General features: G+C 37.1%; 2 protein-coding genes across 6 annotated transcripts; both read left to right on the top strand.

Annotated features, from left to right (window-relative positions):
- The first annotated feature begins 11,748 nt into the window (after window positions 1–11,748).
- LOC104115676 (protein-tyrosine-phosphatase PTP1) lies at window positions 11,749–35,294 on the top strand. 5 transcript variants are annotated; one of them, XM_009626353.4, is made up of 9 exons: window positions 11,749–12,206; window positions 27,801–27,897; window positions 27,986–28,068; window positions 28,193–28,327; window positions 29,598–29,732; window positions 31,225–31,373; window positions 31,462–31,603; window positions 34,633–34,718; window positions 34,891–35,294. In XM_009626353.4, exons 1-8 carry the CDS (start codon window positions 11,979–11,981, stop codon window positions 34,714–34,716), a joined length of 1,053 nt encoding a protein of 350 aa, XP_009624648.1. In that variant the 5' UTR covers window positions 11,749–11,978; the 3' UTR covers window positions 34,717–34,718; window positions 34,891–35,294. The 5 variants fall into 5 exon arrangements, with proteins under 5 accessions (XP_009624648.1, XP_009624647.1, XP_009624646.1 ...); XM_009626352.4 differs by having other exon boundaries at window positions 11,791–12,206; window positions 28,193–28,351; window positions 34,942–35,294; XM_009626351.4 differs by having other exon boundaries at window positions 11,792–12,206; window positions 28,193–28,351.
- Window positions 35,295–48,951: 13,657 nt separating this feature from the next.
- LOC138910003 (uncharacterized) lies at window positions 48,952–51,730 on the top strand. The gene is made up of 4 exons (XM_070201220.1): window positions 48,952–49,465; window positions 49,865–49,980; window positions 50,125–50,556; window positions 51,152–51,730. Exons 1-4 carry the CDS (start codon window positions 48,952–48,954, stop codon window positions 51,728–51,730), a joined length of 1,641 nt encoding a protein of 546 aa, XP_070057321.1.
- The last annotated feature ends 20,359 nt before the right edge of the window (window positions 51,731–72,089 follow it).

Below are 72,089 nucleotides of genomic sequence, written 5' to 3' on the forward strand. Positions count from 1 at the left end.
AGGTAACTGTTATGACACCCGTAGACCTTGACTCTCCTTCCTTTTATTTTCTTCAATATTGTTCTATTACTTAGACAGTTGTACTAGAGTTTTGGTTACGTTGATACTTAGTAGTGCTCATATACTCGTTGACACTAGATTTTGGGGTGGTTGTAGTAGCATTTCAATTATTTGTATCAGATATTTATGAGATTTTTGTTGTTGAGTTTATTAACATATGTTTTATTCAAATGTTTAGTTGTTATTCGATTATTGGCTTGCCTAGCAAGTGTGCTAGGTACAATCCCGACAGGTCGGGTTTTGGGTCGTGACAGCTAGCATGTGTGTCACCCCAAACCCATCTCAAATATCATAGTTCTCAGGGATAATTACCCTCAAATCCAAGTTTAGATATGCTACTTACCTCGAACAAGCCAAATCAAATACCGAGCAAGCAAAACAATACTTTAGAAATGCCAGCCCGCGCGAATCGACCTTTGAAAGGCTCGAAACTAGCCAAAAACAACTCAAAAATATCAAATAATGCCAAAGGGAACCAACCCAAACGATAAAGATTGAATCTTTAATCAAATACTCAAAGTCAACCAAAAAGTCAACCCCCTGTCACGCACATCGAAACCTGACAAAACTTATAAATTCTGACAACCCATTCGAACACAAGTCCAAACATACTAATTTCACTCATATTCGACTCGAAATCGATGTTCAAAACTTAATTAATCACTTTAGGAAAGTTTACCCCCCCCCCCCCCCGCAAATTTCTCTTTTAAATTCATCAATCGAATGCCAAGTTCGAAGATAGAATCACGTAATATAATTAAAAAGAAAATACTTACCCCAATCCAAGTGGTAAAAATCCTCTCCAAAATTGCCCAAAATCGAGTTCCAAATCTCGATTTATAAACTTCTACCCAGCTCTTTCGCATTTGCGAACAATAGGCCGCTTCTGCAGCGTCGCTTCTGTGACAATTATCCCGCTTCTACAGAGACCACTGAAAGCATGTCCTCTCGCACTTGCGGATAAACTCCCGCTTCTACGACAGCGCAAGTGCGATCATATTCCGCTTATGCGAAACTCCTACCCAATCAGCCTTTCTGCTTCTGCACCTCGTCTTCCGCTTCTGCGATTCCGCATGTGCGCCCCTTTCCCCGCATTTGCGGACATACTTGGTCTTCCCAAAATGCGCTTCTGCGCCACCAGTGTTGCTTCTATGGCTCCGCAACTGCGCCCATAGCTCCGCAGGTGCAATCACACCACAACTCAAAATCTCAACAATACCAACGTGATCCAAAATAGTTTGAAACCCGTCCGAGAATCACCCGATCCACTCGAACCCATCCGAACATAACAACAAGTCCCAAAATATAACACGGACCTACTCGAGGCCTCAAATCACACATAATAACATCAAAACCATGAATCATACCTTAAATTAACTTAATGAACTTTTAAACCTTCAACTTTCAAAACTTGTACTGAACCACATCAAATCAACTTGAAATGACTTTAAATTTTGCACACAAGTTTCAAATGACATAACGAACCTATTCCAACTCCCGGAATCACAATTTGAACGTGATATCATCAAAGTCAGCTCATGGTCAAACTTATGAACATTCCAAACCTTTAAATTGCCAATTTTTGCCAATTCGTGCCAAAACCTTCTAGAGATATCCAAATGCAAAATCGGGCATACACCCAAGTCCAAAATTACCATCCAGACCTAATGGAACTAACAAAATTCCGGCGCGAGGTCAAATACACAAAAGTCAAATTTGGTCAACTCTTCCAACTTAATGCTTTTTAGTTGAGAATCATTCTCCCAAATCAATCCCGAATCACCCGAAAACCAAAACTGACGATACACACAAGTCATAATACATCATACGTAGCTACTCATACCCTCGAACCACTGAATGGAATGCTAATGCTTAAAACGATCGATCGGGTCGTTACACTGCATATACAAGTAAAACGGAGCTAATAAGTATTGTGCTCATGATATATATATATATATATATATATATATATATATATATATATATATATATATATATATATATATATATATATATATATATATATATGCCACATTTCTATTTTGGAAATGACACAAATTATAAATATTTCTTGCAAAAGTATCCTGTAAGAGGGATTGAAGCCTGGAACCATAAAAATAAATAAAGCACCTTTTGGGAATTAGACAACTAGTTAAATATTGTGTTGTTCACAGCACCCAAGCCACAAATTGAAATTTATTGCAATTATATGTTGTATTATAGTAGCAACAAAGGTTAAGAAATGAAGGAAAATAGAAACTTGGCTAAAAACAAAAAAAAAAAAAAAAAACTGATTTCTTGAATTCATAAGTGTATCCATACAGTCAACAGTAGTAAAATGTAGGAATGAAGATTAGGATGGCCACCTGGCACAGGGGGAATTGACAATAGGGTTGCTAGTCATTTGCATAAATTAAAGGGCCAAATGAAAATGATTTTGTTCATAAATCTAAAGTTCAACATTTGGCAGCCAAGTGAGCAAAATGTAGTGGTTGGTTTATTTGTGCTTTTTTTTCTCTCTGTATAAATATATTCATTGATTTATTTAGTTCAATGATCAGATAGAAGAAAAAAAGGAAGTAGTTCAAATAATTGAGAAAGAAGAAGAGGAGGATTGGCGTGCAAGAGGTATTGGAAGCAGAAGTGGTGTAAATAGGCATACTCAGACTATGTTGTTTGTTATATGTTTCTGCATTATTCAAGGTATGTGAATAATTTTATGTATAATTATTGGACTTGCATCATTTTTCGAGTTACCTTGTTTGCTAATAACAAAGTGGTTGGATCTCTTTGGGTCTCTTTCGATGTCTATTAGCTACTTATACTTGATTTGAATGGTTTTGAGTATTTAAACTTTGATTAATGCTTTAGTTTGACATTATTTAATTGGGATTGAATGTTTGTTTGTTGAATGCTTTAGTAATTTGAATTTTAGTTGGAGTTGATTGGTTGGAATTGATTGGATTATTAGGTTTTTATTGTATTGGTAATTTGGCATGTGGTGTAGCAAATAAAATGGCAGAATTCTGCCAAAAAAATATCCAGTATTTTCCGACTACTATAGTCGAAACGTTTACCTATAAAGATGATTTTTTCGATTACCGTAGCTGGAAAAAAATAAAAAATTATTTTCACACCTCTATGTTCCGACTACAACAGTCAAAATATTTAATAAATGATTATTTTTTATAAAGAATTCCCACTACAGTGGTCGAAAATAATTTTTAAAATAAATAATTATTTAATTAATGTTCCGACTACTTCAGTCGGAGAATACCTTTGGCACAATAAATTTTCTGACTATTATAGTCGGAAATATTCGACTATAGTAGTCGAAAATATTTTTCGGACCTACCATTTTTGACTACTTAAAAATAATTGAAAAGTAGTCGGAATAGATATTGTCACGATCCAAAATCCCCTATAGATCGTGATGGCGCCTAACGTCGCCGTCAGGTAAGCCAACGATAAATTTTCATCTTAATTACTCATTTTAATATTTTTGAAATCATAAATTCCATTAAATAAATAAAGTAAAAATCTCGTACTCGGTCAAACTCGTGATCCTCCTTACCAATTTTCATATAAAGTATAACTACAAGATAAAATGATAATAATTATGTGACTACAGCAGTGAACATCCACTAGGAACCCCAAAATCCGGTGTCACAAGTCCATGAGCATCTACTAAGAAATATAATAAAATATAACATATGTCTGGAATACAAGTTAGGCAGGAGAATGTAAGTAACTCTGATGGAGACTCTGTATGTTAAGATCATAACATGGGATGCAGCTCACCATAAAGTCCCCGCAATAGCCGCGCCTCTGCGCCCAAAAGACATATATATATATATATATATATATATAAGTGTAGCATGAGTACGTAAGTATCTAGCCTAACCTCGGAGAAGTAGTGACGAGGGGTCGACATCGACACTTACTAGTGGTCCAATATATCAAGTGCAATATAAAGTAAACAAGTATGAGGCATGGTAAAAGTAAATAAACAGTGTAAACAGATATAGGTACGTGGTACGATCCTCCTCTGAACAGTAAATACAAGCTCTCAGTTATCGGTCACCTCCTCAACCGGAGTATATATGTAAAATGGTCCCCACCAGATAGATCATCACAGCTCAAATCAGGAAAAGCTCACGGATACGATGGCTTCTTATCAACTATTACGCATGACGCTGCCGAGGTGAACGCCCCGATCCCATAAGAGTGTTTCATAAAGTTGTCGAGGCGAACGGCCCGATCCCATAATAATGTGTACACTGACAAGGGTCGAACGACACGAACCATAGATACATCTATTATATTGCCGAGGCAAACGACTCTCTCCCATAAGAGTAGTGTTGTCATACTGCCGAGGCGAACTCCCCGATCCAAAGAATTTGATACTGCCGAGGCAAACTCCCCGATCCAAAGAATTTGATACTGCCGAGGCGAACGGCCCGATCCCAAAAGAATATGATACTTTTTTGGTCCTTGACCCCACTCACAAATATACGTGTGAGTTATGAAATTTAAAGAAGCTTTTCGGAAAAACACACAAGGCGAGAGAAATTCGTAAAGGAAGCACAACTATTCCGCAACTAATCAAGTAACTCGTCAAATCTCTACAATAGCGAGTTTATCACCTACGCAACCCTAGTCTTAAGTCGTAACGCATAATGAAGGGATTCAAAAGGCAAAGATAATTCAAATAGTACAATTAAAGTATGGCATGAACCTAAGTTTACCCGAACAAAATAGGAAATCCATACGCACGGACACTCGTCACCTTATACGTGCGTATCTCCCACAACATGTAGCACATAAGAATATAACACCTAGGGGTAAATTTTTCCTCACAAGGTTAGACATGAGACTTACCTCGCTCCGAATTTCCATAACCGGCTCCAACGCCTCTCTAGCTCCTCAAACCAATGCCCATTGGTCCGAAACTAGTCAAATAAAACTAGTCAAACCAATAAAAATATACTCTAATATTCATAATTAATCAATTTATGGCAATCCATAACTCCGCTCGAAAAGTTAATAAAGTCAACTTTCGGGCCCACGTGCCTATATTTCGAATATTTTCGAAGATAAAACTTTACTCATAATATTACGAACTCAAATATATGATTTATTCTTAATTCCATGTCCAAATTTGAGGTAAAAATCCAAAAATACTAATTTCTAGGTTTCTTTCAAAATCTCATAATTTCTACTAATTTTCATGTTTAAATCTTTGCAGAATCCATATAATTAACTAACAATATACAGGAATTACTTACCTTCCAATAGATGATGAAAATCTCCCCTTGAAGCTCTCCAAAAATCGCCCAAACCAAGAGAGAAATGAGTGAAACGAGCAAAATCACGACTTAAAACAATCTGCCCAGCCCCGTCCTCTTCGCGATCGCAGAAATAACTTCGCGATCGCGAAAGCCAAAATTCAATGCCCTAAAAAATGGCCTACGCGAACACAGACAACCAGTCGCGAACGCGGTGTTCTGCAACCCAATTCTATGCAATCGTGGACAGCCTCACGCGATCGCAAAGAACAACGCATGAAAATTCTCAGGCCTTCCCTTCCTTCTTCACGAACGCGTCTCCTCTCACGTGTTCGCGTAGCACAACCCTTCCAAGCTTTGCAATCACAGCCTTAATTACGCGAACGCGTAGAGTAAATGCTCACCCTCCAAATTTGACCTTTCGCGATTGCGGCTCTCTTATCGTGATCGCGGAAAAGGAAACCAAATACCAAGAAAACCAGCAATAGCAATCATCCAAACTTGGTTCGAAATACACCCGAGGCCCCCGAGAGCCCGTCCAATCACCCCAACCAGTCCCAAAATATAATACAAACCCGCTCGAGGAATCAAATCACACCAAACAATATCAAAACTATGAATCAACAATCGAAACCTTCTTTCAACTTTCAAACATTCAAACTTCGACAAAACGCGTCCTAATTATACTTAAATATCCCAGAATAATGCCAAACTTTACGCACAAGTAACAAATCATGATGCGAACCTATTCCAAGGCTCGGAACTCCAAACGGGCATCGATAACATTAAAATTCACTTCAAATCAAACTTAAGAAATCCTTAAACTTTCAAAATGCCAACCTTTCATAATTAGCGTCGAAATACTCTTGGGTGACCCGATACCCAACCTGAACATACGTCCAAGTGCGAAATCATCATATAAACCTATTGGAACTTTCAAATCCCTATTTTGAGGTCGTTTACTCAAAAGTCAAATACTTGGTCAACTCTCCCAACTTAAAGCTTCCGAATTGAGAACTTTCCTTCCGCAACAACTCCGTTCTTCTGAAATTTAATTCCGACCACACGTAAAAGTCCTAAAACATGAAGTGAATTTACTCAAGGCCTCAAACCGCCGAACGATGTACTAGAGTTCAAAACGATCGGTCAAGTCGTTACACATATTTTTTCGACTACTTTTCAACTATTTTGGTAGTCGGAATAAAGCTATTTTCTAGTAGTGGACGTTCGCAGTCCATGAAGTCTCCTTCTATCATGTCTTGTTGTTATTTTAGTTACAGACAGTATTATGCTTTAGATCAGACCATGTTTGTAGTATTTAGACGCTCGTGTACTTGTGACTTCGGATTTCTGAGAGTAGTTTTAGTACCGCGTTATTTATAAAAATATTTCGTTCATTTATGAGTTTATCAGTTGTTAATTATCATCACTTTGTCATAAATTATTAAAACATGTTAAATATATATCTAACGTTGGCTTGCCTGACAAGTGGATATTAGGAGCAATCACGACTCCACAATTGGAATTTCGGATCGTGACAACTAGTGAGACTCATAAAGTATAAGCCTGATTATAAATGGTTAAATAATTCCTTCTCCACTAGAAAAGAGAATAAAAGTTACATACTTACAAAGGAGTATAGATTAGAGGGATGACTATTATTTCACAATTTTTTCATGACAATAAAGGTACTAACTATACTTCTTCTGATCATATTTTTTATTTTGTCCCTTCAATTTTTAGTATTGTTCGATTTCAAATTCTGGGGAAAAACTTTTCAAAATTGGATCTTTGTATTTTTATTTGGTGAAATTTCATTATTGGAGCATATGTCTCTGGTTCTAATTTTTACTCGGTAACTGATTATCAAAGATAAAGATGGAGATGAGTTTTACCTGAAAACCTTATGTAGATCATATCATGTATTGTGTTATCAATTTTGACTCTAGAATATTTTTTGCATTTTTAATTTTAACTCTCGAATCATTCATGCATAGCAGTGGCGGTAAAGCGATCGACTGTAAGGTGGAAATGGGTTAAGTGATGGAGAAGTAATGAAGGAAAGGAGAGTCAAGTGTAGTGGTGGCTATGGTGGAGTTATGACCATGGAAGAAGAGAGAAGAAAGAGGTGAATTTTTTCTTTCTGATATGTATTCTCAAATCAGCCAATATATATATATATATATATATAAATTTGGGAATAGTAGAGCTGATATGGCATCCTCTATAGTTGAGGATTGCTATTTATCTTTTTCTGGTTTTTTTGCTTTTTTGCCAATTTATTTTCGTTTATGTTTTCCATTATAATTTAAAAAATGGTTTGTTCTCTTAATCCAACAGTTGCAATAATTAATGAAGAAATGGTGGCAAATTGAAAAGACGCCTTAGTAATGAAGTGTTACGTTAGTATCTATAACTGATTGACTATTAATCATTGTATTAAAATTTCTCAATTAGCTTTCTAAACCACTACAGTTGCATTGCAAATGACAATGTGTGTTTTAAAACATTTTTCGATTAGTAGGCAATATCTAGCTAATTAAAGAGTATACCACTCTTCCAGAAAAGAGATGTTTGGAAAGAGGAGAAATCACAACGTTCAACATTACGAGAAAGGCAGTTTCTTTTACTTCAAATCCTTGGAGATTAAATTAGAGTAGGGTTTGGAAAATTTGAATTTGAAGTTTTATTCATCCACTACAGGTGCTTATTTTTTTTCCTTTAAACTTTCTTATTGAATTATTGTTAGATTCTTGATCTTTTTGATGGCACATGCATGTTCTTAGTGTTGTGAGAAATTTAAACAAAAAAAACGGTTCATTGAATTTATAGAAAAAGGGTGTAGGACATTTTGAAATGGTTAGAAGATTTATATAATAAGAAAAAGAAGATGATTTTGAAATTTTACAGAAAAAATAGGAAGAAGAGAATATAAGAAATTATCTGGTTGATTAAATGGTATTGATGGAAACGAAGAGAAGAAAAAATTTAAAAAAATGGTAAGAAGATTTATATAATAAGAGAAAGAAGATGATTTCAGAATTTTACAGAATATCTCTCTCTCTCTCTCTCTCTCTCTTATATATATATATATATATATATATATATATATATATATATATATATAAAATTAATTCCCTTAGCTGATGTGGCATCGTCTATAGTTAAGGATTGCTATTTATCTTCTTTTTTTTTCTGTTTTTTTTTTGTTGCTTTTTTGCCAATTTATGTAACGATCCGGCCGGTCGTTTTTGAGAGTTGTAGGCTCGTTCCCCCATTTACTACTCATTTTATGCATTATAGCTGCTATGTGACTTTCCGGGGTAGTTGATTCGGGTCCGGAAAGGTTTCAGAATGAGTTGAGACACTTAGTCTCAAGGTTGGAAGTTTAAGTTGAAAAGGTTGACCGGATGTTGACTTGTGTGTAAATAGCTCCGGAACGGAGTTTTGATGGTTCTGTTAGCTCCGTTGGGTGATTTTGGACTTAGAAGCATGTCAGGATAGTGATTTGGAGGTCCGTAGTTGCATTAGGCATGAAATGGCAAAAGTTGAAAATTTAGAAGTTTGACCGAGAGTGGACTTTGTAGTTACCGGGCTCGGATTGGGGTTTCAATAGTTGGAGTACGTCCGTGGTATCATTTGTGACTTGTGTGCAAAATTTGAGGTCAATCGGACGTGATTTGATAGATTTGGGCATCAAATGTAGAAATTAGAAGTTTAAAAGTTCATCAGGCTTGAATCGATGCGCGATTCATGGTTTTAGCGTTGTTTGATGTGATTTGAAGGCTCAACTAAGTTCGTATAATATTTTGGGACTTGTTGGTATGTTTGGTTGAGATTCCGGGGGCCTCGGGTGAGTTTCAGATGGTTAAGGGATCAATTTTGGACTTAGAGGTCAGCGCAAGTTTTCTCGTGTTTGTGTATATGGTTTCCTTGCGATCGCAAAGAAAGGGACGTGATCGCGAAGAGTTGTTGCTAGCATGTGGTGATTTATTCTTCGCACTCGCGATATTAGGCTCGCGTTCGCGAAGCTTTGAGAGTCTCAGGTCATCGCGAACGTGAGATGGTTCATGTGTTCGCGTAAAGGAGTGGTCAGTTGGGGCATCAGGCTTTAAGCCTACGCGATCGCGTAGTTGTGCATGCGTTCACGAAGAGTCAGGTCGGGTAAGCATCGCGTTCGCAGTACTGTCTTCGCGTACGTGTAGACTATTTTGGAAGCTGAGATTATTTGTTCTTCGCGATCACGACGTAGGTTCCACGATCGCAATGCATAGCGCCTGGGCAGAAACTTAAATATTTTAAAACGAGGGTTTGAGTTTATTTTTACAATTTGATTTTAGGAGCTCAGTGGGAGGAGATTCTTTGAGAGATTTTCAAGAGAGTGATTGGGGTAAGTGATTCTTACTTAATTTTGGTTAAATTCCATGTTTATATCTTTGATTTCATCATTTAATTAGTGATTTGGGTTGAAAATTGGGGGAAAATGGAGGAAAGTCTTTAGGCTGAATTTTGGAGATTTGATCCATATTTTAGTATCGGATTTGAGTAATTTTGGTATGGTTGGACTCGTGGTTGAATGGGTGTTCATATTTTGTGACTTTTACCGAATTTTGAGATGTGGGCCGGGGTTGACTTTTGAGTTGACTTTTTGACTTTTGATTAAGGATTAAGTATTTTCTTATAAAATTGATTCCTTTAGCTTGTGTTGATTGTATCGCATTGTTTATGGCTAGATTCGAGGCGTTCAAATGCCGATTCGCAAGGCAAGGGCTTGCTAGTGATTCAAGTTTCTTGAGGTAAGTATCATATTTAAATTCGGTTGAGGCACTAATTGCCTGAATTGTTGTGATAGCCACGTGCTTTTGGGTGCGCACATGCGTGGGGATGATCCCATATGCGAGCACTGGAATTGTATATTCATGTGGGGTTGTGCTCGGGCTCCTATAAGCCCAGAAATGACTGTTAAAATTTGAGATTCGATATCTAACATGTGGTAATCGTTTATGTGATCTAATTGAGCCATGATGAGTCTACTTAAAGGTTTAATCCCTAAACGAACTTGATAAATGCCTTTCATTGATGAAATTTCCGGATTGAGCTACGATAGCATACTTGGCACATGCCTACACTTAGCATGCTATTTATACTTGTCCAAGGATAGGAGAAACTTATTTCATTCATTATATACATGTATACTTGCTTTGTTTCTTTTTATGATATTTTGGACCGTGGCCTGAGGCTATGCCGGGCGGATTATGTTATTGGCACGTAAATTGTCCATGCAACACGTGAGTTGTTCGTGCGGATCCATGTATTGATATTATTGGCACGTGAATTGTCCTTGCAGCACGTGAGTTGTACGTGCGGATCTATAGCCACCCGTGAGAATTGGAGAGTGTAATAGGCCTCTATCAATTATACCAACTAATTATTTGATTAAACATGCCAAATTGTATAACTACATTTAGTTACCTCCAAATTCAATTACAAGATGGCTTATAAAACAAGCCCTTAGAAAGAGAAAAAAGAAATAAAAAATGGTGCCTTTGTTTCTGAAATTTTAGAAGTAATCGACGAATCCAACATTATAGTTCATGAAGAATTTCCAAGTTTGGCAGGCTATGTTAGAATAATATGAGAGGACCAATAATCATTAATCTGTCCTTAGAGATAAAGAAAAGAGAGTAATGACCCTATATATTAAGTCCCCACGCTTAAAGGCCTGGTCATATCACTTGCTTAAGCTATCTATTGGCTACTACAAAAGAACAATGATAATGAATTTCAATTACATAATTGAGGTTCAATTGTCACTACCGTTTTCCCTCGAGATGGTCCACAAATTACGAAGCACATATAAAATCAATCTAAGAATAAACACTCTCCCACTTTCCCAAATAAGATGATGTTTAGTTATAAAAATGCGGATCACCTATTTAAACTAGGAGGTGCAGTCAAAATAATTAATTATTATTTGCTCGTTTCATATAGGCAAGATTTTTCAACCAAGAGGTTGTGAGTTCGAGTTACCCCAAGAGTAAAGTGGGGAATTTTTGGAGGGAAGGAGGCGATGGTCTATCAGAAACAGCCTTACTCGATTATTGTTGTTGTACATATTATACGTGTTTTGTTCACTTTACTCAAAAAGAAATAAATTAATAAACAAATAAAAATTGAGGAACAAGGTAAATGGGTTTTTAAAAATTAGTATTTGGAGAGTTTTATTTTTGAAATAATTTGCTTATGTTATTTTGTATCACAAACTCATAAAAGTGTCGGAATTCATACTTTTAGTGTCGGTACTTATGTTATTTTGTACTTTGAGTATATTTTAGTAGCAAATTTTAATTTAAATATTTTGTACTATAAATTAGTTTAGATATCACATGAAATTTACTTTCCTTATGAGCACACGTTAAACGGTTTCTATTTACTTCATCACCAAGCTAAAAAGAAAACGAAAAAAAAGAAGAAGATATACTCTATAAATTCAGGTGGCGACAGCATCATTTCCCGACAGCTGCAGACTACTACTGAGACCCAAAAGGGGGAAAATTAAAAAATTAAAAACTAAATTTCGGAGCCACGGGTAGCGCGGTATCAGTTCGGAGCCGGAGCCGGAGATCGGCGATGGCTGCCGCCGGTAATCCCTTATCCTCCGCCACCACTTCCACGGAGCAGCCTGCTACTGCCACGGGCACTGTCACAAAACCTTTGGATTTCTCTGCTGATTCGGTTCCAAAGAGAATTGTGCTGTCGCCTGATCAGCGTAGTTACTGTTTGGAAGCGCTCACAGCCTTTAAGGAGAAAAGGTGTCACTCTCCTGGCAAAATTGACTCAGAATTCTCTGCTTTGCAGGTTTTCTTTTCTCTCTCAATTTGTAGTATTCATCTATTCGTTGGAAAACCTTTTGATATTTGATGTTTAATTGGATGTTAACTGAAATTTTCGTATTTTGGCGAACTTTTAGCCAAAATTGTCCCTTATGTTTGGGTTTGGGGTTAAGTTTAACTTTGTCCTTTGTCTATTATCCCGAGCACTTATTGTCCTTTTAAGTTTGCTAAACTTGAGCACGTTTAGTCCACTTAAGAGTTTTTAGCCAAAATTGTCCCTTATATATATTTGGGGTAAGTCTAACTTGGTTCTTTATGCCCTGGGCACTTATTTTCCTTTAAGTTTGCTAAACTAGAGCAGGTTTAGTCCACTTAACAAAAGACCCAAACTGGTGGGTAAAAAGACTTTCAGTACTCAAATTTTACAGAATCGATGTAGTGAACCTAAACCTGTTTAACGGGCCGGGTTGACTCGGTTCCGGACCGGCCTACACCGGTAGTAAATCGGACCGGCCCGGACTGGTAGAAGGGGGCCGGGTAGGGCTGGGTTTGGGGGTTTTGTCCGTATATATTTTTTTACCGGTCAATCCGGTCAATGAAAATTACTGTTGAACCGGTTAACCGGACCGGCCCTGTTGAGAAAAATAGTGATCGGTCGGTCACCAATCTTGGTCGGTTGCCAAGTTTTTAAAATCGGGCTTAACTAGTCCGGGCCTATCCGATGAAAAATTGACCCGGCCCACCCCTTTGTCACCTTTAAGATTATAGAAACAAGTGTGATAATTTTAAAAAAATTTAAAAAATAGTCATTGAACCGGGTCGGGCCGGTCCGGTTAACCGGTTCAAAAGTAACTTTCATTGACCGGGTTTGACCGATCCGGTTAACTGGTAAAAAAATATATACGGACCTACCCCTAACCCCCCAAACCCAGCCCTACCCGGTCCACTTTCACCGCGCCGGTCCGGAACCGGGTCAACCCGGCACGTTAAACAGGTTTAGGTTCACTACATCGGTTCTGCAAAATTTGAGTACTGAAAGTTTTTTTACCCACTAGTTTGGGTCTTTTGTTAAGTGGACTAAACCTGCTCAAGTTTAGCAAACTTAAAGGACAATAAGTGCTCAGGGCAATAGATAAAGGACAAAGTTAGACTTACCCTCAAACATAAGGGACAATTTTGGCTAAAAACTCTTAAGTGGACTAAAACCTGCTCAAGTTTAGCAAACTTAAAGGACAAGAAGTGCTCAGGGCAATAGATAAAGGACAAAGTTAAACTTACCCCCAAACATAAGGGACAATTTTGGCTAAAAACTCTATTTTGGCCGGTATAGCATTTAATTTCCGTTTTTAAAGGTCTTGGTCAATGGTAGAGGCGAGATTTCGTGAGGGGTTAAGAAAGAAAAAATTAAAAGGGAATGTGGCAGTGGGAATTGAACGGCAACCCCACAAACCAATTCAAAATATAATATATAGAAGCCTTAATTTCTTTCCCCCCAAAATCCTCCCCTGGTCTTGGTATTACCATACCGAAATACATACTTACATATACAATAAACATATATATTAGATTATAGCAAAACTATAAGAGGCTTAAAATTTTACTGCCTTTTTTTACTTTTCCACCTTCAAATTGTTCCATTCACTCAATTAGGATTCAGATTAGTTCATAGTCCATATTGTCATACTAAATGTCCGCTCCTTAACAAATTTGAGAAATGAAGCATTATGGTGATTTCTGTGTTTTGGAGTAAGTTCATGCTTCAAGTATGCACTGAAGTGTACATTATCGACAAACACTTTCTTGTTATATTTTGGCTCTGTATTCTCAACTTGGTGAAGATTTCTTATTGTTTCTTTCGATTTTGCGCCTGAGCTTTAAAGACCCCAAAGAAAAAGAATATTACAATTATGGACATATCACCAAGGTTATACACAATAATATTACTCCCAACACACTTTGCAAAATTTACATTCTAACTTTAACATGTTAAACCTACAAGTTCCAGTAGAAAGCAAAGTGTGCAAAAATAGATAACCTTGACATAGTAATAACTCACATCATTGTTGCAATAGAGCTAAAGCTTGATTGGCAATATCAACATCATAACAAAGTTGAAGTGGAAGATGTACTCTCTTTCAAGTCTTTCTTTTTCACGCGAGGCACTTTGTAGTTATTGCAACCATCATCTTTCGTCGCCTCAATTATGCAATACTGTAAAGTTAGAAATACATGATTAAGCTGTTAAGCTTCCGTTTCATAGGAAAATCTTTCAACAACCTCCACTAATTCATCGATATTTGAAGGGGCCATTTGATACTAAAAAGATTGAATTGCTTTAAAAAATTCAAGGTCCAAAATATTAAATCAGGGCTTTTAGGGGATTGAAAGCATAGCCTAATGTCCAATCAACCATGTTGAGCGGCTTCAGTAAATTTCAAATAATTAACACCAATATGTGGTCTTGCATTATTTTGTTGGATAAAAGTTAGAATATTTGTCGTTGAAGCTGGCCATTTTGATCTAATGGTTGGAATAACTTTCTCTATCTAGCAAGCTCTCGTGATATCTCTAGTCACAGATAGGTTTTGCTTCGACAGTCTTGCTGCTCGATTTTTGCTATTTCGCTTAGCTGGTTCCTTAACTACAAACAGAGAAATTCCTATTTTCTTGAAAGCAACTCGATTCCATTTTCATAAAATCTAGGCCGCGCAACAACAACCATAAACATAATCTTTGCCAGAAAATTTCTACTTCTGTAAGAATGATATGGATTAGACTCATCTTCTTCAGAAAGCAGGTAGTACCTTTGATATTTTCAAAAAGTAAAACCATTTCTCTTAGATATAAATATAATTAAACATATTTGTAAACATGACATTTGCATGGTGTGTACCAAGATCAATCATTGAGAGGCAAAATCGCACTCACACCTTGTTTTATTCGGTTAAGTGAGTCTTCATGGCATTGGTATGTAGGTGCTTTCTTTCACATGCCGAAAAATAGTTAATTTTGTCTTGTTTATTGCAAATCTAGAGCTTAAATGTTTGTTCGACGACAAAATATAGTTTCTTTGAATTGGTTAATGTCGACTTGTATCTGTTTATTCCTAACTCTGCGCACATGGTTTGAAGACACATTTAACACATTACTAAAAGCAACGGATGATTTGCCTTGTTTCCAAAACGTTCAATAGTAATTTTTGATTTTTTGAACAAAATAGCGAGCTTATGTTATAGAACTACGTTTAACCGTTCCTTCATTACTTTTTTCCAAAAGTCACGTTGCAATTGCTTGACGTTCTTCCAAGTTTAACTAGTTCTGATGATTGGTTTTACTGGAAATACAACACTCATTTTATTCTTTTTAGATCGATTGTATTAGAAGACAAAAATAGAAAAACAAAGAAAGAGGTGATTAACCAGTGCGATAAATATCAAAGAGAGAAGAATAAAAGAGGTGTAAAATAAATAAAAGTGGATGTCTCTATGCTTGTATACACACCTTCACTTGTTAAATTTCAAAATTAGCAAAAAGTTTGGCGCCACTGACAAAAATTTAGAGTCCTAAGCTCAAAAAATTATTTTTGGCGGCGATTCTTGGGAACAGATTGACAAAGCACAGTGATAACAGTTAACAAATTAATTTTTGGGTAATCTCTTTTCTTGGAATTGCAGGTGAAATCAAGAAGAAAAAATTTGTGTACAAGTAAAAAATAAACCTAGTTTGCCGGGACCTCTATTAATGTGTGGTCACCTTTTTCAATTTAGAGAGTGTGAGTTGCAGACTTCTTCGTGTATGAGAGAGAGAGAGAGAGTAGATTTGAAATCATCTTTGGATTCTATGGCTATACAATACATTAATGAGTTGCCACCACTTTATGATGAAAGAGAAATGTTATTGATTTCTTTAATCATATGAGAGTTGCTTTTATTTTCTACTTAAGATTTTAATATTTATTAATAAGGATAATTTTGGAACATTACAAAATCTTTCAATGTTTGTTAAAACTCCTTGTCTAGTCAAACATCGTAACATAAATTGGGACGAAGGGAATAGTAAATTTTTAAATAGACAAAATAGAAGCCTTGGTGAATAAAGCTACCTGGTACCTGTTGTTAGCGAGAGGTAGCATGTATTACGTGGAATTAGTCGAGGTACGCACAAGCTGGTCCGGACACCACGACTATAGAAAAAGAACTCTGACATGATAAAGAAATCAATGACTTTTCTCTCCTCATAAGGTGGTGTCAACTTATTAATGTACTTTATAGCTATAGAGTCTAAAAACATTTTCAAATTCACTTCTTTTCTCCATCTTTATCTCTCTATCTCCTACATGATGGAGTAACTAACTTACACTCTCAATAGAAGAAGTGACAACAAATCAATAGAGTTCTCGACGAATCAGGTTTGTTTTTTACTTGTAAACAAATTTTTTCTTCCTAATTTCACCTGCGATTCTAAGAAAAGACAACAACAACAATAACAACATACCCATTGTAATCCCACATAGTGGTGTATAGAAATGGTAGTGTGTACGCACATCTTATCCCTACCTTGTGGAGATAGAGAGACTGTTTCCAATAGACCCTCGGCTCAAGAAAAGTATAAGCACAATAGTAATGGGAAGGAAAAGCAATAGTGTAGAAGCCATGAAAACGAAACAATAACAATAACAAGATAATAAGGACTGAAACGAAAAACACATAAGGTAGTAATAGGAACCTAAGAATAAGAAAATACGAGAATACATACTAATACCAGTGTTATCAAAGGCGAAAAGCGCAAGAAAACTCTAAGGCCCGTTGGGGCTTTAAGCAACAACAACAACAACAACCCAGTATAATCTCACTAGTGGGGTCTGGGGAGGGTAGTGTGTACGCAGACCTTACCCCTACCCTGGGGTAGAGAGGCTGTTTTCGATAGACCCTTGGCTCCCTCCCTCCAAGAACTCCCCACCCTAGGGCTTTAAGCGCAAAGTGCAAATAAAGTGTGGGCTTTAATGAAAAAGGCGCAACTGGAGAAAAAGTAAAAATATGTATATGTATTCCAAGATTAATAATTATAAGCATGAATAACAAATATATGGACAAAGAAATTGAAAATAATTACGATAAAGTGAAATATCAAATGTTTAATGTCGCATTTTCAGGATTACACTCATTGGCAAGGAAAAATATGCCTTAGAGCCTTGATGCGACACTAAAGCGCCCACAAAGCGAAGCGAAGCGCTCAACATGTTTTAAGCCTCGCTTCAGGGCTTAAGCGTGCCTTTGACAACACTGACTAATACTATTGGTATGGAAAGGAAGAACGTTCGACTACCTACTAAGCTCCTACCCTAATTTTCGACCTTCACTGCTCCTATCAAAGGTCATGTCTGCGGTAAGCTGAAAATGTATCATGTCTTGCCTAATCACCTATCTCTACCTCTCCTAAAATCCACCATAGCCAACATCTCACATCTCCTCACTGGTGCATTTGGGTCTCTCCTTTTCACACACCCGAACCGTCTCAGTCTCGCTTCCCGCATTTTATCCACTACGGAGGTCACTACCACCCTGTCCCGGATATCTTTCATTCCTGATCTTATCCCTCTAAGTATGCCACACATCCATCTCAGGAGTCACATTTCCGCCACTCTCATCTTCTGGATATGTGAGTTCTTGACTGGGCAAGACTACGCCCCTTACAATGCAGTCGGTCTCATAATCACTCTATAGAACTTGCCTTTAAGTCTTGGTGGCACATTCTTATCACATAGGACACCGGATGCGAGCCTCCATTTCATCCACCCCGTTACGCTACGATGTGTGACATCATCGTCAATCACCCAAGATACTTGAAACTATCTCTCCTGGGATGACTTGTGTATCAAGCTTTACTTCCTCGTCAGCCTCCTGAGTAACGTCATTGGACTTGCACTCCGAGTGTTCTGTTTTAGTACTGCTCAACCTGAAACCTTTAGACTCCAATGTATGTCGTCAGACCTCCAGCCTATCGTTAACTCCACTTCGCATCTCATCAATCAAAACTATGTCATCGGCAAATAACATGCACCAAGACACCTCCCCTTGAATGTGGTGCGTCAATTCATTTATCACCGCGGCAAATAAAAACGAATTATGTACTGATCCCTGGTGAAAACCATCACGACTCGGAAGTGTTCTAAATCTCCTCCCACCGTCCTTACCCGGTTCCATCATACATGTCCTTAATCGCTCTTGTGTAGGCGATCGGAACACTTCTAGCCTCCAAGCATCTCCATAGATCTTCCCTAGGGACTTTTGTCGTACGTTTTTTCTGGATCAATGAATACCATATTGAAGTCCCTTTTCCTCTCCCTATAGCGCTCTACCAATCTCCGTACAAGGTGAATAACTTATGTAGTTGATCGACCCAGCATGAATCCGAATTGGTTCTCAGAGATATACACACTCCTCCTCACCTTCAATTCCACCTCTCTCTCCCAAACTTTCATAGTGTGGCTTAACAACTTGATACCCTATAGTTGCTGCAATTCTGGATATCATTCTTGTTTTTGTACAACAGAATCATTGTACTCCACCTCTATTCTGCGGGCATTTTTGCTGTTCTAAAAATGACATTGAACAACTCAGTGAGCACTCCAAACCTGCCATGCATGCGCTCTTCCAAAACTCCACTTGGATCTCATCTGGTTCGGTCGCTCTTCCCCTGCTCATCTTGCACATAGCCCCCTCCACCTCCTCAGCCTTAATACGCCTACAATACCCAATATTACGATGACTCTCTGAGTGCTCCAAATTACCCAACACAATATTCCTGTCCCTCTTTTCATTCAAGAGTTTAAGGAAGTATGTCTACCATCTCTGTTTAATGTGTGCCTCTTTTACCCATACTTTGACCTCTTCGTGAGATTACCCCAAAATTAATTTGTGAATTTATTATTATGTTTGTCAATTTGTTCTCTGATAGCCGCCAAAATTGATAATTTGGGCTTAGGACTCTAATATTTTATTAGTGGCACCAAACTTTTTGCTTATTTTGAAATTTTAACAAGTGATGGAATGTATACAAGCAGAAAAATATCCTCTTTTATTTACTTTACGCGTCTTTTATTTTTTTCTCTCTTTGAGTTTTACCTAGCTTAAGTTTGCGATCTATCTCACTAAATTTGGTTAATCATCTCCTCCTTTATTTTTTTTATTTCTTCTTCTTGTAATGTAGCACTGATCTTTAAGGCATAAAATGAGTGTTGTATCTCCCGTAGACCCAATTATCAAACTGAAACGATTAAATCTGGAAGAACGTAAAGCAATTGTTGAGTAGCTTTTGAAAGAAAGTAATGAAGAAAAGGTTAAACATAGTTATGCAACCTACTAACCTTCTATCCTAATGAAGAAAAGGTTAGTAGGTAGTTGGATTAGTAGGTAGTTGGAAGTTTCTTAATTGCTCACAGATAGTCCTAGTAGTACACACGTCCCTTCATATTCTTAGATCTTTATTGTGTTATGTGGTTTTGTTCGCATCAGGTATTGTATTCCCTGTTGTTATTATTTGGTACTATTTATCCTTTATCTCCCTCTTTTTCTTCTCTCCTCCTTTTCTTGCTTTTCCCCTCTCCTCCTTCTTCTCCTTCTCCTCCTCCTTCTTCTTCGTACCTTTTCCGAGCCGAGGGTCTATTGGAAATAACCTCGCTACCTTCATTAGGTAGGGGTAAGGTCTGCGTACGAACTACCTTCCCCAGATCCCACCTATTGAGAATATACTGAGTCTGTTGTTGAAAAAAGGATAGGAAAAGAAACATTGACAAAAGAAAAAACAAATTAGTGTAGCAAAAAAGTAGGTGGCAAATTCACGTTTTTTTTTGTTCTGTGAACTGTAACTAATGGATAAATCGACAAAAGGAAAAAACAACTTGTGTAAAGAAAAAGTAGGTTGCCAACATATGAAAGTGAAAAGTACACCGTCCTTTACTAGTAACTTTTTATCAACTTTTCTACATAAATAAGGAGTAGCTTTTACATAAGTGGGACCCTACAACGGTAAAATAAGAATTGTTCTATCAAATAGTTGTCAAATAAGAAAGAGGCCATTTTTTGGGGACTAAGTATAAAAGAAAGAGTCTCACATAAATTAGGACGGAGGGAGTAGCTTTTTTGCATCTACTGGGATTTGAATCCTGGTCCCCCATGGTCTTCATGCACTTTCATCGACCACTAGATCACATCCTTGGGTATTTACCGTAGTTGCTACCATGATAGGATGGAAACAGGTTTCTCGTAGCTCCCACATTAATAGGACGGATATAAACATAGAAGTTTTGCATAAGGTGCATCAATAGATTTCTCTTGGCTAAAAACAAAGAAAATGTTAACTTGGTGTGTTTTTGTGTTTCGTGTTAGGAGTACCTCTAACACATGCTAGTAGGGTGAACACTAGAATATAAGGTAGACATAGGTACATGAGCGTTACTCTTTTCAATAATAGGTGCATCGGTAGGTCTTCCTTGCCTTGGTCATTCTAAGTTGTCTATACTGGAAATGCTACCTTGATAACGTCTCAAGTTATAGCTTCTTTCAGTATTTCTTGTTCTATCTACTTTAATGGCATTTTTTAGTCTTTGTCAAAACGAAAAGAATGGCATATTTTAATCTTAGTCTTCTCAATTTTGCTAATTGGGCTTTTAATATCTAGCTTCTTAGTTGTCATTCACTAGTCACTACTGACAAGGCACAACATTCCTGTGTTGTTAAAGGTTAGCTTAAAGCATGGTTAAGCCGGAAGCTCGGTGAAGCCCAGGTTGTGTATTGCGCCTCACGTAATTGGAGGCTTTAGTGTAGGCATCAAGATGCTAATGCGAGTTCACCTTCACTTGTGGGTTTTGTCTTAAAGGGCACGGCAACATACATATAGCTTAAGTATGTTTTGTCATTTTTGTTCGAATAATTTTTATTTGTGTTTATAGTTACATTCTTTTGCAAAGGATTTCTATTAGTTTTTTTTTTCCTTTTTTCTGTTAGCACTTTTCTTCGCTAAAGGTCACGCTTTAATTGCGCTTTATGCTTAAAGCTCCAACATAACTTGGTGCTTTTACTTGCTTTTTGCTTTTGACTACCTCTAAAAAAAATTTAATTGTTATAAGGTATTTGTATAAAAAGTCAGCAACCAGAAGGTACTTTACAGATATTTTCAGGGCAGCATCACCACCAAATGTGTAATGAACTCAAATGTCTATCATGACGTCTATATCATTTGCATAACCATGCTACCCCCCAAAAAATATACGGACATGCATCTATACTTAATATAGTTACAGATTCAATTTTGCTCTAAAACATTCTTGTGGTTTTTTCCTTCCAAACAGTCCACCATGCAGCTGAAGGAATTGAGTTTCAAGTCCTCATTCTTGCCTTCCCTAATCCTTTAATGTTCAACATCGCAGCAAGTCTTTTGTTTTTCCTTGGCATAATCCAATTAATCGTCAAAATGTTCATGATGAGATCCCAGATTTATTTGGTAATTGGACAATGGAAAAAAGGTGGTTGATGTTCTCATTCTGCCTTTCGCATAGTGAGCATCTGCTACACATATTCATCCCTCTCTTCTGAAGATTCTCACGAGTTAGACATACTCCTTGAGCAACCAGCCAAGTAAAACACTCCATCTTCAAGGGTGCCTTGTCCCTCAAAATGCATTTCCATGGCCGAAGGGGGAAGGTGTCAAGGAGGCAAAAAGGTCCCTAAGCTGCTTGCGGCAATCTTTTACTGAAATTTTTCCTTTAGTATCATGTTTCCACAATAGAGAATCAGGTCTGGAGAATAAGGGTGTGTTGTTATGGATCTGGAGCTATAGTGATGATAGTTTACCTCCCAATTAATTGCTTAAACTGCGTGCGAAACTGAAATTCCAGCCATGATATGACCAATATTCTGTGAATCTTATTACTTGGGACTGTGCAAGATATTGTTCTCTTAGAATACATGACCAAGCCAAATATTCTGCCAAAACATGATCTTTCTCCATTTCCACTTTGAAATGATGTGTTGGAATGAAAGGAAGGCCAGTGTGCTCTAATGTGCTTCCAATGCTGTTTTGATTGTGTGGAAGTGTGAATTTGGTTGTCTAGGGGTTCAAAAGTCCATTTTACTTTGCTTCAATAGTAGATCTCCATAAAGCCACTTTTGAAGTAACCTGTTGTTCTGGATCTTCAGATTTTTGACCCCAAGACCCCCTGCTTCCCTATCTAAGGTTACTGTTTCCCATTTCACCAGATTGAATGTTCTGTGATCTCTGTTTCCTTGCCATAAGAAATCTCTCCAATGTTTATCCAACCTTTTTGCCACAGAAACAAAGAGTCGAGACTGTTAATCAGCACGAGTCTACTTCCAAGAGGAAGGTATTTTCTTTTCTAACAAGACAACTTCTTTCACATTTTTCCAAGATGTCATCCCAAATTGCTCCCAAAGGAAGACCCAGGTATCTGGTTGAAAACAAACCCATTGCAGCCCAGAATTTCAGCAATTTCCTGTAGGTTGGGGATACCATTCACTGGGTAGAGGACACTCTTTGGTATAGTTTATATGTAATCCAGACTCCACTTTGAAAAATAAGAGCATCAATCAGAGATGAAGAATCTGTTCCTGCTTAGATTCACAAAAAATTAGAGAGTCGTCTGCATAAAAAAAGTATGAGTAAGATGAAATTCCCAGATTCCTCACATTTGGGTTGAAGCCCTCGATACAATCCTGAAGTTCTACTTTAGTTAGCATCCTTCTTAGACCTTCCATAACCAATTTGAATGAGAAAGTTGAAAGGTGATCACCTTGCCTACTTTTTTGTGTTGCAAAAAAACCTTTAGGGGCAACAATCTTGGTACCATCTTTTCTGTAACCTTTTCAGTACCATCTTGGTACTGATTACTAGTGAAACACTTCATATCATTATTCCCAAAAAAAAAAAAAAAAAAAATTTAGGGGAACCATTTAGAATAACGGAAAGCTTGACAGCGGATATGCAGAAGTGTACTCAACCAATCTGTTTGTCACTGAAACACCATTATTCTTAACATGTTGAGAAGAAAGTCCCAGTGCACATTGTCAAATGCTTTCTCGATGTCTAGCTTGCAAAGAACTCCGGACCTCCCCTGCTTGGGTCTGGAATCAAGGAACTCATTTACAATGAGCGAGGTATCTACAATCTGTCTTCCTCTTACGAAGGACATTTGTGAAGATGACACCAGTTTACCCATGGCTGGTCTAAATCTGTTAGCGAGCAACTTAGACAGCACCTTGTAGAAACTGCCGGTAACACTAATTGGTCTATAGTCTTTTAGCTCCCTGGCATCATTTTTCTTTGGAATAAGAGCAATGTAGGATGCATTGAGACTTTTCTCGAACCTGCCTTGAGAGTAGAAATGGTTTATGGCCAAAATAAGGTCAGTTATGATAGTACCCAAGTATTCTTTGTAGAATTTCATGGCAAAACTGTCCTGATTATGTGCTTTATTCCCATTGCAATCTTTAAAACACCCAAAATTTCATCCTCATCGAAGGGTCTTTGCATCCACATTATCTCTTTCTCAGAAAGAGCTTGCATGTATGACTCCAAGAAGGTCTCCATTGATTTGAGACTTTGTACAAAGATTCATATAATCTTAGGATTTCATTGCTAATGTCTTCTTCATCCTCCAAAATCCTCCCATTTGATCCCAGCGTGTCAATGCAGTTAAGTCTCTTATGTATATTTGCCATCTTGTGGAAGAATCTAGTGTTCTTGTCCCCTTGCTCCATCCATAAGCACCTCGATTTCTGTCACCATGACAATTTCTGAGATTTAAAGATGTTATTTTGTATAAATGGCCAAACTCATCTTCTTAACCATTACAGGATTATGTTATTGACAGATCTCATAAAGTTTCCTGTTTGGACCAGTGTTTTGGATAGCGTGCGGCGACAAATAGCGACGAGGGCCCGCTTCACTGAGGCGAGAGGCGCGCAGCGAAGCGCTCGCCTTTTTTATGTGAAGCGACAATTTATACAAAAGCATAAAATATTATCTATTTATATATAACTAAAAATTCAATAACAATAATATATTAATAAATATATCAATTAAAAAATTAAAAACTCAATAGATAGTCATAGTAGATTCATAAACTAAAGTCTAAAAGTCTAAAACAAGCAACATCTATTCTTCTTCAAGATTTTCAAATTCTAGAACTTCATGAATGTTAGCATTATATTGGCTATCATCTTCTTCATCCTCGGAGTTTCATCAGAGCAAAAAAACAGAGCCTAAAAAGAGACTCTACTGCCTCTGCTGCTGGTCGAAAAACAGACCCAAAAAAAAAATAAGAGAAGAAGAAAGAGGAAGAGAAGAAAGAAAGAAAGAGCCCCTGCTCTGCTCTGCCTCTGCTGCTATCGAAAAACAGAGCACCAAAAATAAGACAAGAAGAAGAAAAAGGAAGAAAGAAAGAAGGAGCTGATCACTGAAGAAAGAAGAAGAAAAAGAACAAAGAAGAAGACAGCAATGGTCGAAATCGAAGTGTCGAAGGAAAAGAGAAAAAGACAGCTGAAATAGAAGACGAAGAAAGGAGAAGAAGAAGAAAAGAAAAGAAAGTAACATACCTGGGTTACTGTGCTGATGTCTGATGATGGAGAAGATGAATCCCAAGCCCTAATTTTTGAAGTTGCTGATAAACGGTCGCTGAAGGAGAAGAAGTGAAAACCCAAGTCCTAATTTTGTATTTTACTCACTGTCACTGCCTTTTCTTCTTCTTTTTCCAAATAGCGTCGCTACGCAGCGCCTCTCGCCTCGCAGCGCCTCTCGCTACACAGGCAGAGGCGCACGCTTTTTCTGAATTGCAACGCAACATACCAAAATAGCGCTACTGCCTCGCGCCGCGTCGCCACACGCTATTAGCGACGTAGCGCTCGCTATTTACAACACTGGTTTGGACAACCTTTTTGAAAAGTTACTTGGTAAACTTTTCTTGCCGTCCGAAACAAAATACATTTTGGTTGGTTGTTTTATAAGAAGTTTTGTGAATACTCCAAAATTCTTTAAAAAGGCACTTCTTTACCAAGAAGTTTTGCATGAAATATTTCTGGAAGACTTTCCGAAAAAAATTAAAATAAACACTTGAACAAGTTTTTCTGGAACACGGCCAAATTCGCCCCTCCTCTTCCTTTGAACCGTAGATCTCATGAAGCATTTTCCCCTGCCCTTCCCCTATATAATATGTATATGTTGTATGCTGTATCTTTTCCTTAATCCACCGTCAACCCCAAAACTGAAGCACGTGGAGTTGAGACTGGAATTCCAGCAGATGCCGTGGCTAGAAATCTGTGAATTGGACATAATCTTAGCGTGAGGCGACTTATTAAAACCAGTTTAGAAATCTGTGAATTGGACATAATCTTAGCATGAGGCCACTTATTAAAACCAGTTTGGAATTTTTAGACTTGCTTGTATGTTTACTATAATATTCTTGTAAAAAAGAAATGAGAGGTGGAATTTGGAAGAAAAAAATATGAAAATAAATAAAATGAAACGTGAAATTTATCCTTTTTTTCTTTTTCTGGTAACAGTATATTTATTAGCTTTTCCTAATAATAGGTGCATCAAGATATCTTTCTTATTTGAATTAAACAAAAAATGTGAACTGTGTACACACAAACTAACACATATCTCTATGGAGTTTATACACATTTATTTTATAATGATAATGTTCGGATCATCTTGTGTGCAACCTCAATTAGCCTATCAGGTACCTGTGTTTTTCCACCAATACAGTTATTTGACAATATATCCACCAGCGTTTAGGCAAATGAGAAAAAAATCAACTAATTTGTTTTGCCTATATTGGATTTGAACCCTGATCTCGCTTGGTTTTCATACAGTTTCAAACTGTTAGGTCACATGATTCACATCCTTGGGTATATGAAATACACCGCGAATGGATGGATACAAGTTTCTTCTAGCCCATATTAATAGGACGGATACAAACTTATAAGTTCGACATAGGTGCATAAGCGTCACTATTTTTGGTAATAGGTGTATGAATATGTGTTTCTTCGCCAAAACCAAGGAAAATGTAGACTTCTTGTGCTTTTTGGGTCTAATCTGGGGCTATATTTCCAATATTTACGTTACAAATCGGTAGAAATAAGTTCTCGTAGCAGATATTATCTATCATCTTATATGCTGGTGTTCACCCTACTAACTAAGTTGCTCGGACTCGGGTGCGGGTGTCCAATATGGGTGCGGATCTAGAGGTCGGATCCTTCATAATCTAAATTTTTAAGATTTGCGGTATGGATACGGGTGCAAATATTCGGCTAAAAATAAGTATCTAAAGTAGAGTTATAAAAATATATCTAAATTGACATTATGTGGAAAGCTTACAAGGTATTTCGAGAAGAAGAAAAAATTGATCAAGGGGAGAATCCAAGAAGGAGATAAAAGGAAAAGGACCGACATAGAAGTTATATAAGGTATTTCATTTCTTCAATTTCACCCTAGCTTTTGATTTGATTTCAGAAATCATTGTATCGGTCTAGAATTTCTCCTTCCATTTTGGTCAAAGTACCCAAAATCAGTTTACCAGATCCGGTGCAGATCCACACCCACACCACACCCAGATCGGCACCGAAAGTGAAGAATTTGAGTAACTTAGCCTAATAATATGTGCTAAAAATGACTGCAGCAGCCTTTTGGCCCCCATGATTAACAAATGTTTAGCTTAATGAGCTAAATGAGGCTTACTGATTTTTAAAAAAGCTAAATGACTCTTAAAACACAACTTTTGTTGTATCAAAAGGAATAAAAAAAATTATGAAGGAAGATAATTGGTTACAGATACCACCGAAAGAGAGGAGACTTGTGTGAGAAAGTAGTGTTTGTGCCCTCTTTATTTATACTGTGTCCAGAACAATGCCTCTATGGAGTATTTACCAAATAAATATGTTGCTAATGTATACATAATTTTGTTGCTAAGTATTGAACATTTCTTTAGAGTTTGTTGAATGTATCATGAAACAGAAAGTCGGATTTCAGGCCACAAAAGTTTGAGACAATAATAGGTACGTGATACCCTTAAATGTTCTGTGCCACACATGAAGTACATTGATGTATCCAATGTGTTTATAGTCTTGGACAAGATCAAAATGTTTGAAATTTCATATTGATTGTTGGGCTAACAAGGAACCCCTCGTATTCGCAAGTCATCAACTCAGGTTAACGACGTCCTTAAATTTTATACACATAAAATAAATTCGTGAAACAGAGAAATTGGAAATATATTGTGAGGGAAAACGGGGTAATGCTGTGAGGTAGATGGTCTAATTGCCTTTTTGAAACAGTTTTTAATAGTTTCAGATACGAAAGTATCTCATTTTCTGATGTTTTGGGTGGCGGTTCTGCTAAACGATCTCGATAGCATAAAGTACAATATCTTAATTAAAGCAAAAGATTCATCTTGCTGATTTATATCAAATGGTGGTTCTCTTATATCTTCAGAAATTCTTATTGCTTTATTGTTGTCGTTGACTCTTTGTTATTTATTTAGCATCATCCTATGATGTTATTCTGCTTCATTTGGTGACATGCTTAAACTCGAGCTCCTTTGATTCAGAAAAATAGGTTGAAAGCTTCAGAGATGAAAAGTAGATGCTCGGTGGCTTTGGACAGCACAAACATCAGCAAAAATCGTTATACTGATGTTCTGCCATGTATGCTAATCAGTTGTCTGTTTAATTTCCTTGCTTTTAAAATGTATCATTACTTTGAATTAATTATATCAAGCTTCATTGCTCTCAGTTGACAATAGTAGGGTCGTTTTGGACCCATGTAAAGACTATAGACCTTCAGCTAGGGGATATATCAATGCAAGCTTTGTATCGGTGGGTTCCTACATCCTTCACTTGAAATTACTCAAAGAGATACTTCACCCACTCGAGCTATTAGCATAAAACATAAAAACACAATTCTGCTTCTTACCACTTATACTGCTCTTTTTGGCTGAAGATATCTGAAAGGGTGTCCCGGTTTATTGCAACACAAGGTCCACTACCACACACCTTTGAAGACTTCTGGGAAATGATTATTCAGAATCGCTGTCCTGTGATTGTGATGCTTACACGATTGGTTGACAATTACAAGGTATTCAACTGTTTAGACAACCAGGTAACCTTTGTGATAATAACTAATATTCCTGAACCGAGACTTACTTGTTTTGCGACCAAAGTATATTAACATTTCGTGACAATAGTCTGATCTATAATTTGCTTCTCAAAAGAAACAACATGCGGTTTTACCTTTTTGTTTTCTTTCATTTGTAACCTCCTCTGTAAAGTGGATCTGGCATATTTATGCTGTAAAAAAAGTTCAAATGGATCTTTGTTGAGTATTGGCTTTTCATCTTCAAACTATTTTCTCCTTTTTTTTTACCAAAGTGAGGAAGAAGGGCATGGAGAGGCTGAAGAGAAAAAAATCGTGTTCTATTCTTTTCATTCTACTGCTAGTGCTCCTAAGCCTGGGATACTGGAAGGCACTTGTTGGTATTACTAATTAGCGTCCTCATTTTCTTATTTGTGTTCTTTCCTCATTCGTTTTTCGCTCCAACCTGGAGCAGGATGTCATGGTTTAAGGTTTATGTCAATTGCTAAAAATAGTTATTGATATAAACCTTGCTTGTTCCTCCTGCAACTATGCATCTTTCAGTTTCTTCAAATATGCAGGAGCTTGGCTTCGATTAAGTATTCTAAGTGGATTTTGAGTAACGTCAAAGGACAGTATGCATCAAGAAGTTTGTGATTTTAGATATAAATATATAGCTTTGAGAGAGCAATTGCTGCTATAAGAATTAGCATCTGTAGGATCAAATTAGAATTCAAGTCAAACGGCTTGAATTAGAGTTTTCTCTTTCAGCAAAGGAGTTTCCTGTTCATTATGTTGGGACATTGTTTGTTCTGCATATTCATTTTAAACTTCACGAGGATCTTAGAAACACCCCGAGGCCTCAATAAGTTCATGCTCATTCTAATACAGTAGTGTTGTCTCAGAATTTTGTGGGATAGGACTTCCAGGTTGACCAATAGATCATATGATGATCTTTGGAGGAATTTGAGAATTCTGATGTAGAAAAGCCTTGTTGCCTCTCTTGATTTGAAATTTATGTCTCATATGTTCTCTCAATTTGCGCTTCCAATCTTTAGCAGATAAATGGAAGCAATGAAAAGGTAGGAAGATGTACTTGCATCATGACCTTTATCCCTCATCTGTATAACTTTATGACGAGTATAAAAATGCTATGCCTTCCTTCTTTTGTCTATTGTAAGACTTGTTAGCCGCCATGTCTATTTAAGCATTACCTATATTTGGTTTGAGCAGTTTATTATCTTACCCTCTCCGTTGATGAAAACAAATGCAGACGGTGAAGTGTGGGGATTACTTTCAGGCAGAGGATGGGCCTAGAACATTTGGCAATATATGTGTTGTGACGAAATGTATAAAGACGAGTGATACCTCCTTAATATTACGAAATCTGGAGGTGAACTATATTGAGGTTAGTAAATCCTAAATCGTTGGCAGCCCTTTTGGAATACAAGAAATAAAAAAGAATGAAAAGGTCTTATTGTGTTGTTGAGCATGGAGTGCCGGACCAGCTTAAGATGATTGTTTAACCGATATCGTTGATGGAGGATGATTGAATTTGGCAGTTTTCTCTGCTTGCTTTGCCACCTTTCTTGTTGCTTAGCCTAGTCTTTAAGATAGAGATGTGGTTAGAAGATTCAATCACTCTGTCCAAATTACTGTTATCTTTTTGAAGCTTTGCTAACCTGGGCTTCTGAATACTTTTCACAAGCAACTGATATCTTTGTTCACTTCTGGCCAGCTATTTAACTTTGCTGCTTCAGCATAGGAATTCTGCTGAGACGACCAGTTGCTCTCCTTTCCCTTGTCTGCAAATATCTTGCTAGCTATGCCCTTCAGCCAGCTTCCTGGATTATTTCTGGCATGATAATCACACTTCTTCGATCTCCCTGGAATATGAGTATGCTCACATATCTTCCTTACCTGGAATATCAGTATGCTTGTTCCTTTTCATTTCCTCTGCATCTCCCTAGTTCCTTGGGATGCTAATATAACCTTTGACAGATCCATAATAGGATCCATGTGCTGACTGTCAATCTCTTGACTATGGATTCCCTTCTCTTGAGCCATTGACACCGGTATTCATTCTCTGAGACAGTTTCTGTAATGTCTACACACCCGGTTCTCCATTTACTAATTACAAAGTTCTTAGACATCACCTTTCTCGTTTCTTTAGCCGAGGGTCTGTAGGAAATAACCTCTCTCTCCTCCCAGGGTAGGGGTAACCGGGGAAGGTTTGCGTACACACTATCCTCCCTAGACCCCCACTTGTGGGAACTCACTGAGTTTGTTGTTGTTAGACATCACCTTTCTCGCTGTCATTTCAAGGAGTAAGTTACTGAGTGATTCCCCAAATACAGAGTTTTGATGAAAGAAAAAATCCTGTTGCTGCCAGAATGTTGAGCTTACTGTTGCTGCCTGAGTTCACCTTCAGAGCCTCTGGAACTCAAAACCTCAGTTTATGCTCTTTTAGTACTTGTTCATGCATAGCTAAATGCTCCAGAAGCTTGTGGTTGAAGAAGTTTTTTCATCATGTAACATGATGTTAGCTCCGTGCCTCCATAACGCCCAAGGGAACGCAAAGCATCTTAGACCACTGCTGGATAAGCTTTAGAAAAGCGCCAAGTAGTTTTAGCTGAAGGTTACCTGGTTGGTCCTGCCAATTAGATGCTGGGATGACGTCTATGCATTCCCTCAAATTTGGTTACACCTTCCCTGTAAGATCCAGCCCATTTTCCCAATATTATCTGACCTATTGGGTGCGGGTTGTGTTATTCCCCCTATTTTACAGCGCCAATAGCCATCTCTATATAAAGTTATAAACTCACACTTCACTAGTATATTTGCTGTGTTGTGGGAAGCTAAGAATACATGCCTGATCCGCATCTCTTGCTATGTGCCAGTCAGAAGAACCACCTTCGCATGTTTTACACATTCAGTATCCTGAATGGCCTGATCATGGAGTTCCAGAGGACACACTTGCTGTTCGTGAAATTCTGAATCGAACACACGATGTGCCTCTTAGTCTTGGACCAATTGTAGTACACTGCAGGTTCCTTTCATCATTATCTGTAGCGTGTGCCTTTTAAAATTCTGTAATTAATTGTTCTTATAGCCTGACACCTTATTCTCTGGTACAGTGCAGGTATTGGTAGGACAGGAACATATTGCACAATCCATAATACCATCCAGAGAATACTGGGTGGAGATATGTCTGCTCTGGATATTGTTAATACTGTAGCCATCTTTAGGTCTCAACGAATTGGAATGGTTCAGACCATGGTACGGCTCCTTCTCCATGGTGTTTTTGTTTTTGTTCTTTTCATTTTTTTTTAATATGCGACAATACTGCAAAAGTTTTCTGATTTTTTAAAGTAGGAGATGGCATTTTCTGAAAAGTTTATTGCTGGTATAGAATGTAGTGAGTTTGTGTTAATAAACCAAATTATAAAGGGTAAGTTATGGTTTTAACTCACATCGTATGTCATCAAAATATGGCTGTGCAAGACCTTCATGCTTCACTTCCTTGGTCACCGCCTGAAAATAATAGAGGAAACCAGATGTTGGAAGTTGTGACATACAACATTACTAAACTATGTATTACTTTTCTTTTGTCCTTATTTGTACGTCTTTAACCATGTTTCATGGATATTATAAGCAGTGATGTCAAAAGCTTGCTTGAGGTTAAGTCCTCAAACTAGGTGAAGCTCAAGTTCAACGCGCCGTGTCGCTTAGATGGCGCTCTAGGGCAATACCAAGCACCGAGAGATGCACCTTATCACCCATGGGCGTTGTCTTGAAGGGGCGACGCTAGACAATAAAAAGAAAGTTGACAAAGTGATATTAATTGTTAATAATGCATTATGAATGACCTTTTTAGTGATTAAGAATAAGAATTAAAATTTTAGTATAAAAACACTCTTCACCAGAAACTTAAAACTGTTTTTCAAATCTAGATCAGAAATTTAATTGGTTTTTGGACTTGATTAACACTATTTCTTCTTCATATATTTACCTTAACTATAGTTGCTTCCAATGTTTTCGTCCAAATAATTAGCGGTTGTGTTATAGTTATTTTTTCATGCATCTCGTTTGTTCTTTTAACCTTTTTAGTGCTTCTTTTCACTAAAGTCCACTCTTTAATTGTGCTTGGTGTTTGCAACAAATTATTTGTGATACAAAAATAAATTGCAACCACAATATAAATATGAAGAAATATAATTTTATTAATAAACTATGCGGGTACAATTCTGTTTGTCCCTTGATTCTTCTCTCCTGGTTATCTCCGTGATTCGAGTGCTGGATTTGCATGTTCTCGAAGTAGGATGGTGCAAACCTCTCTGAATTATTTGATATCCATGGAAGTCGATTGTGCGGATGTTCTTCTTGAAGTATTTGATTATCAAGAACATCTATAGATCACGACGTTATTTTATGCCTTGATCTCTTTGTGAATATCCCAAGAATTTATGAGATTTTATGAGATGGCCTCAATTTGCCAGATCTTTTCAAAGGGAATATGTAACCCTTTTTATAGGAGAACCTAGGGTTAGGGTAAAGTAGCCTCCAAGTTAGGGTTTTATTGAGTAACCTCCATACAACCCTAATAGACTCCTAGAATTGCAAGAGTCTTCTTGTAGTATCTTGAATTTAGGATTTAGCTTGATCCGTTAAAATTTCAGTGTCTACAAATCCCCCATACTTCAACACTTGTCGGGATGTAGGCTTTTAAAACAACTTCAAAGACAAGACTTGAAGTATGCAACAAAGAACCTCTTTTTTTTTTTGAGAAATTAATTTGATTCCCGCAAACTTCGACTGAACTTTGAATTATATGCTTCCTTTTTCTCTTGACGAGAACTTCCCGAAAAAAATTACTAGACCAAGAAATTTATTAAGGTCTTGCAACAGTAATCACTTCATACAATTGCTTTTTAGCTGTTTTATTGTTGTCAGGCCGTAATAATTTCAATGAAATATTATAGCTTTGACTTTGAATAAAGTAATCACATCCGATCAAGCAAAGCCGTTAGAGCTTATCTGAAGGACCTTGGACGATGCCTCTTTCCATAGACAAAATCGGCTTGCTAACTGCATTTGATTGCGTTTAGGCTACTGAATGTTTGGAACCTGCTGGAAGGCGATGCCACAGCTAGTTCGAATTGAGTCCAATTGGTTCCTCTCCTGCTTTAGTTTTTTCCAGGTTGCAGACGGTGGTTCTTTGCAACTTTGGGGAGATGTATCTCACTTGCAGTTGTGTAGCTTTAGCGAGGCACAACTAGTACATCCCTCTTGCGGTTTGGCAGCTTTGGCGAGGCGCGTCCTTCTAACAGTTTTGCGTCTTTGATGAAGAACTACTTTGATAGAGAACAAACGATATTGCCCCCCGAGATTGCGAACATTATTTGAGATCTCTTCAATTTTTGAAGATCATCGCAACAGTTGATTTTGAGACTTGTAATTTCCGATTTACAGGAGAAAGAGATGAAGGGCAGAATTGGTCCCACTGGACGTGCCAATTTATTTGCAACAAATTATTTGTGATACAAAAATAAATTGCAACCACAATATAAATATGAAGAAACATAATTTTATTAATAAACTATGCGAGTACAATTCTGTTTGTCCCTTGATTCTTCTCTCCTGATTATCTCCGTGATTTGAGGGCTGGATTTGCATGTTCTCGAAGTAGGATGGTGCGGACCTCTCTGAATTATTTGATATCCATGGAAGTCGATTGTGCGGATGTTCTTCTTGAAGTATTTGATTATCAAGAAGAACATCTATAGATCACGACATTATTTTATGCCTTGATCTCTTTGTGAATATCCCAAGAATTTATGGGATTTTATGAGATGGCCTCAATTTGCCAGATCTTTTCAAAGGGAATATGTAACCCTTTTTATAGGAGAACCTAGGGTTAGGGTAGAGTAGCCTCCATACAACCCTAATAGACTCCTAGAATAGTATCTTGAATTTAGGATTTAGCTTGATCCGTTAAAATTTCAATGTCTACACTTGGCACTTAAAGCCACAGCGTACCTTGGCACTTTTCTATGCTTCTTGTCCTTGACAACTCTGACTACAAGAATATCTTTTTACTGCTCAGCTCATGCAGAGGGAAAGTTCTGATAATTTATTTCTACTCAGGACAAACATGTTCCATATTCTCAACTAATCTTCTTTTTGATTTTAAAGTTCTTTTCACCCCGAGTATCTGTTTCTTTGTGTGTTCCAATATTCTCAATGGTTTTCCTTTATAGTTGTTTAGTTTTTATTATGCTGAATATCTAAGGTATAGTATGTTCCAGGATCAATACCTTTTCTGTTATGATGCCATTATTGATGAACTGGAACACCTCATCTCAGATGACAATGGAGAGAAGACTCCATAATGGTAATTTTTCACTTTGTTGAAAGTTCAATTGCTTGCTGCTGCAAGTAGAGTACACACATTGATTTTCTTTTTATTGCAGAAATTTCAACCTAATTCATTTTCTATATCTTTCTGGTCATGCCCCCAACTGAAAACAAAGAACCCCTGAATCTGTTGTTTTAACTTTTTACAGTGGTGAGTTAACAAGAGCTACGATTCTTGCTTACAATGAGATATGAAACAGTACTTTATGCCGAAGATGCAAATCAATTGCGTCTACTTGAGTTGCTTCGTTCCGCTCTATTTGTGTTGGATCCCAAGCTGTTCGGGTGATACCAGTTGATCTTTCTATTGAGACGAGAACTCTTTTGGATGACCGATGTCAGATTTTTCCCTTGGCTGAATGAATCTCATGAAATTAACACAATGTTTGCAGTTCCAGAAATTACATTTCTGGTTTGCAGTGTAACAGTCATTCAAGAATAGCCAGTGTGGTGACTCTTATGTTCTAAACTTATACAGATTCAAGCTGCTACTTAATGGTTAAATAGCAAGGTCTAGGTGTGAAACTAATAAAATGCTTGATTGGATAAGAAAGGGTAAGGTTGTGAGACGAGGGGCGTTTTTCTCCTCAACCAAATAAGCACTTAGGTAAATATATTACCTTTCCACGCCTCCACGGTCAAAACCAACATTAGAGATAACAAATTAAACCTTATTAGACCGAGATTATACTGTAGAGTCCAATTAGAAAGAATTCAATCTTGCTCTTTTAGAGTGAGAATTCTCTTCTCTTCTGAGTTGCACTAAGCAAGATCTTTTTTTAACTCTTTCTACGATAACATAAACATGAAGTAATTGCGAGTACTCCATCTAGAGAATATATGCATGAGCAAATCGCTAGGTTGACCCACGAAGGATTAAAGTAGGGTAAGACATGGTCACATCTTAAGTGGGGACTCGTAAATTACCTCTTTTTCTCTTTGATAATTAAGAAATGATTGATAGAGAAAATTGTGCTCTTATACTATTATCAACCTCTCTTTTTATTAGCAAATATTTGGACTCTCGTATATTAGTTCAAGTAAATATTTGCAATTTGAAGTTCATCAAGATTGTCATAGATACTCGTACTGATTCTATCAGTGAAACTGCATGAAAGTTCGCGAGAATTTAAGTTAGCTTTATAAATTTAACTATTTAATTTATTCGCGCTTCGCACGGTCTTTCAAAAATAAATATGAACAAAATTAATTGTTAAAATCTTTATAATTAAAAAAAAAGTTTTTACTCTTTGTTCAATTTTATCTTCTCTATAGTCTTCAACACAAGCCATAACAGTGATCTAATTATATTTTCAAGGTGTATTGTTTCTTTCTACAATTTTCAAGACTCGCTTTCTCTATTTTTTATACACATGGAAGCGTACGCTCTACTCCTTTGCAATAAGGTTATTGAGCTAATTTGAAGGTTTAAATTAGAGGACTAAATCTTGTTTTATTGATGAAAATTAAATTAAACAATTAATTGAGATAATGTACTTAAATGAACAATAAATGTCGACATTGGTACCTTGTTGTCGACATCCCCCTTTGAGATTACTTGAAATCGGTTAAGAGGTGCATAGGCTATCGAGATTGCTCGAAAAACAAAGATACGAACCTTGTCACTCTCCTTTTTTCGTGGTATTCTTTCCTTTTTATATACTTCTGATGTTACTCTACACTATATAATGAAAAGCCAGAAGTTTTAAACGATTGATTGTAATAAGTTATTGACAATAGTTACGTCTTTAGGGATATTCGTTAAAAAAAGTTGACAACAGTTATAACTTTTTGTTACCCTTTCTAATGCACAATAAATAAATAATAACTGGGAAGATCAAATATCAAATAATTGAGAGATAGAGACAATCAGACAATTTATATTCCAATGCACAAAATTATTTTTAGCATAAACAGATACCTGAATATGATCCTCAAAAAAATATCACAAAAAGATAATGCATCCAACCATTTGACTAACAAAATCTATGCCATGATTTTTGAAATTTACAACTCATATTTAATAACCGTTGTTGTAGTATAACATACCATTGTCCCCTTTGACAGGGTTTCACCGAATTTTTTCAATAATACAGATTCGATCTCATTATCTTCCAAATCATTGCCCTTGATGACACACGTGTAAGAAGTGGCGTGCTCGTTGGGGTTGGTCGTTCCGTTATATTTGGGTATTTCGGGCATATGAAATTATTTGGGGATTGGTTTTGGGGCTGTACTCGAGGGAAAAGGCTTTTGAATGAATTTCTTCGAATCTAGCCCTTTTATCATTGGTGGAGCTCCCGGGATCTGATCGACCCTGGAATTATATGTTTCTACTTTTTTATTGTTGGCTTCGACTCGTTTTGTGAGTTCCTCGAGCAATTTAGTAATTTTGGGAGTAGTCCCCGATTCTGGCTCATTTGACTTCACTATGGCTGGTTCCATTCTGTGGGTGATTTCTCGAATCGGATTGGGCTCCGACCTGCTTTGTTCCTGAGTTTGGCTCTGCAACTGAGCTATCACTATTTGCTGGGCTTGCAACATCTTGAAGATCATCCGTAAGTTGACTCTGATCTCCTCCGCATTATGGGTGTCTCGAGCTACGGATCGAGTACCCGCCCTGAATGCTTTTTTCCAGTTCGAAACATTGGTTCGCCTCAAAAGCACTTGTGAATTGATATCTAGCGGTACTTCGACTCGAGCTTCGGTGACATTGTTAATTCGCCTTCCGTCCCTGGGTGTCAAGTCATTGATTTCATCCTGAAGGTCGGCTTCGTGGTCGATAGGCAAAGCCATCAATCGAGGGTTTGCCATTGTTGATCTGAAGTTGTAAATTGGTGTGTATTGCAGATTTGTATCAAACAACCACTGTTACCCTTAGCCCCACGGTGGGCGCCAAATTGTTTACCCGAAAAATCGGATAACGTTAGATTTGTGTATGGTTCTAAGGATATGCAATACAATTTGATATAAATCGTGTAGAGAAATAGAAATATGTGTATTCTTGACTATGAGAATGAAAATAGTAAGCAAAAAGAATGAGTAAAACAAGCATAAGGGGATATCTCTTCATCTCTCAAGTGATCTTTTGTTGCAGTCCCTCTTATAGTAGAGGTATCCTACTTTATATACAATTAAAAAATACGTAGTGGAGAGCTCATGATGTATTATCTTTTCCTCGATTTCCGTCAATATTCTCTCCCATAGTGCGGTTACAATGACCCTAATCTGCGAGCTCGATACTGGCTCGAGCTCGGTGTTGGATCGAGCCCTCGGCCTTGGTTCGAGCTCGATTCTGACTTGGGGTCTCGGTATTTGGGGTGAATATTGGTCGGTCCATGCATCTTCGATAATTTCCACTTTGCCTCGTAGTTCGATTTGGATATGGGCTCGATAATGATATCGAGCTTGTCATTGATCGGTCTTAGAGCTCGAAGTTCGCCGCCTTTACTTCGGACCTTGACCGAGCTTATCATGCAGATATTCTTTGATCGAAACATTATCGTCTCGATCAGTCCGTACGACTGACTCAAATCGGTTTTGACCGTATATAATTGCATTTTTTGTGTATTTTGTAACTGAAAATTCCATCTGTAAACCTCATTTATTTTCCTTATTAGTTCACTTTCCTAGGTTAAATGAGTTTTTTGTATTAAAATGAGAGATAAAATCTCAAAGGAGAAAAAAGATAAATAAGACTTGGCCAAAGAGAAGTGTCAAGTCATCTTTTCTATATAGATAGATAATTGATGTATTTAATTTTGTTTGAATGCGCGAATTATCAACAATTACTATGCTCTAGTTCTAATAAGTTGAATCAATTATATGAATTCCTACTAAGTTGAATCAATTATATGAATTCTCACTGGTTATGTTACTTTACTTAATTCATCACATGGCAATAATAAAAATGCAGGTAGAAAGAATTCAAAGTTATGTATACTTTTTAAGCGTATAAATCTCTAGACGGCTAAACTACTCTTAAAGAGTATATCTATAACAAAAGTTCTTCCTAAAACTTATCCTTAACTAATATGTATTGCCTATATAAATCTTTATCTTTTATAGTGCCCTATATTTTTTGCTAAGTCTACATATACCCCCCGAAATTGCACGTCATTTCTCCTCTTTTAACACATTTATTCTCCATTTCAAGCGACCTTATCTTATTTTATCCTCGACGTTTGCTATTTGAACCATCGAATGTGATTATTTCTAATCGTGCCTATTCTTGTATGATCACATATTTATCTTAGCATATGCATGTCTGTGATTTATCTTGTGGATGTGTTAACTTTGGTTGTTCAATATTCGCTTCTATATAGCATTGTTGGTTTTATAACTATTCTACACAACTTACCTTTTACTTGTGGCAGATCTCATTTCAATCATCCTATTTTGATTTTATGTGTAATATTTTAATCTATAATTCAATTTTTCTGGAACAATGAACTTAAATATCTGAACTGTTTGCATTTTTAGGCACTACAATCCCCTGTAATTTCACTTCAATTATACCCTTCTTATATTAGCTAAACTTGTAGTGCATTTCTTACTTCTACTTATCCAAAAATACTTATTCTATAGAGTGTTTCTCCATAGTTCAAGTTTTTGGTTAGCACCTTTCATAAATTAATACGACATTGTTAGCAAATAGCATACATCATGGTATCTCATCTTGAATGCACATATCACGACCCGAAATCCATCTAGTCATGATGGCACCTAACCCAATCCACTAGGTAAGCCAATTAACAGTCAACACAACTCAAATGAGAATAATAAGAATAAATGAGTAAAATAACTGAATTTTTATACAAACTCCCAAGGATTGGTAGTACAAATCATGAGCTTCTAAGATTTAGAATTTATAAAGTTGGTACAAAATATACATCATCTGTTCGAAATATACATAAACAGATTTGTAAATCTATAGCTACCAAGGACAAGTGGCAGCTATAACTGAAACGCCAGTACATCTTCAATGCCAGCTCCCGCCATTCACAACAACATCAGCTCTAAGATCCGCACGCAAGGTGCAGAAGTGTAGTATGGGTACAAACGCCCCCCTGTACTCAATAAGTAACAAACCTAACCTCGGGTTGAAAGTACTGACGAGCTCAGAAGAAGGTCAGATTCCAATACCAATGGCCAGTAACAATAACAACATAGGATATAATGATGACAGTAACATGGATAGCTCAAAGGAATTATCATGCTCAGCTCATTCACAACTACGGGAAAGTAGACATGCTTTTCAAGTATAACAGTCAAGATCAAATATTACCACTGAAGTCAATTAAATATTTATTTATAAAAAAAAACTGTGTTTTTTCAATTTACAACATCAGATAAGACTTTTCGTTTACCAAATAGCATGAGAAAAGTACATCTCTATGCCTACATGTCAATATACATGTCGAGTCATCAAATATCATATACCATCTAGTATGAGAAAAACACATATCTATGCCTACATGTCAACTATACATGTCAAATAAATAGTTTAACAGTGATATCATCAAATACCCTCACTCTCAGCCCACTCAAGATGCCTCGCTCCATGCATCCACTCCATCTCACACACACAATCACTCAGCACTGTACGGGTGTGTGGATCAAAAGTCCCTCACCAAAGCACGTGTATATATCACAGTGTCTGCGCTCACTACTGGTATGTCAGACTCTGGAGGGGCGGATCCTTCCCAAGCGCTAATCAAAAGCCAATATGGCCTGTTGTGATATGCAGCCTGATCCACATAGTAATAATAATAATAATAAGCCAATAAGGTATGTTGCGGTATGAAACCCGTTCCATATAATAATAATAAAGCCAATATGGCATGCCGGGGCGTGCAGCCCAATCCACATAACACTCTCTCAACATGGTTCTTAGGCCCATCTCAGTCATCAACCTCTCAAGTCTCACGGGCTCCCAATCTCATATCACTCGGCCCAAACGATACCACATATGGAAAACAACAACGTGTGATGTAACAATGAATAATGAACAGAGATTGAGATATGATATGCAAATGAAGAATCATGACTGATTGTATAATTACAGTTAAATCAGATAGCCCAAAACAACAGAAACAGCCTCAATATGTCTCAACCAAATAATCACATAGCCCAAACATGACTTCTAACATGAATCACAACTCAAATAATCAATCATGTAGGGAGAACACGGGTATAACAAGATATAACATCAAATACGTCCGGTAATAGTCTATAAGTCGACTAGGATCATGATTACCCCGATGCACGCCCACACGCCCGTCACCTAGCATGTGTGTCACCTCAATACATCTCATATAACATAGTTCCTAGGGTTAAATATCCTCAAATCTAAGTTTAGATATATTACTTACCTCGAACAAGCTAAATCCAATACCGAACAAGCCAAACAATACTATAGAGACGCCATCCCGCACGCAACATCCTCCAATCGACTCAAAACTAGCCAAAAGCAACTCAAAAATATCAAATAATGCCAAAGGGAACAAACCCGAACAATAAAGATCGAATCTTTAATCAATTACTCAAAGTCAACCAAAATGTCAAACCCGGGCCCGCACCTTGGAACTCAATAAAATTCACAAATTCCAATAATCCATTCGAATACGAGTCCGACCATACTAATTTTACTCAAATCCGATTCTGAATCAATGCTTAAATCTCAAATATTAAATTTAGAAATTTAGACAAAAACCCCCAATTTTTCTTTTGAAATCATCAATCAAATTCCAAAATCGAAGATGAATCACAAAATATAATCAAAACAGAGTAGAAAACACTTATCCCAATTCATGTGGTGAAAATCACCTCCAAAATCGCCCAAATCCGAGCTCCATAACTCAAAATGTGATAAAATAACTCAAGGGTCTGAAATAGAGCACTTATAGGTCTGCTCCAGGGATACCCTTCACGGTCGTGGGAATTTCTTTGCGATCGTGAAGCACAAAAGTCACAGCTCCAAAATTACTTTACGCGTTCGCGACATATACTATGCGAACGCGATGCACTTCTCAGCTAAAAATACGTGAATGCAGCCTAGAACATCTCGAACGCGATGATATAATCCCCTAGCCCCCAGCTACAAGCTCAACTCTACGCGAAAGCGATTACACTGACGCGAACACGATTCTCAGGCCTCACAAATCTACGCGAATGAGATTACCAAGTTGCGAACGCGATGAAGAAAATAACCAACTCCCATTTAAACATATATTCGTCCTCAAACGTGCCATGAGTCATTCCCAAGGGCCATCAAATCATTGTGTATACTCACCATGCACATACCCATGAGTGATTCCACATCACCCAAACTATGTAAGCCTGATAGCACAACATAACTGAAGATCTTTACTTCAACCTTATTCCATAAACCTTGGAACCCAATGTCTAACATTCGAAATCCATTTCAAGACTCGGTCCTCACATCTATACATTGTGCAAGTTTGAACAAACTGTATTAAGCGATAACCATAACCCATGATATAATCACATGATACTCCACATAACTTAGATACTCATAGCAAGAACTCCCGACAACAATAGCTACTCAATAACAAATCCAGTACCAGTAACAAACTTCATATCAAGTAAAACCTTGTTCTATCCCTTTATATACTGCTAATGATGAAAGAAACACGCAGAAACTCATAAACACTCATCAGATCAACAAGTCATGGAGCTCTCTCGTCCGATTAGAACTATAATCAAATTCTAAGTCGATTAGTGACATTATCCTTCCAAACATACTGTAATCAAGTCCGATAGCACCTAATCTAGGTCCAATGACCTCATCCCATCAAGTACAAACTACTCTACTGACATGCTACGCTAGTACAACCTAAAGCCACAAACCGTGCAATCCATGCACCAACAAGCAATAACTCAAATGTACTCAAACATGGAAAATGATTCAAATGAGAGAACCGTACCGCAAGCACAGCAAGTACCATCACAAGCGCAATGCTATAACCCATCACACAAGGAGAACCAAGACACACGAGATCTACCCAAAGGATCATATCCCAACATAACACCCAAATGCCAATACAAACACTGGTCCACATGAAATACCTTGAGTTATAATGCTCAAAATCAACAACCATATGCAAATCAACATCAAGTACACGAAGTGCATGACCATAACCATGGAGAAACGAATAGCACAATATACCACAACCTAAAAGGACCATGACCAAGGCGCAATCAACCATTCAACACCCCAAGAACCATCTTGCTCAAATTTTACCGCAAGACCCAGACAGGACACACCATGTGTGCAAATATCCAACAGATCACAACCCATCGTAGCATAGAAGAGTAACACATAGAACACATCTGAAAACGAACAAGCTTGACTCTAACCGAATGAAATATCCCTCAACAATAGTAGTGCTGAGTCAACAAATCCGACCCGGTGTAGAATACACGCCCTCAGTAGACCTGCCAATGGGTCCCAAAATCTATTTCGGTCATCCACAAAGAGATAAATAACCCTCCAAAAGCCCATAATAACCTAACTTTTACACATACGATTGGTTGTCTAACTTTGGCCATACCTTCACACTCCGCAACCAAGGAACAATTTGCCTCTGAGAACTCCCAATCTCCAAATCCCTAGGATACCAGGATCACCATATCCGATCCTAACTCGACCACTCAAGTGATTGACATATCCTTCATACACAATCATTCCACGAGAAATACTTCCATAATTCTTCCGTGTCACATAGCAAAATCTGAACATCAGTAGTCGATCAACCAAGCGAGTATCGCAATACTAATGAAGCATCCGTAAGTCAAAATACATTACGCGTTCTGATATGCGCACCCTTCTTAAGTAATACCAAGTAGTAATAGCATTCATCTAAACATCTGAGACCGTCCATGCCGTCTAAAATTCATGACCTTCCCTTCAAAACTGAATTGCAACCTTGTACATGCAAACCTCAATTTCACACAACACACCGCATCTATCCAGTTGTCATATGAAAACACGAGAACCCCAGTATCAACTCTGAGTCACAAACATGATACATACTCAATCAGCCATAAATCCTCCACTTGATCTCACCCAAGAGAAAAATCACAACACGCAACAAACTCCCCATGCCTTTAGAAAATATCCATCTCAAGTTGTGGTAGAAATCATGGAGAACTCTTCGAAACCCATCAGCACAAGGCCAAGTTATCAAACTGAATCCATCTAACTCAACTAAGTCACAGAGATTGCCAAACCCAAGAGTATTGCCACAAAACACCAGTAAAGCCTCAACACATCGTAAGAATCCAAAGAACTGTTCATATCCATTACCATGCTGATTCGAATCACTACCGAGCTAACCCATTTCTTCGAATTCTCCTCGACTCATAGGCGAATCTAGGATTTGAAGTTTATGGGTTCCTACCGTAACAAGTTAATATAAAATAATAATTAGGTTCATAATTAGATATTTATAAACATTTAGAGGATTTTTAATAGAAATACAGTGCCTATGCAAATGTTACTAGGTTCCGGGGAACCCAGTAACAACACTCTAGATCCGCCACTGCCTCGACTTGCCTTCAACTTAACACTCCTTCTTGCCAGCACACCACGATCCTTAAACAAAGCTCACCACAAGAGATCCTAGCATAAAATCATATCGCCCTGAAGCCCATAAACTACTGTATTCACTTATAAGCACCCAAAATACCGCATCTGAGATACCCACTCCGAAGAGATCTTATGAGAGTGATAAGTGGAGATTTTGACTACTTATTAGCGCCTTTTTGCTTTTATTTTAGTCCAAAAGCGCTTAATTGTGTTCCCGAAAACTAAGCTCCAAAGATGAAATCCACTGCAATAAGAGTAATCTGAACTTAAGGACAAACACAGCATAAAAACACAAAGTGCGGTCCACAGAATACCATCTGCGGTCGCATGTCATGAAGCAATTCCATCAGAAGAAGGCTGCAAGATGCGGACCGCACATGAAATTGTGCGGCCGCAGAAACTAGGTAAAAGCCAAAGTTCAGAGAACCTTCAATAAGACTACGGACCGCACAAGTATTGTGCGGCCGCAGAAGAGCTTGATGCGGCTGCAACCACATTTATGAGGACCGCAGAAGAGCATGGTGCGACCGCAGACATATTTGTGTTGTACGCAGAAAGAGAGAAGTGTGGCCGCAGGTTTCCAATCCTCTCAGGCTGAAGCAAAGTGCGTACTTCACACGGAATTATGCGGCCGCAGAACCTACGAAAGGGAATTTTTGTCCGAAAATTCCAGCATTATATAAATAGAATAATTTCACTTTTTTAGGTCAACCTTTGACATCAGCAGTCACTCTAGACGTTTTCTTTTGCTCTTTTTAGTAGTTTTTGCTATTTTGAGCTTTTTGAATATTGATTTTATCACTTTAATTATTAATATGGGTTTAATTATCACTTCTTCTTATTTTTCTGCTAATTTAAGCATGAGTAGCTAGATTTACACTAGGGTTGTGCCCAACCCTAGAGTGTAAACTTAATGGGTATTTGATTTATTGCTTATTTATGGTAGGGTGTTGATTATCTAGCCTTGTTTTTGCTTTTATTTGAAGAATTAATGGTTGCAAACATTATTTCATGCCTTTTTGACTTGGTCTCTACTTGAGAAAGAGAGACTTAGTCTAGGAAAACTTGGCTAGCAAGAGATTGGGTTAATTGAGAGATTGATAAGCCCAATTAAAGGGTTGAACCTAGAGATAGTAAAACCTGACTTGAGCTTATTATCAACTGATTTGTTCAAATACCCATTTGGACTTGAGAAAGCCAAATTGGGCAAAACCACTCTCTGACCGAGAGGTATTGAGTGGGTACTTGAGTGTTGATAGCTATAATATACCCCGACTAATAAAACAAGCCTTAAAGTTTACAACCCATTAAGCGAACACCTAGGTGAAGGTCATAGCCCTAGGTCTTTTTATCATTTGAAAAATAACCAAAAATAATTTCCTAGTTTCATTCTTTAAATCGCAACTGTAGTCTAACTTAGATTTCCAAACAAAACCTAATATTGCGGAAGTGCAAATTAAAATATACAAACTCACGCGTTAAGATATATACTACTAACGCCCATTCATATAGCTCCTTGTGAAATTCGACCCCGACTTTGTTAGGTATTATTATTGCATCGACCATTTTCATATCCTCGAATAGAGGAGTGAAATTGGATGAGATCAATTTTTGGCGCCATTGCCGAGGAGCTAAAGACGGTGTTAGTTATATATTTAGGTGTGTTTTTGGAATATCTTCTTTTCCTTCCTTGTTACTAACGTGTGAGTATTGTAGGTGCAATTATGGCAAATAATGAGCTCGAAAACATAGCCGTGGGGGATGTGGATGTTGATGATGATGCAATGGATGAGGTCCCTCTTGAACCTCATGCCAACAGACGAGGCCGACCGCCTCAAGACAATATTCTCGTTCCAACCCCACCTCAACCACGAGCGGCTCCACACCGGGTGTTGCCGAATGAAGGATATGCAAGTGCTATAGTCCCACCCCGTTTTAGGGCGGGCAACTTTTAAATAACCAACGCGATGCTCACTTTGCGCGAGCAACGAGGGTTCTTCACCGGTGCACCGGGTCAAAATGCATATAAATATTTGAAGGGGTTCGTTGATACGTGTTGGGGAAGCAAACAAACAAATATCTCTAAGGATACTTTGAGGCTAAGGGTGGCAAGTGGATCGGTCCCGGGCCTAAACGGGCCAAGTGGCCGGTCCAAACTGTCCCGGTTCCGGTCCCAAATTAAACGGGCCAAACGGTCCCGGGCTAAACGGTATTTTTGTAGGGACCGGCCCGGGACCAAACGGTCCCGGGTTAAACGGTCTCGGCCCGCGAGCTAAATGGGCTAAGTGGGCCCAATAGATTTAAAAACAAAAAAAAAATTAAATAGATATTCGAGACAAAAGGATGTTAAAAAAAAAAATCTAAAGCAATGCTTTGTAAATTTTATTATAGAATTGTGACCTAAATTTTATTTAACATCCTAAATTTTAATATTCAATATTTAATATCGAATATAGCTTATATATATATATATATATATATATATATATATATATATATATATATATATAGCTTTATCTTATCGAATATAGCTTATATATACTATACTATACTATATGTACATCTTTTATATATATATATATACTTTTTAGTAGTAACATGAAAGGACCAAAGTATGGTACTTCTTAGCTGGTATAAATATGGAATGATAGAAGATCAAATTTTAGCTCAACTCAGATTATGCTATATACTATACTATATATACATCTTATATCGATATATATATACTTTTTAGTAGTAACATAAAAGGACCAAAGTATGGTACTTCTTAGCTGGTATAAATATGGAATGATAGAAGATCAAGTTTTAGCTCAACTCATATTACAGTTTCAACTAAAACTGAGTTGAGCTAAAACTTGATCTTCTATCATTCCATATTTATACTAGCTAAAAAGTACCATACTTTGGTCATTTCATGTTACTACTAAAAAGTATATATATACTAAGCGTATAGTATATAAGCTATATAAGATGTACATATAATATAGTATAGTATAGTGTATATATATAAAAGCTATATTCGATAAGCTAAGTATAGTATAGTATAGTATATATACTAAATGTATAATATATAAGCTATATATATATATATATATATATCGAATATAGCTTATATATTATACACTTAGTAACAATAAAGTAAGCAATAGTAGCAATTATAGAAGGAAATTAGAGAGAGATTGTGATAGATTGATGATTTTGTAAGAAAAATAAAAGAATGAAGGGGTATTTATAGTTGAAAATAGGGAAAAAATATAATTATAAAAAGTTTGGAGTTAAAACAAAGTTGGGGGGGTTATATGGCTATTTTATAAATAGCCAACGACTATATTTTTTTTTTAAAATATAGCCGTTGGGACCGTTTGGCCCGCTAAGTGACCGGTCCGGTCCCGGGCCGGTCCCAGTCCCTGGCGAGCTAAATGGTCCCGGGCCTGGCGGGCCGAAATCATAGGACCGGCCCAGGCCCACTAAAACCGGGCCAAACGGTCCTGGCCCGTTTGGCCCGTTTGGCCCATCTGGCCCGCGGTCCCGGTCCGGTCCCGGCCACCCTTATTTGAGGCTAAGGCTTTTTCCTTTCTCTCTACGGGGGAAAGCTTTAGATTGGTTGGAACGTTTGCCAAATCATTCCAGTCATACTTGGGATGAACTAGCGGAGAAATGTATTTCAAAGTACTTCTCTCCCGGGCACATGGCCATTCTTCGGGATGAAATTCTAGCATTCAAGCAAGAGCTTAATGAACCACTACACGAGATATGGGAAAGATATAGGACACTGGTGAAAGAGTGCCCCAACAGTGATATGATGGAGAACATGATTCAACAAACTTTCTATCGGGGGATCAATACCACCAACCAATATGTAGTGAATCAACTTGCCGGTGGGAACTTCATGACTACGCCTTATGTTGAGGCGTGTGATATTTTGGATGAAATGGCGGATACTTCATCGGCGTGGCAATCTAGAGCCAATGTTCCACAAGGTGATCCAAATGTGATTCTTCTTCATAAAGATTTACATGACCATAGGCAAGCAATAGCCGAGTTGACAACTACCATGAACCAATTGGCAAAGGCTTAACTTCAACAAGTGCAAAACCCAAGGCAAGTCAATGCTATGGAGGGAGTCAATATGATGGTAAACAAGAGAAGAACAAGAAGTCCATAAGTGCAACAAAGAGTGGACAATTTTGTGCAAGATAATAGTGGGTTTGATCAAGGAGATTCTTACAATGATCAAGATGAAGAGTACCAATATGTGAACAACTTTCAAGGGCAAAGAAACAACTACCAAGGCCCTAGTCAACAACAATGGAGACCGTCGAATAATCAAGGCAATTGGAATTCTAGCAACCAAGGTAATTTGAATAGTGGAAATAATCAAGGCAATTGGAGTGGAAGCAATAACCAAGGGAATTGGCAAAACAATACTAATCAAGGCAATTGGGGAGGCAACAACCAAGGCGGGTGGAACAACAACCAAGAAAATTGGGGGTCGGATTTTCAAAAGCCCCTGATGTACCAACAACCGAGCAACCTACCTCCTTATCCTTCTCATGGTCCTAGTTCCTCCAACAATGAAATGGGTCGTATTGAGAACATGTTCAAGCAAATGATAGAGAAGAATGCCGATTCCGATGCCCAACTTGCTTCACACAACACATCAATCTGTAAGTTAGAAGTGCAGATGGGTCAAATCTCTCAAGCTTTAAATTCTCGTCCTAAGAGGGCACTACCAAGTGATACGGTAGTGAACCCGAAGGGTGGGAACACTACGAGGCATGCCATGACCATTACTACAAGAAGTGGAAGAGGTGGGAATGCACCTACCTCAAGTCAAACGCAACTTGTGGATGATGAGAAAGTGGTAGAAGAAGAGGAGATCCCGAACAATATTGTGCAAGAAAATGATAAAGTGCGGATTGATATTGATGACATGATGGAAGAGACTCAAGAGGATGTGAACCCATCTAGGGATCATGTGATTGACATGCCGGAACTGGTAGTGCAAAAAGCTAAGGCACCATTGCCTAAGACACCTCCTCTCTATCCTCAAAGGCTTGCCAAGAAAAATGGCGAGAATCAATTCAAGAAGTTCATTGATATGATAAAGAGTCTCTCTATAAATGTGCCATTAGTTGAAGATTTGGAGCAAATGCCCGGATATGCAAAGTTTATGAAGGACTGGGTGACAAAGAAGAGATCGATGAATTTTGAAACTATCAAAGTCACTCACCAAGTGAATGCAATTGTGTATTCGATGGCTCAAAAGTTGGAAGATCCCGGTGCTTTTACAATTCCTTGTACCATTAGAAGTGTAGAGTTTGCAAAAGCTCTTTGTGACCTTGGGGCGAGTATCAAATTGATGCCCTATTCGGTTTTCAAGACATTGGGAATTGGGCAACCAAGACCCACATCTATGAGATTACAAATGGCCGATCGTACAATGAAGAGACCATTGGGGGTGATTGAGGATGTATTGATTCGAGTTGACAAGTTTATTCTCCCAGCAGATTTTGTTATTCTTGATTGTGAAGTGGAATATGAGGTGTCGATTATTCTTGGTAGACCTTTCCTTGCTAAGGGAAAGGCTCTTGTTGATGTGGAAGCCGGTGAACTCACTTTTCGGGTGGGTAATGAAAAGGCGGTGTTCCACGTGTGCAAATCTATGAGGCAACCGAATAGCAATGAAGTGTGTTTGTTCATGGACTTGGTGACCGATGTGCTTATTGATGATACAAGTGACACGATTAATGTGGGTGACATATTGGAGGCCGTTTTGCTCAATTTTGATGATGATAAAATGGATGCCTTCATGGAATATATTAATTCTTTGCAAGGGATAGGGTCATACAATTATGCACCTCGGAACCTTTCCTTGGATCTTGAGAATAGGAAAACTCCTCCTACAAAGCCTTCAATTGAAGAGCCTCCTATCTTGGAGTTGAAGCCATTATCTCCACATCTCAAGTATGAATCCCTTGGCCTTTGCTCTACTTTACCGGTTATTCTTTCCTCTTATTTGACTAACGTGCATATGGACTCTACATTGGCGGTGCTCCACAAGAGGAAGAAAGCTATTGGGTGGACTTTGGTGGATATTCGGGGAATAAGCCCCTCATTTTGCATGAACAAGATTAATTTGGAGGAAGATGCCAAACCCTTCATTGAACATCAAAGGAGACTCAATGAAGCCATGCAAGAGGTGGTCAAAAAGGAGATCATAAAGTGGTTAGATGCCGGGGTTGTCTACCCCATTTCTGACAGTTCGTGGACTTCTCCGGTGCAATGTGTTCCGAAGAAGGGGGCATAACTGTGGTCACCAATGATAAGAACGAGTTGATTCCAACAAGAACTGTGACCGGATGGAGAGTATGTATGGACTATCGGAAGCTAAATAAAGTCACAAGGAAAGACCATTTTCCACTATCCTTTCTTGACCAAATTCTTGATAGGTTGGCCGACCGGACATTCTATTGCTTTCTAGATGGATATTCAGGCTACAATCAAATCCTTATTGCCCTGGAAGATCAAGAGAAAACAACTTTCACTTGTCCCTATGGCACTTTCACTTTCAAGAGGATGCCATTTGGCTTATACAATGCACCGACAACTTTTCCACGGTGTATGATGGCGATCTTTACGGATATGGTAGAGAACTACCTTGAAGTCTTCATGGATGACTTTTGGTAGTCGGGAATTCCTTTGATGATTGCTTGGAAAATTTGGATAAGGTATTGGCAAGGTGTGAAGAAACGAACTTGGTATTGAACTGAGAGGAATGCCATTTCATGGTCGAGGAGGGTATTGTCATTGGCCACAAGATTTCAAAGAAGGTAATAGTGGTCGACAAAGCGAAAATAGAGGTGATTTCTAAACTTCCACCTCCAACATCCGTGAAAGGCGTGATAAGTTTCTTGGGTCATGCGGGGTTCTACACGCGTTTCATAAAGGATTTTTCCAAAGTGGTGAACCCCTTGTGCAAGCTTTTGGAGAAATATGCTAAATTTCACTTCAATGATGATTTCATGCGAGCATTTGAGTTTCTCAAGTTCAAGTTGACAACTACTCCCATAATCACCGCTCCTAATTGGAGCATTCCTTTTAAGCTTATGTGTGATGTTAGTGATATGGCGGTTGGAGAAGTTTTGAGGCAACGTATCAATAAGATCTTTCATCCGGTCTACTATGCTAGTAAGACCATGAATAATGCCCAAGTTAATTACACCATTATCGAAAAAGAGCTCCTTGTCATTGTGTTTGCTATTGAGAAGTTCCGCCCGTACTTGATGGGTGCAAAAGTGATTGTCCACATGGATCATGCGGCACTTTGTTACCTTATGAGCAAGAAAGATTCCAAAGCCCGGTTGATGAGATGAGTGCTTTTGTTGTAAGAGTTTGATATAGACATCCAAGATCGAAAAGGAAGTGAAAACCAAGTGGCGGACCACTTGTCTCATTTGGAAGAGGAGGGGAGGCCACATGATGGCCTTGAAATCAATGACTCCTTCCCTGATGAGCAACTTTTAGCCTTTCAATGAAAGAGGTTCCATGGTTCGCAGATCTAGCAAATTTTCCTATAAGTGGTATCACCCCGGATGAGTTCTCTTCAAACCAAAGGAAGAAGCTCAAACGGGATTGTCAAGATTATTATTGGTATGAACCGTACCTTTTCCAGATTTGTACGGATGGAGTGATTATAAGATATGTACCGGAGGAGGAACAAGTTGAAATTCTTGGGGCTTTTCATTCTTCACCGTATAGTGGTCACCATGGTGGAGCAAGAACGACGGCCAAATTATTAAGTTGTGGTTTCTATTGGCCCACTCTTTACAAGGATGCAAGTGATCTAGTCAAGCGTTGTGATGAATGTCAAAAGGCCAATGGAATCTCAAAAAAAAATGAAATTCCCCTCACCATAATTTTTGAGATTGATATTTTTGATGTGTGGGGCATTGACTTAATGGGACCTTTTGTGAGTTCTTGTGGAAACACCTACATCTTGGTCGCGGTTGATTATGTATCTAAATGGGTTGAGGCCGTTGCTCTACCCAACAATGAAGCAAGAAGTGTGGTGGCATTTTTGAAGAAGAACATCTTCACAAGATTTGGTACTCCGCGGGCTATCATAAGCGATAGGGGATCGCATTTTTGCAACAAAGCTTTTGACACCTTGCTTAGCAAGTATGGTGTCACTCATAAAGTTATGACTCCCTATCACCCTCAAGCTAGCGGTCAAGTGGAAGTCTCCAACCGGGAGATAAAGAGTATTTTGTCTAAAATAATGAATGCTAACCTGACGGATTGGCCAAAGAAGCTTGATGATGCATTATGGGCTTATCGAACTTCTTTCAAAACTCCTATCAGGATGTCTCCATACCAGTTGGTGTTTGGCAAAGCTTGTCATCTTCCGGTAGAAGAACTCGAGCACAAGGCCATGTGGGCTTTAAAGAAGTTAAATCTTGATTGGGATGTTGCTGCTAACTTGTGGGTTACACATTTGAATGAATTAGATGAATTCCGGTACCATGCATATGCAAGTTCGTCCTTGTACAAAGAAGAATGAAGTACCTTCATGACAAATACATCCGAAACAGGGAGTTCAAGATGGGCGATCTTGTTTTGTTGTTCAACTCACAATTGAAGATGTTTCCCGGAAAGCTGAAATCCAAATTGAGTGGTCCCTTTGAAATTGTGGGTGTGGCACCTTTTGGTGCATTGGACTTGAAGAACAAAAATAATAAGGTATTCTGAGTCAATGATCATCGGGTGAAGCATTATTTGGGACAAGTTGATGATGGCCACATGGTGGCAGTTATTCATTTGAAGTTATGGTAATTGCGTCGTGCCGCGACGTTAAATCAGGCGCTTCTTGGGAGGCAACCCATGTTTTTTTTTCTTTTTTTTTTCTTCCTTTGTAGATAGATGTTATTTGGTGCTAACTGGATTTGAAGTGTGTTGCAGGAATGAGTGTGTTTTACAGGAACCATGCTCAGAAAAATTGGCTAAGTATGGAAAAAGTGAGGACCGCACAATTTTGAACGCTACAGCAGAAGGCAACTACGACCGCACAAAAATTTTGCAAACCACACAAATTGTGATGGAATATGCATACTCTCTCAAGTTTGGTCTGTTAGAGAATTGGCCATTCTGCTACCGCACTTCAAATTGTGCGGTCCGCAGCCAAAATCTGCGGCCACACCCCAAATTGTGCGGACTGCAGATCATCCAGGGCACTTGTGCCCCCAATTAACAAAGTGCGGACCGTATAAGGAATTCTGCGGCCGCACTTCTCCTTTGTTCCTCAATCTTGCCCATTGGTATAAATAGCACTTCTCTTTTGTTCCTCAAGCTTTCCCATAGGTATAAATAGTAGCCTTGGGCTACTGTACAAGTTTTCCATCTTTGAGCACTCTAAACCCTAAAATTTAGAACTCATCTGTTCAAACATCTGCCACACTCCATCCACGTCTGTGATCACTTAGTTGCACTCCTTCATATCTGGTATGCTCAAATCACTTTTAGGATTCTTCAATTTTCTTAATTTAATTTACAATTTGTCAGTTATTTTAGGCCATTTGTCACTAGATGTTAATTTTATATCTATGAGGGGGTTTAAATTATGTTGGGTCAACTCTTAATTGCTATTTGGGGAATGGGTATCTTGATTATCATTTTTATTGCAATTACCATGTCGAATTTGTGCAAAAATTGAAACCCTTAGAAAATCTGCCCAATTTAATTTTGAAATCTGTGGCCGCACAAGAAATTGTGTGGTTTGCAGAAGTGGATATTAGGGTAGTTGGTGAAGCATGATTCTGCGGATCGCACTTGAAATTGTGTAAACCGCAGAAATTTCACCGCGACCGCAGAAATGTGTGTGCGGCCGCATATCAGCCCATTCTCTATCTTCAGAGAGTTGTTATTTAGAGGCATCCAATGTGCGGCCGCAATAAAAATTGTGCGGACCGTGCTCCAGATGTGCGGTCGCACTCAAAATTGTGTGGACCGTAATTTTATCACTGCGGCCGCACTTCCAAATTATGCAGTCCGCACAACCCAATCTGCGGCCGCACTTCTAGTTGTGGGGACCGCACTTCCCCACCCTGCACTCATGTTCTACAATGTGATATAATGTCCGTGTTCAACTGAATTACAACTGACTTCTGCTGTTGTTTGTTACAACTGACTAGTTTCCGTGAGTGGTGGCCGGTGAGATCGTTCACTCTTGAGCGACAATTCCAACTCAGAGATCTTGACAAGTACAATCTAGAAAGTGTATGCAAAGGAATACTTGGTCCGAGAGTTCTATGCCAATGTGGCACAAATCAAGAAAGGGACCAAAGTTACAAAAGTGAGAAATCTTAAGGTGCAGTTCAACCAGATCACACTGAACTCCTACTTGGGGTTTGAGGATGTGGAGCCAGTGCATTACTTAAAGAAGCTAACGATGGGTGATGCAGCTCGCCCTTGGCTAGCTGAGCTTCTTGTAGCCCCGGGGCCACAACTACCATGGAACACTGCAGGGGTTCCTATTCAGCGGAACACCCTAAATTTCAAGGCGAAAGGATGGCAGACCTTCGTATGCAGCAGACTAGACCCATGCCAGAACGAGACAAACTTACCTATTCCACGGGTAGTTCTAGTCGCCTCTATTATGGCCGGGTACCCGATCAATGTGGGTGCCGTGATGTCATCCAACATGTCAGTGGTCACCAGGCAGGCTGATACTTCTTACTTATATCCCAACACCATCACTGAGTACCTTACATATGCACAGGTAGATCCTAGAGACTATGATACGAAGGTTCGGGCAAAGAAGCCCTTCTTTTGGTACTCTCTGATGGATGCACACAACCCCAAGAGAAAGGGTCAGCCGACTACTACCGTAGGCCAGTCTGATGAGCCTTTGGTGGTAGATACAGATTCCGCAGATGTGCCTTCCACTTCAGCAGTGCCATCTTCCAGTACAGCTGACATTCCTCCTCCTTCAGCATCAGTGCCTTCCACATCGGCTTTAAAGCCGGTACCCATGCCCGCTCATCCATTATCTGCGCTGCGAGTCTCCCAAACACTGGCGAGCCTCAACAATTGGATGCAAATAGCCACCGCAAAGCTGACTCACATATCCAGTGTTGTTGCAGCACAGTCATCCATTTCGGCACCCCTGATTCCCCCGATAGTGGAGGATACATTGAAGAAGATCTTGGAGAACCAGATCACCATCATGAACACCTTGGTAGCACATAGAGCAGTGATTGAGAAGCTAGGGAAGCAGGTAAAGAAATTGAAGAAATACCAGGCGTCCAAAAAATCAGTTGACAGGCTGAGGAAAAGCAACTAGGCAACAATTTAAACTTTTAAGTGAAACTATTCTAGAGATTATATCCTAGAGATAATATGAGTTTTATACCAACTAGGCAACAATATCAAGTTTTAGTTGCCTAGGCAACTAGGCAACAATATCAAGTTTTCTAGGAAAAGCAACTAGGCAACAATATATTCTCTCACTATGTTTATTCTTGTTTTGATTAAGCATTGGGGACAATGCTTATTTTTATTGGGGGGGGGGGGAGTTATTTGCTATTTGGATGACGTTTACACATTTGGTTTGTAATAACTGATAATATTCTCTTCTTTCTCTTTATTCTATATATATATATATTCTCTCTGTTCTCTCTTGATGTATATATTCTCTCTTTCCCTCTCTCACTATGTATATTCATTATGCTTTCAGTAGTTTGCTTTTTAGCTTCTTTATTCTGTTTTCTTATTAGTCTATGTTTAATCTAATAGCTTCTTTTTAATTTTGTTGCTTCTTTTTATGTTTAGTGAACAATAAGCCTTTGGTTTTATTAATGCCACGGTTCTTTCCAAAGGTAAGTTTTGTGTGAACCGGGTGACTCTTCCCAATGATGGATAGCGTGACAACCTTCTTAAGGGATTAAGTCCGTTTTTGGTGTTTAGGTAAGAATAGTAATAATAATGAATAAAAAGATCTAACTGAGTCAGGCTCGAAGAGTCAAACATGCTTCACTTGGTACCAACACACTTAACTATGTGCTTATAGTTAAAAATAAGGTTTTTGGAAAGAAATAGCTCTAGTTAGTGACTTTGTGACTCTTGTGTTGACTTAGGCAATCATCGAGTGGTTTAGTCGAACCAGAGTGACTTTCAATCTTGAATATGGTCGTTGTGGGCCCTCGGCTCAATCCACTTTAACAATCCAGCTGCGTGAGAGGTGAGATGTTGTTGGTGCAAATCCAAGTACCCGTGCAAATGGTCTAGAACTTGCCCCGAATGTGTTTATAGGCGAAATTTTACGTTTTGCTTGGCTTGAGAAGTGATTGTAGGCTCTCCTTGGCTCGCTTGAAATTTTTCATTGCCCACCAATATTGTTATCCCTAGTCAACCCATTTGAGCCTAAAACCTTTCTCATTTGACAACCATGTTACAAGCCTTTACTCGTTTTGTCATGACCCTCTCTTGGCACCCGAGTTTTCCTTGACACTCTTGTGAAACAATTGGCTAAAAACGTAAGTTTGGGGGAGAGATGGGGAGTTTATCAAGGCATAAAAGAGAAAATAAATGAGGAAAAGGAAAGGCAAGAAAAAGAAAGAACAAAAAGAAAAATGCAAAAATAAAGTGAATAAGTTGAAAAGTTAAAGGAATTCAAAGAAAAGTAATGATGCGCAGCATGGAAAAAGCAAAGAAGGAGAAAATGAATATCATGACCAAGAAAGAGTAATGTTAAGTCTCTCTAGTTCCCCTAAGGAAAAGAAAATGCCTCAAAAAGTTGGCAAAAGCATGAGCCGATAAAAGAAAATGGAGTGCTTAAGGAAAGATTAACATGTTCTATCATAGCTTATCCAACCTTATTCCAAAAGCCTTCATTGCATCCCGAAAAAGCCCTACGTGATTTCAAGCCGAGTAATCTTACATTAGTGGTGATTTACATGGGGGCAAGCCTATGGTACTTAAAGTCGTACTTGCTACATTCTTTTGAGAGAGATGAGTGAATATTTCACATATCTTTGAATTGAGTGCTATATTCTTAAGTGAGATAGGCAAAAGAAGAGTAGAGGAGGAGGAGTTTGGGATCCACAATGACCTACATGAAAGAGCGAGCTTCCTTGATGAATAAAGTCAACTCTTGATGCTCAAGTGTCACATTAGAACTATTCGTGCTTAAAAGTTTAAATTGTTGCCTAGTTGATAATTCATAAGTGTCGTGGGTAATTGTTGGTCCCAATTGATGTGTGATTGATTCACCTTTGATTAGCTAGAATGGCTCTTAACTTAGGGAGGTGGAAATTACCTTATTTGCTTGAGAAAAGGCAAAAGTTTAACTTTGGGAGAGTTGATAAGTGGAGATTTTGACTACTTATTAGTGCCTTTTTGCTTTCGTTTTAGTCCAAAAGCAACTTAATTGTATTCCTGAAAACTGATAGAATATGCTTCAATTGCAGGAATATTGGAAGATGATCTCCAAAGATGAAATCCACTACAAGAAGGAGTAATCTGAACTTAAGGACAAACACAGCACAAAAACTCAAAGTGCGGTCCGCAGAATACCATCTGCGGCCACATGTCATGAAGCAATTCCATCAGAAGAAGGTTGCAAGATGCGGACAACACATGAAATTGTGCGGCCGCAGAAACTAGGTAAAAGCCAAAGTTTAGAGAACCTTCAACAAGAGTGCGGACCGCACAAGTATTGTGCAGCCACAAAAGAGTATGATGCGGCCGCAACCACATTTGTATGGACCGCATAAGAGCATGGTGCGGCCGCAGACATATTTGTGTTGTCCACAGAAAGAGAGAAGTGCGATCGCAGTTTAGAATTGTGCGGCCGCAGGTTTCCAATCCTGTCAGGCTGAAGCAAAGTGCGGATCGCACATGGAATTGTGCGGCTGCAGAACCTCCGAAAAGGCATTTTTGTCCAAAAATTCAAGCACTGTATAAATAGAATAGTTTTACTTTTTTATGTCAAATTTTGACAAGAGCAACCACTCTAGACATTTTCTTTTGCTCTTTTTAGTAGTTTTTGCTATTTTGAACTTTTTGAATATTGATTTTATCACTTTAATTATTAATATGGGTTTAATTATCACTTCTTCTTTTTCTTTTAATTTAAGCATGAGTAGCTAGATTTACACTAGGGTTGTGACCCAACCCTAGAAGGTCCTTGAATTTATATTGGAAAAGTAGAATCAGAGGATTCATAGAGATTGTATACTCAAATATTTGAAATAAAATACTACGATTGTTGCAGTATTTTTCGGTCTTGATTTTATTTTCTTGACGCAATTTATTGTCTAAAACATCATCTGTTTGAAATATACATAAACAGATTTGTAAATCTAAAGCTAAAAAGGACAAGTGGCAGCTATAATCAAAGCGCGGGTACATCTTCAATGCCAGCTCCCCCCATACATAGCAATATCAGCTCCAAGATCTGCATGTAGGGTGCAGAAGTGTAGTATGAGTACAACCGACCCCATGTACTCAATAAGTAACAAACCTAACCTTGGGTTGAAAGCAGTGACGAGCTTGGAAGAAGGTTAGAGTCCAATACCAATGGCCAGTAATAAATAACAACACAGGATATAATGATCACAGTAACAGAAAATAGCTCAAAGGAATTATCATGCTCAGCTCGTCCACAGCTACGGGAAAGTAGACATTCTTTTCAAGTATAACAGTCAAGATCAAATCTTACCACTGAAGTCAATTAAACATTTATTTATCAAAAATAACTGTGGTTTTTCAATTACAACATCATATAAGACTTTCCGTTTACCAAATAGCATGAGAAAAGTATATCTCTATGACTACATGTCAATATACATGTCGAGCCATCAAATGTCACTTACCATCTAACATGAGAAAAATGCATCTCTATGCCTACATGTCAATATACGAGTCATCAAATGTCATATACCATCTATCATGAGGAAAACACATCTTTATGCCTACATGTCAAATAAATGGTTAAAACAGTGATATCATCAAGTACCCTCACTCTCAGCCCACTCAAGATGCCTGGCTCCATGCCCCCACTCCATCACACACGCACAATCACTCAGCACTGTATGGGTGCCTGGCTCAAAAGCCCCTCACATATATATATATATATATATATATATATATATATATATATATATATAACAATGCATGCGCTCACTGCTGGTATGTCAGACTCCGGAGGGGCGGATCCTGCCCAAGCGCTAATCAAAAGCCAATATGGCCTGCTGCGGCGTGCAACCCGATCCACATAGTAGTAGTAATAATAATAATAATAATATATATATATATATATATATATATATATATATATATATAACAATGCATGCGCTCACTGCTGGTATGTCAGACTCCGGAGGGGCGGATCCTGCCCAAGCGCTAATCATAAGCCAATATGGCCTGCTGCGGCGTGCAACCCGATCCACATAGTAGCAGTAGTAATAATAATAATAATAATAATAATAATAATAATAATAATAACAATAAGAATAATAATAATAATAATAATAACAATAATAATAACAATAATAATAATAATAACAATGATAATAACAATAATAGTAATAATAATAAAAATAATAATAATAATAACAATAACGATAATAATAATAATAATAATAATAATAATAATAATAATAATAATAATAACAACAACAACAATAACAATAACAATAATAACAATAACAATAACAATAACAATAACAATAACAATAACAATAATAATAATAATAATAATAATAATAATAATAATAATAATAATAATAATAATAATAATAATAAGAAGGATAAAAGAACCGAAATATACAAGAATTTTCATAAAGCTTTATGACTGCATGGAAGGATCTATCTTTTTACCCAAGCAAGGGGCATGTCTGGATCTAATACATACTCTTATTGAACCCATGTGTCTAGTGGTTCTAACTGTGAAAAAGGACGCCATTTCTTAACATCTTTAACGGGCTTAGGTCCACGGCTTGCTAGACGGAGCCACTAAGGCAAAGCCAATAAGAATAGTACTAGATCCGACTGTACCACCATCTCGGAACCAAGCCAAGAAACTATATAAAAATTCCTTTATATTTTGATAGAGGCCAGATCTTTCATTGTGTATATAGGAGAGAAGTTAGATATTCAACATAGATATGAAATTTCTTAGCCGGACATAGTCACGGCTGGAGAGGAGAGACTTGAAATATTTAACAAAATAAAATAAATACCTCGTAAGGCCGGAATGCAAGGCCTGAGTCCGATGAACGGGGGATTTTATTTACTACAGGAAACTGGATACAAAGAGAGTAATTACGGAGAGAGAGAGAGAGAGAGAGAGAGAGAGAGAGAGAGAGAGAGAGAGAGTCTAAAGGCTGATGCCTTCTCTCAAATGAATGCTCATATAAATAAGAAGAAAAAAATCTTAAAACAGTAAAAAGAGGGTCCCACATTCTGGGTCCCTGTACAGTGTTTCTACTGTACAAACAGTATTTCTACCGTTGAAACAGTGTATCTACTATTGCGCGGGGTCCCCGGCGGCTTCACTGTGTTGTAGGTCCCAAATATCACATTCCACATTTCTCTAATTCTTTCATCTGTTGGATGAAATCTTCTGCATTTTCTACGGCTTCATCAGATAATATCTTCTCTGATTGAATAGGCTGGGAATCTTCTGCAATATCATCGTTGCTTATTTCACTCCGATCGAAGTTTCGGATTTTTCATACTGGTTAATAGATTGAATCAAGTTTCTTTTTACTTCTTCCAAATACTTATTAATCATTTCATCTTTATCTCATTCTTAAAAGAGATTCTTCTAGCAATATGCTTGACCGAGCTATCATCAATTATTCCCTTCTGGGGAGCTGTGGAGTATTCTTGGATTTTTGCTTCGATCGAATCCAAGAGTTCTTGACTGTATAACATTTTTGTTTTAGGATCTTTTTTCATTAATTTATCCCATAAATTATTATAAAATGTCTTATATAAGCAAAGAATTTGTTCTTCAGTGAATCCCAGCTCTAGAGTCCATTTATGAATCCATGGAATAGAGAACTCTATAAAGAAATATATTTGGTCATTTTTTTCTAAATAGCATATATGATCTGCGTGGTATAACTCATTCAAATCTGGCAAAACTTTAGTCCATTCTTTGTATAACATAAGAAATGGGTCAGGTAATATTCTAACTGTTGGACCGTGGTATAACCACCAATTTAATAACCAAATGGGAATGGGTTCTGCAAATATCTTTGCACATACCTTTATGAACCAAGTATGTTTATGTCTATCAAGTTTCTTTTTACTTCTTCCAAATACTTATTAATCATTTCATCTTTATCTCATTCTTAAAAGAGATTCTTCTAGCAATATGCTTGACCGAGCTATCATCAATTATTCCCTTCTGGGGAGCTGTGGAGTATTCTTGGATTTTTGCTTCGATCGAATCCAAGAGTTCTTGACTGTATAACATTTTTGTTTTAGGATCTTTTTTCATTAATTTATCCCATAAATTATTATAAAATGTCTTATATAAGCAAAGAATTTGTTCTTCAGTGAATCCCAGCTCTAGAGTCCATTTATGAATCCATGGAATAGAGAACTCTATAAAGAAATATATTTGGTCATTTTTTTCTAAATAGCATATATGATCTGCGTGGTATAACTCATTCAAATCTGGCAAAACTTTAGTCCATTCTTTGTATAACATAAGAAATGGGTCAGGTAATATTCTAACTGTTGGACCGTGGTATAACCACCAATTTAAGAACCAAATGGGAATGGGTTCTGCAAATATCTTTGCACATACCTTTATGAACCAAGTATGTTTATGTCTATCATTATTATAATAAAGCACTTTATCAAAGGCTTGGATATAATCCCAATATGTAAAATTCATACCAGTTTTGTTAAGGTTTATCTACCTTTCTTTCATTGTGAAAATCCCCCAATCTTCAATAGATATAATCTGTTTAATAATAATTTTTGAGAAGTTATAAACATTCTCATCCGTGCTATAACCGAAAAAGTGCTGAAATTCTGCACTGCATGTACTGGTGAGAATAGTCTCATAGTAAGAACGGGTTTTGTATGACTCACCCGGATAATATAATTCATTTATCAAGTACCTTTGGAATATCTTCCATGGCTCTTCTTTCCTCTGAATCTCAGTATTTTCTAAAAGAAATATCATTTATTTTTAAGTAATTTTTCATAGGACTTAATATCATCATTGTCCTCTTTGGCAATTGAAGCAAACATATCACTTTGCTTTTGAGCAGCCAAATATGCCTGCAAATGACCGTATAACGGGTTGTCTTCTTGAATATCTTCCATATGAATAGAAGGAGTTGACGAAGATTCGCCTTTGAGAGATATCTTCTCTTTAATTAAACTTTTTTTCCCATTTGTATAACTGGGGAGTTTGATGAGGATCCGTATGACGATCCTTGAGAGTGTGACGGAGATGATCTCCCTTGGGAATGTGGGGACGATCTTCCCCTTCCTCTACCTCTATCTCTGACCCATGGAGGATCCATCCTGCAAATATTCACGAGATAAGAAATCTGGCAGAGAGTTATCAATTTCCTTTTTATACTGAATTTCAAAATCAAAAGGGGCTAGTTGGGCCTGCCATCTTGCAAATATTAACTTTGAGGCATCATGTTTAAAATCTTTGTTAAACATATATTTAACAGATTGAGCGTCAGTTTTTATCAAAAACTTTTGATTGTATAAATCATCTTGGAATTTTAAAACACATTTAACAATAGTTAACATTTTATGAGTCACAATAGCATATTTTGTTTGGGCTTCAGTCCATTTTCCAGAGTGAAATCTTATCAAGTATTCACAATTATCATTGGAATTTATTTGTTTCAATATCCCACCGTAACCAATATTAGACGCATCCGTCTCGACAATATTTTGCCATGCAGGATTAGCAAGGGTTAAACAAGGTAAAGCTTTTACCCTTTACTTAATATTTTTAACCAAAATGGTATGACTATCAGTCCAAGGTTTCTTATGATCCTTTTTAGCCTATCATATAATGGGGCCAAATCACGAGACAAATTTTTATAAAATGGGGATATATAATTTAAACTTCCCAAGAACCTTTGTAACTAAGTTCTATCAGTAATAATATCAGAAAATTTTGATGCAAAATCAATAGATCTTTGAATCGAAGTTAATTTTCCTTGACAAATATAATGTCCTAAAAATCGAATACCAGTTTGGAATAAACTCATTTTTAGTTTTGAAATAACTAAACCTTTTTGTATAACAATTCTTTTAAAAATATCTAGATGCTTAATATGCATTTCAAATATTTTAGAGAATATCAAAATGTCATCAATATAAATAATGATGAAATCCAGATATGGATTAAATATATCTTTCATGATTTTCTAAAATTCAGAAGGGGCATTTTTCAAACCAAATGGCATAACATTTCATTCATATTGCCCGAATGGAACATTAAAACCAGTTCTATAAGTATGCTCTTTAAGTACTTGAATCTGCTAGTAACCAGATTTTAAATCAAACTTTGAAAATATATTAGCATCATATAATCTTGATAACAAATCCTTTTTGTTGGGGATAAGATACCTTATCTACTTCAAATATTTATTCAAAGGTTTATAATTTATAACCAATCTAGGAACGCCACGTTCCTTTTCTGCAGCGTTATTAACATAAAAAGCGGTACAAGACCAATGAGATTTTGAAGGTTTTATAAAACCCTTTTGTAATAAATTATCAATTTCTTTTTTGCAGAATTTTACCAATTCAGCGTTCATCTGACAAGGTCGAGATTTAGTAGGGATATCATCTTCAGAAAAATTATCTTCATATGGAAGAGTGACAATATGATTTTTTCGATTCCAAAAAGCACTAGGATGATCAGCATAAATATCAATAGCAATTTATTCGGAAATTAATTTAATCTTTTCCTGTACTTTAGTGGATTTTAAAGTATCAAATATATTCATACTAAATAATTTTATTTGTAAAGAATCAATATGTCTTTGCTTCATATCAATTAAAGCATTTATATATCTAGTTATGAGATCTGTAACAAAAGTATAACTTATTTTTTTATCCTTATAAGTAGCTGTAAAACCTTTCGAGTCTATGCTAGTAAAAGGATAAATAGCGTTAATAAAAAGTGTTCCAAGTATAATTGGAGGATATAACTGGTTTTTCACCAAGAAAAAGAAATGAGGAATGCAGACTTTATTCTGACAAATACTCGTATTAGGCAATTTATACTTTATATCTAAAACATGACCTGATGCAAATTTAACCATATGTGTAGTTTTTGAAAATATTTAGTAGGTACTAAACCTTCTTGAATGCAACTAACATCAGCTCCACTATCAATCATAGCAATATAAGTAATAGAAAAATTATTATCAATTAAAATAGTACATTTAATATATCATTTATGGGCAGTAATAATTTGCATCATTCCCAAAAACATATCATGTTTAGGATCAAGACTAATAAGTTCTTCCTCAATATCATTTTCAGAAATACCTTTATTTTTGTCATTAGATTTCTTAGCTGGAGAATTGATTTTCTCAATCTGAGTAATCCTATGATCACAAATCATTTGATTTTATTTAAGAGATTTGATCTCTTTTTTTTAAGTTTTCGATTTCAACCTTTAAATCGTCGAAAGAAGCATATCTAGTTGGTGTAGTTTTATTATTAAGTCGGTTATTAATTTCTGACAAAGAATAAGGCACAGAATATTTAAATTCGTTCTTTTGTTTTTTAAAAGATTTTGAAGAACTAGAACTTGAACTTGCAGCCAAATTTATAATTTTTTTTCACGAAGTTTATCTTCAGTAACTTCTTTTAAAAGTTCTATTACATTATCAGATGTAATGGTTTTCATGTTCAAGTCTTGAAATTGAGATTGTAATTTATAAAATTCATCATCATCACAAGTACATGTATTACCTTTGCAAGCTATACAAGTATTATCAATATATTTATCACTATCAGATAAATCAAGTAAATCGACTTCAGCTTCATATTCTAACTCTGAATAATAATCAGATTTTGATTTAGAAGTGTATAGCAAACCTGTCACGACCCGAAATTTCCACCTTCGTACCGTGGTGGGGCCTAACATTTCACTTGCTAGGCAAGCCAACGTTAGAATAATATTAACCAATTTTTAAATAATCTTTAAATTATTAATAATCAAAGAAACAAATGCGGAAGCAAAGTTTGAAATATAGTGAAATAATCCATAAAAACGACGGTGTCTAAATACCATCCCAGAATTGGTGTCACAAGTATACGAGCTTCTAGAAAAAATATAAATAAAGGTCTGAATAAAATAAAGATGTCTGAAAATAAACACACAACTGAAGTAAAATAGAAGGGGACTTCAGAATTGCTGACGCCATGCAGTTATACCTCAAGTCTTCTCTGGTAGTTGAAATCCGAGCAAGTCTATGGTACGCCGCTGGGACCAACTCCCAAATCTGCACAAAAAGTGCAGAGTGTAGTATCAGTACAACCGACCCCATGTACATATAAGTGCTGAGCCTAACCTCGACGAAGTAGTGACGAGGCTAAGGCGGGTCACTTATATTACCTGTACGCAATATTAGTAACAACAACAACAATAGAAATAAATCAGGTAACTCATTTATAATAATTGAAGCCAACTCGGCAGTCATAACCAATTATCATTTCCATCAATTCTGTTGCAGCATGCAACCCGCTCTCACAATATATTCACATTTAATTTTGTTGTAGCGTGCAACCCCCTCTCACAATATATTCATTTTAATCAAGTCTATTGCGGCGTGCACCCCAATCCTCCAATATGGACTTTTAATAAGTCTGTTGCAGCGTGCAACCCGATCCTCCAATATGGACTTTTAATAAGTCTGTTACGGCGTGTAACCCGATTCTCCAATACTGACTTTTTAATAAGTCTGTTGCGGCGTGCAACCCGATCCTCCAATATTAACTTTTTAGTAAGTCTGTTGCGGCGTGCAACCCAATCCTCCAATATTGACTTTTTAATAAGTCTGTTACGGCATGCAACCCGATCCTCCGATATATATCCATTTCAATCAATTTTGTTGCGGCGTGCAATCCGCTCCTCCAACACATTCATTTACCAATTCTTATAGAAGAAATTTTCTCGATAAATATAATAATTAATATAAACTATAAAACAACAAGCATACAATAATTATGATTTAATTATGAAACAAACAATGACAAATAGCAAATTATTATGGAAATCATGGAGAAAATAAGCAGTTTAATATTTAATATGCTAAATGTCAAATAACAATTAAGACACATAATTCAGATAGCATGCAACAATTAATGCAAGAATTCAAGAATTAATATTTGACAAAGAATAGGAGAGAAACAATTATTATAATAATTAATTCATGATTTAAAATAATTTATAATTTTTTTAAGTAACCAGGCAAACGATTAATTTGACTACGTATAGATACTCATCACCTCGCTTATACGTCATTCACATGCAATTCTCATAACAAATAATTTAAGGGTTCTATTCCCTCAAGTCAATGTTAACCCCGACACTCACCTCGCTTTGCAAATTCAAATCAATTATTCAACCACAACTTTTCCTTTTAAATTTGCCTTTGAAAGCTTCAAATTTATTCACAAACAATTCAATACATTCAATACTAATCATAGGAATTAATTCCATATGAATTTACATATTTTCCGGATAAAAATCTAAAATTCAATAAAATATTCGACAGTGGGACACACGTCTCAAATCTCGAAAAAACTCACGAAATTCGAACACCCATTCCGAGACTAGTTCAACCATAAAAAAATTAGCCAATTCCGATGTCAAATGGACCTTCAAATCTTAAATTTTCGTTTTTGGAAGATTTTATAAAAATCTGATTTTTCTTCCATAAATTCACGAATTCATGATTATAAATGAGTATGAAATCGTGAAATATAATCAATATAGGATAAGGAACACTTACCCCAATATTTTTCCGTAAACATCGCCCAAAAATCGCCTTACCCGAACTCAAAAATGGGAAAGAATAGAAAATGGGTCGAAACCCCATTTCCAGAACTTAAGTTCTGTTTCTCGGATTTTTACCCTTCGCGTTCGCGAAGGTACTCTCACGAATGCGAAGTACAACTTTGTGCTGTCCAATTTTTTTACTCTTCGCGAACGCGAGGGCTACCTCGCGAACACGAAGGCTATTTTTTCCTGGCCAGCCTCTTTCCCTTCGCGAACGCGAGGCTTCTATCGCGAAGGCGAAGCTTTGAACCTCAAGCCTTCGCGAACGCGGTCGCTATGTCGCGAACGCAAAGCACAAAATGTGCCAGCCCCAATTTGCTCTTCGCGTTCGCGAGAGTACCTTCGCGAACGCGTAGAAGAACACACAAGAAGCTTGAAGTCTGCAGAAAACCAGATTTCCTAAGTCCAAAATCATTCCGTAGCCTATCCGAAACTCAGCCGAGCCCTCGAGTCTCCAAACCAAACATGCACACAAGTTCTAAAATATCATACGAACTTGCTCGCGCGATCAAATCGCCAAAATAACACCTAGAACTACGAATCGGATGCCAAATCAAAGGAAGTTTTTAAGAAAACTTTAAAACTTATATTTTTTTACAACCGGACGTCCGAATCACGTCAAATCAACTCCGATTCTCACCAAATTAGGCAAACAAGTCATAAACATTATAATGGACCTATACCGAGCTTCTAAATCAAAATACGGACCCGAGGTTAATAAATCTAACATCAGAAATTTCTTAAAAATCATTAAGCTTTCAAGCTTTTAATTTTTCATCAAAATTCCATATCTCGAGCTAGGGACCTCGGAATTCGATTCCGGGCATACGCCCAAGTCCCAAATCACGATACGGACCTACCGGAATTATCAAAATACTTATCCGGGTCTGTTTGCTCAAAATATTGACTAAAGTCAACTCAATTGAGTTTTTAAAGCTCTATTTCACATTTTAATCTATTTTTCACATAAAAACTTTTCGAAAAATTGTACGGACTGCGCACACAAGTCGAGGAATGATAAATGGTGCTTTTCGAAGTCTTAGAATACAGAATTACTTATTAAATTTAAAGATGACATTTTGGGTCATCACAAAACCATAAACCTTATCACGTAACTCATCGTATAGTTCTAAGGTTTTCAACTTTTGAAGCTTACAATTTGGAGCTATATAGCCAAATTTTCCACATTTATAACACTTAATATTAGCAAGATCTCGCTTAGACCTATTTTTCTCAAATCTAGTAGACTTACGATGGGCTTTCCTAGTATCACGCTCTTAATAATAATAATAATAATAATAATAATAATAATAATATATATATATATAATAATAATAATAATAATAATAATAATAATAATAATAATAATAATAATAATAATAATAATAATAATAATAATAATAATAATAATAATAATAATAATAATAATAATAATAATAATAATAATAATAATAATAATAATAATAATAATAATAATAATAATAATAATAATAATAATAATAATAATAATAATAATAATAATAATAATAATAATAATAATAATAATAATAATAATAATAATAATAATAATAATAATAATAATAATAATAATAATAATAATAATAATAATAATAATAATAATAATAATAATAATAATAATAATAATAATAATAATAATAATAATAATAATAATAATAATAATAATAATAATAATAATAATAATAATAATAATAATAATAATAATACATTCAATATTCCATAATAATAATAAGGCTTGTTGTGGTGTGCAACCCGATTCATATAATAATAATAAAGCCAATATGGCCTACTGCGGCGTGCATCCCCATCCATATAACACTCGCTCAACATGGTTCTCAGGCCCACCTTAGCCATCAACCTTTCAAGTCTCACGGGCTCCCAATCTCATATCACTCAACCCAAATGATACCACATATGGAAAACAACAACAACGTGTGATGTAACAATAATTAATGAACAAAGACTGAGATATGATATGTGAATAAAGAATCATGATTGAATGTATAATTACAGTTAAATCAGATAACACAAAATAACAGAAAACAATCTCAATAGGTCTCAACAAAATAATCACATAGCCTAAACATGACTTCTAACATGAATCACATCTCTAATAATCAATCACGTAGGGAGAGCACGTGTATAACAAGATATAATAGCAAATAAGTCTGGTAATAGTAAGTCGACTAGGATCATGATTACCCAGTGCACACCCACACGCCAGTCACCTAGCATGTGTGTCACCCCAATACATCTCATAGAACATAGTTCCCAGGGTTAAATATCATCAAATCCAAGTTTAGATATGTTACATCGAACAAGTCAAATCCAATACCGAGCAAGCCGAACAATACTCTAGAAATGCCATCCTGCACGAAACATCCGCCAAACGGCTCGAAACTAGCCAAAAGCAACTCTAAAACATCAAATAATGGCAAAAGGAACAAACCCGAATGATAAAGACAAAATCTTAAATCAATTACTCAAAGTCAACCAAAAAGTCAAACCCGGGCCCGCACTTTGTAACCCGATAAAACTCATAAATTCTGATAACTCATTCTAATATGAGTTCAAACATACTAATTTTACTCAAATTCGACTCTGAATCGATGTTCAAATCTCAAATATTAAATTTAGAAAAATTTAGACAAAAACTCCCAATTTCTCTTTTATGAATTCATCAATCAAATTTCAAAATCGAAGATGAATCATGGAATATAGTCAAAACCGAGTAGAAAACACGTACCCCAATCCATGTGATAAAAATCGCCTAAATCCGAGCTTCATAACTCAAAATATGATAAAATAACTCAAGGGTCTGAAATAGAGTACTTATAGGTGTGCTCAAGGGATACCCTTCGCGATTGCGGGAATTCCTTCGCGATCGCAAAGCACAAAATTCACAACTCCAAAATTACTCTACGCGCTTGCAACACGCGATGTACTTCTCAGCTAAAACTACGTGAATGCGGCCTAGAACACCACGAATGCGAAAATATAATCCTCCAGCTCCCAGCTCAACTCTACGTGAAAACGATTACACTGACGCGAGCGCGATTCTCAGGCCTCGCAAATCTACATGAATATGATTTCCTAGTCGCGAATACGATGAAGAAAATACCCAGCTCCCATAATACACTACGCGATCGCGACCACATCTCCGTGATCACGAAGAAGATTTGAAACACCAGTAATCAACAGAACACCAACAGTGCATGCAAACTCCGAAATGGTCCGAGACCATCCCGAAACTCACCTGAACCCCTCGGGACCCCGTCCGAACATAACAATAAGTGTCAAAATATAACATGAATCTACTCGGGGTCTCAAATTACCCATAATAATATCAAAATCACGAATCGCATATCAAATCAAACTTAATGAACTTTCAACTTCCAAAACTCGTGCCGAACCATACCAAATCAACTCGGAATGAACTTCAATTTTGCACACAAGTTTTAAATGACATAACAAACCTATTACAACTCCCGAAGCAATAATTCGAACTCGATATCATCAAAATCAACTCCCGGTCAAACTTGTGAACATTCCAAACCTTCAAAATGTCAACTTTCGTCGATTATGGCCAGAACCTTCTAGAAAGATCCAAATAAAAAGCCGGGCAGACGTCCAAGTTCAAAATTACCATACAGACCTAACGGAACCATCAAAACTCCAATCCGGGATCAAATACACAAAGTCAAATTTGATCAACTCCTCCAACTTAAAACTTCTAAAATGAGAATCATTCTCCCAGATCAATTGCGAATCACTCGAAAACCAAAACCGGCGATACGCACAAGTCGTAATATATCGTACGAAGCTACTCGTGACCTCGAACCACCGAACTGGATGTAAATGCTCAAAACGACCGGTCGGATCGTTACGGCACAAATAATCATTAAGAGAATTTAAAGAGTTACTGAAGTATGTGTTGCTCGTCATCCTCCTCTTATATTGTTTCTCATGAGTTTAGTCTTGAGTTGATATCAATCTAAAAAACTGTCGGGCAAGTAGAATTTCTTTTAGTGACTTTAAATAGCTCTTTGTTAAAATGTTTATCATTCGTTAACTTTTAGAGATGTTAGGATTAATTGAACATTAACTAAATATATTCAATGGAATAACATACATTATTATATTTGGACTATAGTCTATAGTAATCAGGGACCAAAGATAATTATTTCCCTTAAAAGATAATGTGCTATGGCATTGAATCTTGACTTTAAGTATTGTGTAAAAGGTAACTGGACAAACGTTAATTCCATGATGATAAACTGATGATTACCTATAATATACTGTAATTATCAAGTAAATGATCTTAATGAGTTCCAGAATTAAAAGTGGTTTGAGGGTATTACAAATTGCACCACCTTGCATGCTTCTTTCATTTCAATTAAGAGTTTTGTTTTACTTATCGCAAGTCAACTTGATATATTTTCAAAATTAATCACATACATATTTTCAGCCTCAAAAGTAAAGTTTATATAATTAAAAATTACACCAAATTATTTTTAATACTATGAAAACAAATTCAATCAACAGATGCAAAAGAAGACCAACATTTTTGCACAATAGTTATGTAACGACCCGATCGGTCGTTTTACTTTCTAGATCCCCGTTACACTATTTAAGGCTTTTCG

Source organism: Nicotiana tomentosiformis, chromosome 4, assembly GCF_000390325.3.
Source record: "Nicotiana tomentosiformis chromosome 4, ASM39032v3, whole genome shotgun sequence".
Classification (NCBI taxonomy): domain Eukaryota; kingdom Viridiplantae; phylum Streptophyta; class Magnoliopsida; order Solanales; family Solanaceae; genus Nicotiana; species Nicotiana tomentosiformis.

Excerpts from the sequence above, each read along its gene's own strand:
- LOC104115676 (XM_009626352.4), top strand. The coding sequence starts at position 11,979 with ATGGCTGCCGCCGGTAATCCCTTATCCTCCGCCACCACTTCCACGGAG. Across the intron at positions 28,069-28,192 it reads TCAATGCAAGCTTTGTATCG|ATATCTGAAAGGGTGTCCCG; the intron begins GTGGGTTCCTAC and ends TTTTGGCTGAAG. Across the intron at positions 29,733-31,224 it reads TGGAGGTGAACTATATTGAG|TCAGAAGAACCACCTTCGCA; the intron begins GTTAGTAAATCC and ends GCTATGTGCCAG.
- LOC138910003 (XM_070201220.1), top strand. The coding sequence starts at position 48,952 with ATGTTCAAGCAAATGATAGAGAAGAATGCCGATTCCGATGCCCAACTT. Across the intron at positions 49,466-49,864 it reads GTTCATTGATATGATAAAGA|ATTTTGTTATTCTTGATTGT; the intron begins GTCTCTCTATAA and ends TTCTCCCAGCAG. Across the intron at positions 49,981-50,124 it reads CCGGTGAACTCACTTTTCGG|GCCGTTTTGCTCAATTTTGA; the intron begins GTGGGTAATGAA and ends GACATATTGGAG.